We start from the raw sequence: 72,089 nt of genomic DNA on the forward strand, positions 1-72,089 counted from the left end.
AGGAACCAGTGGGGATGATATTTGAGGGCTAGGTGATAGAGGGGATTTATTTAATTTGGAGCAGCCTACTGGATTGGGCTGCAAAATACTGTCTTCTGTTCCCACCTCCATTTCCTCGCTGTTTTCCATATCCCTGTGTGTTCTTCATTCACAGCAAGTTGACTAAACCCATGTAAATGGTGTGTTGATCTACTCATTGGGCACTGGCCATAAACTTCCTACGTCAGTGCAAACCTACCTCTGTCCTTTCCCCTTTACACACACAGCTGGGATATGGTGAATAAGTGTAGGTCATAATCAAAAAAGTAAGTAAGTAAGTTTATTGGCCAAGTATTCACATACAAGGAATTTGCCTTGGTGCTCCGCCCACAAGTAACAACATAACATATAGTGACAGTAAAAGTAATCATCTCTGGATTGCTGTTAGAGCCACAAGCAAATTGGCGGCAGACAAAAATGCTGGAGAAACTCAGCAGGTGAGGCAGCATCTAAGGAGCGAAGGAAATAGGCCTACAGGATGTAGGGTACAAATGACATCAGTAGATAGGAAAGGCTGTAAGAGAGGCAATGTTGAAGTGATCATAGGGGATTTCAATATACATGTAAACTGGGAAGATCAAAATGGTACTGGATCCCAAGAGAAGGAATTTGTAGAATGCCTATGAGATGGCTTTCTAGAGCAGCTCGTTGGTTGAGCCCACTAGGGAAAAGGCAATTCTGGATTTGCTGGTATGAAATGAACCAGTTTTGATTAGGGAGAAACTGAAGGGACCCCTAGGGGGCAGTGATCATAATATGATAGAATTCAACCTCCAGTTTGAGAGGAAGAAGCCAAAATCTGATGTATCAGTATTACTGTTGAGTAAAGGTAACTACAGAGGTATGAGGAGGAGCTGTCTTGGAAGGGATTGGAAGGGAACCCGAGCAGGAATGACTGTGGGACATTCTGGGATCAATTGGGAAGACACGGGATCTTTTCATCCCAAAGAGGAAGGAACTTACTTAGGGGAGAATGAGGAAACCGGGGCTGACAAAAGAAGTCAAAGACAGCATAAAATCAATAGAGAAGACATATAATATGACGAAGATTAGTGGGAGGAATGGGAAGCCTTAAAAAAACACTAGAAAGCAACTGAAAGAACAGTAATGAGAGAAAAGATGAAATATGAAGGTAAGCAGGCCAATAAAAGGATACCAAAAGTGTTTTCAGATATACAAAGTGTAAAAGATAGGCAAGAGTGGACATTGGATTGTTGGAAAATGATGCTGGAGAAGTAGTATTGGGGAACAAAGAATTGGCGGATGCACTGATTCTGCGTCACTCTTTAAAGTGAAAGACTCCAGCAACATGCCAGAAATTTAAGAACGTCAGGGCAGAAGTGAATACAGTTGCTATTAGTGTGGAGAAGGTGCCTGGGAAGTTCAAAGATCCTATGTCTTGTACACTGAACAGTTTCCCTGCTCTTATACAGCTGAGTGAAGGACTGGAGAGTGCAGGTCAGACACTGACACACTTGACCTCTCAACTGAACCTACTTCTCACACTGAAATTATCCCACATTTCCCATAGGCTTGCTTAAGATCAGGAATTTGGCCTGATCAAAATCTGTAGGCTGAGCTTGTATTGGGCTAGTTGCAATGCAATGCAGCATGTTGCTGCTCTGTTGCATATACTGTATAATCTAATAAATGTCATGATATTTAAATTGAGGATTGCTTGGCATCATTACACCTCCTATGCTGGCAGGAATATATTCTCTAGAGGTCGATTTGAATTGTTCTCCCTTGAACTATGGATATGTCACATTTAACAAGCCCGTCAAAACGATTACACCCAAAGACTAGCTAAAGGTACCTCCTCTAAAAATGTTCCAGTTCACAGAAGGTGATGGATAAATGTTGCATTTGTGTGAGTCACTGATGAATGCAGTGATTGCAAGGTAAGGAAGAGAGTGTGTAGGATGCAAAGGTGGGATAACATAAAACAAGTGTACAGGTGATCAGCATTAACTCGGTGGGATGAAAGGGCTGTTTCCACACTGTTTCTCTGTATCTCTAAGCTTATCTCCATTTGCTAGGTTTTCACTCCTACACTCAATCTACCTATATCCGACCAGAATCAATGTCATTATCATAACATCTATTTTCGTATCACTGGAAAACTTGGAAACCTTATATTTAATTTCTCCAAATCACAAATATAAATAATAAACAACTGAGGCCAAGAACCAAATGCAGGGGCACTCTACTAGTTACATCCTCCAGTCTGGAATGGACTCATTTATTCAAAATATTCATTTCTATGTAACAACAGTTTCCAATCCATGCTAACACGCTTGATCCAATACTATGGCTCTTACGGTAGACACAAAATGTTGGAGTAACTCAGCAGGTGAGTCAGCATCTCTGGAGAGAAGGAAGTGGGCGACGTTTCCGGTCGAGACCCTTCTTCAGACTGATGTCAGGGAAGGGGCGGGACAAAGATAGAATGTAGTCATAGACAGTAAGACTAGTGGGAGAACTGGGAAGGGGAAGGAGATGGAGAGAGAAAACAAGGGCTATCTGAAGAGAGAAGTCAATGTTCATACAGCTGGGGTGTAAACTACCCAAGCAAAATATGAGGTGCTGATCCTCCAATATGCGCTGGGCCTCACTGACAAGGGAGGAGACCCAGGACAGAAAGGTCAGATTGTAAATGGAAGGGGAAGTTGAAGTGCTGAGCCACTGGGAGATCAGGTAGGTTAAGACGGACTGAGCGGAGGTGTTCAGTGAAACGATCGCTGAACCTGCGCTTGGTCTTGCCGATGTAGAGAAGTTGACACCTGGAACAGCGGATACAGTAGATGAGGTTGGAGGAGGTGCAAGTGAACCTCTGCCTTACCTGGAAAGACTGCTTGGGTCCTTGGATGTAGTCGAGGGGGGAGGTAAAGGGACAAGTGTTGCATCTCCTGCAATTGCAGGGGAAAGTACCTGAGGAGGGGGTGGTTTGGGTGGGAAGGGACGAGTTGACTAGGGAGTTTCAGAGAGAACGGTCTCTGTGGAAAGCAGAAAAGGATGGAGATGGGAAGATGTGGCCAGCAGTGTGATCCCGTTGGAGGTGGCAAAAATGTTGGAGGATTATATTCTGTATGCGACGGCTGATGGGGTGGACGGTGAGGAGAAGGGGGACTCTGTCCTTGTTACGAATGGGAGGACGGGGAGTAAGAGCTGAGCTGTGGGATATCGAGGAGACCATAGTGAGAGCCTCATCTATAATGGATGAGGGGAACCCCCATTTCCTAAAGAATGAGGACATCTCCGATGGTATGGAACACCTCATCCTGGGCGCAGATGCGGCGTAGACAGAGGAATTTGGAATAGGGGATCGAGTCTTTACTGGAAGCAGGGTGGGTAGAAGTGTATTCAAGATAGCTATGGGAGTCAGTATCTTTTGGCGCAGCAGGGACTTAGATCTTCGACCGCCGGCTTGCAGCCTATACCATCTTGAAGCCGTGGACTCCGGTAGGGAAGCACCGATTCGGGTCTTACCTTGCCTGCATATCTGGCCGCCCACAGCGGCGACTGCGGAGGTTTGTGGTCCCGACCACGGGGGAAAATGGAGGAGGACTGACTAAACTTTGTGCCTTCCACCACAGTGATGAATGCTGTGGTGGATGTTTGTGTTCAATTTTTACTGTGTAATGTGTGTTCTTTTTTACTGTACCGCTGCTGGCAAATTCAATTCACTGCACTTCATTGTGTATGTGACGAATAAATCCGACTATTGACTATATTGTAGTAGATGTCGGTCAATAGTCTGTTTCCTGTGATGGAGAAGGTGAGATTTAGAAACGGTAGGGAGATGTTGGAGATGGTCCAAGTGAATTCGAGTGCGGGATGGAAATTAGTGCTGAAGTTGATGAAGAGTGAGTGCAGGAGGTAGTACCAATGCAGTCATCAATGTAATGGAGGTAGTTCGGGGATAGGGCCAGTGTGCGCCTGGAACAAGGATCGTTCGACGTACCCTACTAAGAGGCAGGCATAGCTAGGGCCCATGCAAGTGCCCATAGCTACGCCTTGGATTTGGAGGAAGTGGGAGGCATACACTGGCCCTATCCCCGAACTTGACCTCCGCTACATTGACGACTACATTGGTGCTATCTCCTGCACCCATGCAGAACTCGCAGAATGGAAATCTAAGTACATCTCATCTAAGTACATAAAATGCTGGAGTAACTCAGCGGAACAGGGACCATCTCTGGATAAAAGGAATGGGTGACACTTCGGGTCAAGACCCTTCTTCAGACTGAGAGTCAGGGGAGTGGAAGACAGAGATAAGAAGGGTGAGGTGTGAAAACAAGACAACAAAGGGGATGAAGTTCAAGGGAAATGTGGAATAGGTCATTGTTAGCTAGGAGAAGGTGACAACGAAGCATACAGAGGTATATTTTAATCAAGGCGACAGTCAGATTAGTCGGAGAACTAGGAAGGGGAGGGATGGAGAGAGAGGGAAACAAAGGTTACTTGAAGCTAGAGGTCAATATTCATACCACAGAGGTGTAAGTTGCTCAAATGAAATATGAGGTGCTGTTCACCTCACCGCACCTGTTTTCATGCTGTCTGACTATAGCCACCAGAGGTTCAAAACTATGGATCCATGATGGAGTGCTGACCATTGGCAGCAGCAGAAAGGTTCTCCAACAAATATAATCTCATGTATATTGTATATTGTAAAACCTTGTGTATGGGTGACAGGTAGAATCTTGAGGAAGTTGGAGGGAATAGAATGTAGAACTGAACAATACAGCAGAGGACCAGACCATTCGGCCCATTATGTCTGTGCTGAACATGTTGCCGAGCCTAAGGGCCTGTCCCACTTTCCCGAGTCCTCTGCCGATTGGAAGGACCTTAAAAAAAATCAAGATTTTTGTGATCTACAAACTCCTCCTCCCGACTATCTTTTTACTCGTGGACTTTTTTGTCATGCTGGAAAAAACATCCCGACTTACCTGACGCCCCGAGTACCTGCGGCTGGCATAACGAGCTGCTACAATATATCTACGGACTCCTACGGACTCGCTACGGACATTCTCCGAGTTTGAATCAAGGGGAAAACTCGGGAGAATTTGTGAGTAACTCGGGAAAGTGGGACAGGCTCTTTAACACTTAACTGCCTGCATTACCTTGGTGATTGCCAGTCAGCCCCCCTCCCCCCCTCCCCCCCCCCCCCTCAGACACTCCTTCCCCCAGTGACTGATCTCCCCCCCGAAATTTGCACTACTGCTGCTGTATATACATGTATATATTTTACTGTTCCATTATCCTGCGTTCGCACTTCGGGGTGAGATGCTAACTGCATTTCGTTGTCTCTGTACTTGTACACTGCACAATGACAATAAAGTTTGAATCTGAATCTGAATCTGAATTAAATCTATATCCCTCCATTCCCTACATTTCCATATGCCTGTCCACTAATGTATTGGGAAAATAAAATGGGATTAGTGCAGAATAATGATGTTTGTTGGTCAGTACAGACTCAGTGCGCCAAAGTGCTAGTTTTCATGTTGCATGTCTCAATGAGAGCCTCGCGGCTACTACTGGCCCTGTCCTAATGTGACATCCCTACATGTTGATTAAGGTGGTGATCATCATCTGCTCTGCAGTCCTGGCTCAGGCATCACAGTGAAGAGTTAATCATTTGCAAACTGGTCAAGCTGTCTGGGATCTTCTGGTATTTGAGCCTCAAGGCCCATTCCCAGCAGCGGCTCCTTGCAGCAGGCAAAAAGCAGTGCCTGACAGTACGCTGTTATTGCGACTGTTGTGCTGGTTGCTGTCAATAGTTTGTTCCCCAAATGACCCATGGGACTAATTGATTAGAGCGCACAAATTCTGTGCAGGTGAGAAAATAAAAGAAAGACCTGCACCTTTCCCAAACTCCATGTTGAAAGCAGCAAAGTATTTCAGAACCGCAGTCACTTTAAATGAGGCAGCCAGGTTTCACACAGCAAGATCACACGACAGCATGGTGGCAATGATCAGATAACCCTCAGCAGTGTGAGTTGACATTTAAATGTTGGTGAGGGCATCGCCGATAACACTCCTGTCACTGACAGCACTCAAATAATGAAAATCAAAGAACTCCACCAGCTGGAAATCTAAAATTAAACTGAAACTGTTGCAGATATTCAACAGGTCAGGCAGCATCTATGGAAAGAAAAACTAGAAACCTGCCTGAGTTCTTATGGTGAAGCTCTCCCTCTGTGTAACCAGCTGAGATGCTGAAGCTAGTGTCCTGGAGTAAAGCCCTGACCCTGTGTCCTGTTGACTCAGGGTTGATTGCTTCCCACACAGCTGACAGCCTCTCAGTGTGGTCCTTGTGTATAGTTATGATCAATGGTGATGAAGTGGGAGCTGCACTAATTATGCAGGCTGTCACCCCTAGCTGGGATAGGATAAAAAAAGGTGCATGTGTGAGGCATAGTCGCCCATTTCCCACACTCTTACATGCTGGCCACTACATTCAAGGACACTTGACGTTGTCACTCATGATTTCCCACAGTTAATGAAAAAGGAGGTGAGAAAAGATCTTCTCCCCCATCATTTCCCAAGTGTGCACACATCAGAAGTGCTGGTAATAGAAACAGTTTGAGGCCATGAATGTTCTCCTTCTTCTGTTTTTCTTTCTACTTTTTTCCCTTTGACTTTGATACTCTGGATGAACAATAGTTTAAGGACATGGCAGACGGTCAGATGGCCCAGAGGCCTCGACTAAAAATCTGGAGTGGTTAAAAATCCTGTAAAATTGAAATATATCATAATTAATCATCAATTACAAAAATAAAATAACCAAAAAGCTTATCTGGTTCACAGAACTCATTAAGGAGAGTTGAATCTGTTGTCACATGTGATTATAAACACACATCAAAATGGCTGTATGAGGCACACCACTCAATCTACTAATTCAAATGGGCCACAAGATGGATGGGTTCAGACAATGAAATTGGAGCAAGTTGCCCACTACTTGGTGTATAATTGTTTTTTCAACATTGGAACTCTCTCCTGAACACTTGTAGTCGTGGGAACACCTACACCAGAAGAAATGCAGTGGTAGAAGAAGCTAACTCATCACTCCCTTCTTCAGGGTAATTATGGATGCAGAATAAAGACTGGCCATGCCAAATACCAAATAATTAACATTAATGTGAGGAAGTTTTTCATCCATTGATGATGGAGCCCAGCTCTGAGGGAAGAGTGTGGCAAAAACATTTGCAGCCATCTTCAGCCAGATGGGCTGGGTGAATGCACAAACTGGCCTCATCCTGCAATTCTCACCATCACACCAGCCAGCCTTCATTGAAGAAACAACATTTGAGGCCTCAACATCACTGCAGATGTCATGCAGATAAACACATGTACACACAAATGATTTGACCTCTTGTTACAAAGCTTCTTTACAACTGCAGCACCCAGATTTCCCAATATGAGGAACTAAGGGTCAAATACATTTCCAAATCACTGCTGCTTTCGAACACGGTCAGTTCAAATTCAGATTTAGATTCAGAGTTAGATTAATTTATTGTCATGAAGCATCAGTCAGAATATTTTCTATTGTGCCTCTGTAGCAATTCAAGAGAATCTACAGGAACATGCCAAGTCTTCTCAAATTCTTGTGATGGATAATTGGTGTACACAAAATGTACATTTGAGCTTTCTTGCTGACCACATCATTGAATAGAGTTGAAGGGAACCCACTTTTATCTGGTCATAGAGTCATAGAGTGATACAGTGTGGAAACAGGCCCTTTGGCCCAACTTGTCACACCAGCCAACAATGTCCCAGCTACACTAATCCCACTTGCCTGTGTTTGGTCCTTATCCCTCCAAACCTGTCCTATCCATGTACCTGTCTAATTATTTCTTAAATGATGGGATAGTCCCAGCCTCAACTACCTCCTCTGGCTGCATGTTCCATACATCCACCACCCATTGTGTGAAAAAGTTACCCCTCGAATTCCTGTTAAATCTTTTCCCCTTCACCTTGAACCTATGTCCTCCGGTCCTCGATTCCCCACTCTGGGCAAGAGACTCTGTGCATCTACCCAATCTGTTCCTCTCATGATTTTGTATACCTCTATAAGATCACCTCTCATCCTCCATGGAATAGAGACCCAGCCTAAACATCTCCCTATAGCTCACACCCTCTAGTCCTGGCAACATCCTGGTACATCTTTTCTGAACCCTTTCAAGCTTGACAAAATCTTTCCTGTAACATGGTGCCCAGAACTGAACACAATATTCTAAATGCGGTCTCACCAACATCTTATACAACTGCAACATGACCTCCCAACTTCTATACTCATTACTCTGACTGATGAAGTCCAAAGTGCCAAAAGCCTTTTTGACCACCTTATCTACCTGTGACTCGACCTTCAAGGAACCATGCACCTGTACTCCTAGATCCCTCTGTTCTACAACACTACCCAGAGGCCTACCTATGGGTGAACTGGGGATGGGGACTGGACATTGTGCCTTCATCCATAATGGTAACCATTGTGGGGAGATGTTTCTATGTTAAAGATCCTTATTGTTCCGTTTCCAAGATGGCTGCCGGAAGGGAGAGTGAACGCTGGTGCGATTAGCTGCCACTGCTCTCTCTTTGAATTGTGTCTTTGAATTGTGTCTTTGAATTGTGTATTGTTGATGTCTTTACTATTTATTTTTTATTTTTTTGTCGTTATTTTTTGTTTTGTTTCATTCCGCTTACATGTTTTGTATTCTGTTTACTAAATTTTGTAAGGTGTCCTTGTGAGTCTTGAAAGGCGCCCATAAATAAAATTTATTATTATTATCACCATTTACTGTATAGGTTCTGCCCTTGTTCGACGTCCCAAAATGCAACACCTCACAATTTCTCTGTATTAAATTCTATCAACCATTCCTCCACCCACCTGGCTGATCGATCCAGAACCTGCTGCAATCTTTCACAACTATGGTAATGGTTTCCGGTAATTTATTTTATCATTTATGTCTCTTTTACCGTGTTGGCATACAATAAAAGCAATCTACTAATCTAGTGCTCGCTTTCTCTCAATAACTGGCACCCATCTCTGCCTGCCGGGCTGTGGGTAACTATACATCTGCAAGAACACACATTACCCTGGAGCTGTTCTGGCAATGCTTCCATCTTGATTGCCTATCACATGCAGATGGTTGAAATTCTTATTGTGCAACAAGTGATAATCATTACATGCTGATAAGATCAGTCCACTGATAAGGCTTTTCTCATTCACTCATGCTGAAAGTGGTGTAATATTTTACAGCCTTTAACCCTTATGGTGATCAGAGTGAGATTGAACACGAAGATAATCAGCAGGACACTGACAATAGAAATGAAGGGATCTACATGTCTATGTATGAGTCAGACTCTTCCTCAGTAACTGTTGAACTGTTGTAGTGGAGGAGGATGTTGATAAATACATTTTCTTGATTTAAGCCTTTTCATCAATAGAATGGTCAATAGACTTCCTTCGAAAGCAAGGTATAAAGGAGTTTTGTTTTTAAGTTTTGTGATACAGCACAGAAACAGGCCCTTCAGCCCACCGAGTCCATGCCGACCAGCGATCCCCGCACACTTACACTGTCTTACACACACTAGGGACAATTTACAATTATACCAAACAAATGAACCCACAAACCTGAACGTCTTTGGAGTGGGTTCTTGGGTCAAACAAGACCTGCTACTTTAAAGACCTGAGTTCAGTCCTAACATCCATTGCTGTATGGATAGACACAAAAAGCTGGAGTAACTCAGCGGGACAGGCAGCATCTCTGCAGAGAAGGAATGGGTGACTTTTCAGGTTGAGGCCCTTCTTAAAACTCTGTCACCCATTCCTTCTCCCCAGAGATGCTGCCTATCCCACTGAGTTACTCCAGCTTTTTGTGTCTATCTTTGGTTTAAACCAGCATCTGCAGTTCCTTCCTATCCATTGCCAGATGCTTGCATGTTTTCCATGTAACTACATCAGTTTTCTCTGGGTGCTCGGATTTCATCCCACATTCCAAAAATGCATGTGTTGGTCAGATAATTGGCCACTGTAACTTATTTCTAGCAGGGAGGTGAATGGTAGAATCTCAGGGAAAACTGATGGGAATGTGGGGAGGATTAAAAATAGGAATTAGTGTAAATGGATAGTTGATGGTCAGCACAGACTCAGAAGGGCTGAAGGGCCTGTTTCTGTGCTGTCTGTCTTGATGACTTCATGAACTTAGCTCTAGAATGTGACACTCAAATGGAAACCTTGAAACTTGCTTCATTGTAAGTTATTGAGATTGTAAAATCTTAACATTCATGTTCAGAGTGTCTGTCGCAGGTGGATCAACATATTGATGCCAGGATATTGATGAAGAGGTGAGATTCAAGCATGGTGTGCAGTTTGAAGGGGAACATGTAGGAGTAGATTATTCTCCCCATCTAACCTGTTCCACCATTACTGACCTCCATCTTGTAACTTAATGAGTAATTGTGTAACTTAATGAGTAATTCCATTATGTAACAATGAGCTTGGCCTCTAAACGCTCATATTTGCAATTTTTGGCTGTGTTGGATAACTGAAATCGGGGCCTTCTCCAAAGATGCTTGGAATGATGATGCAACCTTACTTGAGCGCATCTTCACTGCCTTTTAACAATGAGTAAATTAAGATGGATACGCTGCATGGGTTGATGATGTTGTGACTCACGGAGTGTTATCAATGAAGCATTGGGCCCAGGACAAAATCCCGAGAAACTCCCGCAAAACATGTCCTGGCTGAGATGATTGGTTTTCTTTCCTTGCGCTTGGTTGACTCCATTCACCCCTTCCCCCACCAGAACTCTCCCTAATATCAGGTTGTTTTATATTCCTTGATGCCTAAGTCTGTCCACGGTTTTCCTGATGCTGCGGGCTGTCAGCTTCATCTCACCTGTGGGATTCCACTTGTAACCACACTTGGATTAAACTGTAATTGGGTCTGAACCTTAATGTTGTTGTAGAACCCAAAGTGGCATTTGATGGCAGTGTTGATGACTCCGACCGAAACTCTGCTGACAAACAGAGAGCAGGTTGATGGGCTGTTAAGTAATACGTTAATTTACCCTGAATTCTTTTGTGGATGGACATACCTGGGAAATTTTCCAACATGTCATGCAGAATGCAATATTATGATTGCACTGAAACACTTGGAAAGGTTTTTTTTTAATACAGAAGTTGCGGGTGCCTTGAACTAGACGTGAGGGGTTTAAGAAGGAACTGCAGATGCTGGAAAATCGAAGGTTGACAAAAGTGCTGGAGAAACTCAGCGGGTGCAGCAGCATCTGTGGAGCTAAGAAAATAGGCAACGTTTCGGGCCGAAACCCTTCTTCAGACTCAATGTGAGGGGTGGTGGTGGAAGCAGATACAGTAGTGGCATTTCAGAGGCTTTTGGAGAAACACGTGGCTATGCAGGCAATGGCTGGATATGGATCATGTACAGACAGAGGAGATTAATTTAACTTGGAATCATGTTCAGCATGGGCATTGTGGTTGAAGCAGAACTTATAGATGGGGCAGATATATCCAGTCACCTACTATTGACTGCTCCATCAAATTAATGAAAGGCTGGTGCCTGAGATGGCTGAAAACATACCCAATATCATGTACTGTCCATGGTCTGCCAATACCCACCTTTTAAAAGTTATTCTCATTTTCAAATCCATACCTGGCCTCACCCCACCCTATCCTGAAACACCTTTTCAATCTGATAGTCCTCAGATTTCTCTGTGCCCTTCCACAACTGGCCCATTTTCAGTTTTAATCCCCAATAATGCTCATGCTTTCAGTTTGGAATTATTCCTTACTAACATTTCAACACACTTTAAACTAATTATTTTTTAGATGTAACACAGTAGAATAATAAATCTTCCCTTTAATCAGCGAGGTGAAGGGGGCATTAGAAACAAAACCTGGTTAATGAAAGGGGGAGCAGGAGCAGGGAGTCACTGGGGAGTGTGGGAACTGTGGGTCAGGCAGCATCTGTGGAGGGAATGGACATTCGATATTTCGGCCTGAGTAAATGACAAGGGCTCGAGGCCGAAATGGAGACAAAAGTGTGTCAGATATGTCAGACGTTGTGGACGGTGAATTCTGCAATTTCAAATAATACTCCCCCCACCCCTCCTCTCTTTCTCAAGCCCTTCACCACCGCAGTGTACACACACATTTCTCCCATCACCTCCCGGCCACTCCCTACATATTCTCATCTCCCATCCTGTTGTCCATTTTCCTTTTATCACTCTTCTTTCCTCTCCCCCCGTCCCCCCTTGTCCCTCCCTCCAGTTAACGTTTCACTCCTCTTCTTCTTTCCTTATCTGACATCGTTTTGTCTTCTTTTCCCCTCTATCTTTTGTCACTTACTCCATCCATCTGTTAATTTAAATCCTCCTCGCAAGTATCCTCCACCTATTACTTGCCAGGATTTGTCCTAACACCACCACTCCATTCCAGTTTTCACCCCCCTATTTCATTGGCCTGAACAACAGTTCCGACCCAAAACATCTTATGTCCATTCTCTCGAGAGATGCTGCCTGACTGGCTGAGTACCCCCTGCACTTTGTGTTTTTCTTCAGCAGACTGATTATTGCTCCAGATTCTAGGTTCAGCAGCCTCTAGTGTCTCTAAATGTTTCTTAGGAGGGCTCGGCAAGGAATTTTGGAATATCTTCCTTTATTGAATCTGGGCTTTCTTCCTTTTCTTTCATGCCTCTCCCAGGAGATTACAGATGGATGGATGAGAGGGAATTGTAAGGGTGGAGGGAAGCCTGTAAATTCAGCGATGCCATCCTACAATGGGCAAGGTTGAGGGAATTGCTGCTCTTTCCACACTCAACAAGTGCAACATTGCCTCAACTTGAAAATCAAAACAGTTAATGATGGAAATTAAAATAAAAAGAACAACCATGTTAGACATTCTCAACACATCAGGAAGTATCTGCGGAGACAGAAACACAATTAACACAACGTGTCACTGACCTTCGCCTGAACTCAATGTCACCTCTATCATAATCCTGCTCCAGAACCAGCTCACTGAATGCTTGTGAGCTTCTTTTTCCGATAGGCCTCATTACTCATGGAGCCAACATCATTGCCACAGCCATCTGTAATAGGGCTGATTTTAATGTTATGAGTTGTTGTTGGTAGCATTCAGATATCTGTGTGAATTTTCCATTTCTGCAGAAACAACATGCCTCGGCTGCGGGTGTTGAGAGGCCTTCATGCTACCACTGACATTCTGATTTGGTGTCTAGATTCAGGGAATTCAAGGACTATCCCATCGAATAGTTATATCTCTACTGGCCCATTCACTGAACTATCTGATTAGTTCAGTGAATGGGCCAGTAGAGATATAACTATTCCCCATTTTCTCCACACAGCCCTATAATTAGAGTCACAGTCATCCTCTGAGTAAAAATATTGCCCCTCAGGTTCCATTTCAATTTTACTCTTTCTCGCCTTAAACCTATGTCCTCGGGTTCTTGATTCCCCATAAATTGGGTAAAAGACTGTGCATTCACCCTGTCAATTGCCCCATGATTCTATACACCTCCATAAAGCTCACCCCTTAGCCTCCTGCACTTTGAGCAATAAAGTCCTTGCTTCCCTAATCTCTCCCTATAACCCAGCCCCTTGAGTCCTAGCAACATCCTTATAAATCATCTCTGCACTCTTTCCAGATTGATGGCATTCTTCCTATTGATGGGCAACCAAAACTGAACACATTACTTCAAGTGCGGCCCTACCAATGTGCAACTGTAACATAACATCCCAAGATATATTCAATATCTTGACTGATGAAGGCCAATGTATCAAAAATCTTCTTGACCACCGTATCTCCTGTGACACCACTTTCAGGGAACTATGTCCCTGTACCTCTAGATCCTACTGTTCTACAACACTTTCCATGACCCTACCATCAAGTGTGAAGGTCCCTGGTTTGACTTCCCAAAATGCAACACCTCACACTTATTTACATTCAACTCCATTAACCATTCTTCAGCCCACTTGCCCAGCTGATCAAGATCCTGCTGCTATTTTTTATAACCCTCTTCACCGTCTACAATACCTCTTTAGTGTCACCTGTAAACTTACTAAGCATGGCTTGCACATTCTCATCTAAATCGCTAATATAAACCACAAACAGCAATGGACCCAGCACCAATCCTTGAGGCCCACCATTAGTCATAGGCCACCAATCCAAAAAACAATATTCTTTCACCATCCTCTGCTTCTTTCCATGAAACCAATTCTGTATCCAGGCAGGATGCCATGCAATCTAACCTTCCAGAGCAGCCTACCATGCAGAATCTTATCAAAGGCCTTACTGAAGTCCATATAGACAATGTCCATGGCCTTGCCCTCATCAACCTTCTTAATTACTTCTTCAAAAACGCAATCAAATTTGTGAGACACAATCTCCTATCTACAAACTGTTGATTATCTCTAATCACCCTCTATCCAAATGTGTATACATCTTATCCCTCGGCATCCTCTCCAGCAGCTTACCTACCAGAGATGTTAGGCTCACTGGTCTATTTACTCAGGCTTTTACTTGCAGCTCTTCTTAAATAGAGGCACAACATTAGCCACCCTCTAGGCATCCGGCGACTCACATGTGTCTAATGATGATTCAAATATTGCTGAAAAAGGTTCCTGCAAACTGATCAGACCCAGGAGAGTTATCTACCTTCATATGTTATAGATTGCCCAGCAACTCCTTGACCATAATACAGACAGTCCTCAAGACATCTCCATTAACTGTCCCAAGTTCCCCAGTCTTCATGTCTCTCCCCAGTAAAAACAAAGAAGAAATACTAATTGAAGACCTTGCTCATCTCCTGCATCTCCTCACATAGATGACAGATTTTTTTTTCTGAGGGCCTTTTTCTCTCTCTAGTTACTCTATTTCTCTTAATGTACTTATAAAATACCTTTGGAGACTTTAATCTTAGCAGCCAGTGCTATTGCTTGCCTCCTTTTTGCCCTTGTGATTTCCTTCATAAATATATTCCTCAGTCCCCGCCGACCAGCGATAATCCCATACACTAGCATTATCCTACGCACCAGGGATGAATTCAAATTAACAGAAGCCATTTAACCTACAAACCTGTACGTGCTTGGAGCGTGGGAGAAATCCGGAGCACCCAGAGAAAACCCACGTGATCAGAGGGAGAACATACAAACTCCATATAGACAGCACCCATACTCAGGATCGAACCTGGGTCTCTGGCGCTCTAAGGCAGCAACTCTACTGTTGTGCCACTGTTCCGCCCCTTTTTTAGTTGAAATGAATCAAGAGCGATATCCTCCCTGAGTGATTTCTACATTACCTTTATTTTTTCTGGCTGCACCCCAGCCTTACCAGCTTCTGCGGAAATCCTCATCAATATTCATCATCTCCCTGGTCTTTCCTTTACTACATTAAAAGTGTAAACATGGAAGATGCCAGTGTACAAATGTGCTGAATGAATAAAGAGCTTTGACCTTTCCGAATTGACAGGGAAATCCACGTGCAACAACACTATGGTATTTGAAGACAGATCCTGTTTGCACGGATCATTGCTTCACCCCAAATACATCGTCTGTAGTAAGCTTTGCTCATTGCAACCTTCATTGAACACAATGAACAAAGACTGGCACCAATGAGTGGCTCAGTGAAAGAGGCAGCTGAGGTACAATGATTCAAATGGTCCTTCAACTGCTATGCTCCTTGATTCCTTGATTCTAAGACACCAGATCAGAATCTCGGTGGCAACATGTAACATATCAACACAATTTGAGGCAATGGCCAAATAGATGGATTAGAATGCAGACTTTGCATTGGCATAATTAGGGAGTTAACGATGATAACTGGTCTTCTTACTGCTTAGATGGTAAACTCTGGAGGGGGTCTTTGCAGCCTCATCATGCCTGCGAGAACAGGTTGTTTCTGCTCCAGGCACCAGGTAGCAGGAGGCTGAAGGATTCTGATTAAATTAAACACCTAAATCCAAAACCATCAGACTTAATTTACAGAACATGTTATCAGGATGTGAGCAACACTGGCAAAATCAATGCTATCACTTATATCGAATTGTCATTTCAGCAATAAGGGCTGTCTGAATGAAGGCAGTTAAATAAAAAAGCTTTTTTTAATAACGGTAATCACTGCTAAAACAAGATACTACTTAAGCAGATTATATTGTCATCAGCAAATTTTTCTTATTTAAATCCAACAATGTGAACTCAGGTTTCTTGGTGATCTAGTTAATGTAACCTTTGCATCCCACAGCATCCAATGTGTGTGCACATCTCTGCATATGTGGGTGTTTCTTGTAGTTAAATAGGCAGTTAATGCCTTTTGTCCACCTGACTTCCCAAGACTCCCAGCAGCAATTTAATGCCTTCCGGACAAATGGGAAGAGGTGGAAAACACGGTGGTGCCACTAGTAGAGCTGCTGCCTCTGGGTTACACCAAACCTGGTTCAATCCTGATTTTCGGTGTAAACCAGCAACTGCAGTTCCTTCCTCCACTTGAGTGCTGTCTGTATGGTGTTTGCATGTTTTCCTTGTGACCACTGGGCTACCTCTGGGTGCTCTGCTTTCCTCCCATATCCCAAAGATACGCAGGTTGCTAGGCTAATAGACCGCTGTAAATTACTCCGAGAGTGTAGGTAAATGTTAGAACCTGAGGGTAATTGAATGGGAATGTGGGGAAAATGCATTGGGATTAGTGCAAGATTAGGGTAAATGGGCGGTTAATAGTCGGCATGAACTCAGTAGGTTGACAGGGTGCGAATGAGTCTAGGTTCCAGGAATAAACTGCACTGCAGTACTCTTTCACTGCACCTTACTACCACCCTGGTATATGCTGTAATGTGGGGATACTATTTTAATACAAACTTGCTGTTTCAGCTAGTTTTCTGTTGTTTTATTTTGCACAGACACCTCTGCTTGCACAGGTGACATCAATCACATTTTGTGTTCAAATAAAGTCAATGAAATGTTTACCCAACAGCTATACATCGCTGACAAGAGCCATTAATTTATTTCATGATAAGATCTCAGTCCAGTAGGTACAGTTTGTGCTGCCTCATTATGAGGGAGTTTTCAACCAATTCACCCAGGTCTCAGTTCAATGCACAGCTATTTAATATTACAAAACTGGCTGATCCAGAAGGTGGATGGCTTAATGTCAGACGCAGTCAGGAACTGGGAAATGGCCATCATTGGAAGAACATAGAACATCGAACAGTACAGCACAGGAACGGGCCCTTCGGCCCACAACATTTGTGCTGAACATGATGCCTAGCTGAACTGATCTCATCTGCCCGCACATGATCCATATATTCCCTGCACTTCCATGCGCCTATCTGAAAGCCTTTTAAATGCCACTGTCATATGTGCCTCCAACACCACCCCTGTCAAAGAGTTCCCAGGCTCCCTCCCCCACCCCCACCCTCTTGCCCCGGATATCACCATTACACTTTCCCCCTCTCATCTTATAGCTATGCCCTCTAGTTTTGGACATTTCAGTTCCGGGAAAAAGGTCATGACTGTCCACTCTATCTGTTACTCATAATTTTACATATCTATCAAGTCTATTCTCAACCTCCAATATTCCAGAGAAAAGAATCCAAGTTTATCCAACCTCCCCTTGTAGTTGAAACCCTCTATCCAGACAGTATTCTGGTAAACCTCCTCTGCATCCTCTCCAAAGCTACCACATCTTTCCATAATGGGGCGACCAGAACTGCACACAATACTCCAAATACAGCCGAACTAAAGTCCTACCGAGCTGCATCATGACTTCCTGACTCTTATATTCAATGCCCCTAGCAATGAAGGTAAGCATACCATATGTCTTCTATACCATTCTATCTACTTGTGCTGCCATCTTTAGTGAGCTATGAACTTGGACTCTATGATCCCTCTCACATCAATGCTGTTAAAGGTCTTCTTACATTCAACTTCCCAGCAGCAAAACTTTGCACTTGCTCTGTTTAAACTCTATCTGCCATTTTACCACCCATGTCTGCAGTTGACCTATGTCCAGCTGTATGTTCTGACAGCCTTTCTTACGGTATGTAACTCCTCCTATTTTAGTGTCATCAGCAAACTTACTCACCAACCAATCCACATTTCCGTCTAGGTCATTTCTATATATCACAAACAGCAGAGGTCCCAGCACAGATCCCCCTGCTGACGTCCAACCAGAATATCTACCTTCCACCAAAACCCTCTGTCTTCTATGAATATGACACTTCTGAAATGATACGACCAAGTCTTCATAAATCCCATACATCTTAATTTTATGGATCAGCTTACCATGAGGGACCTTATAAAAAGCCTTACAAAAATCCATGTAGACAACATCCACCATCTGACCTTCATCAATCTGTCTCTTTTGTCACCTCTTCAGAAAACTCTATCAGGTTAGTGACCAGGAAATTTTCGGACGACGCTGTGGGAATTTTACTCTGTACCGAGCTAAAATTTCCTGGGCAGACATATTATGGTTTCCGTGCAAAGTTATGGTGCAAACAAGTGCTCCCAAGATAGTTAGGTACAGAGTTTAGCATGCAATTAGTGTTCAAATGATTTTTGAAACATTGTTACAGCAGCCTCCTTAGTTAGCCTTTAATAAAGGACACTTGGTTATAAGCTCTAGCTTTGTCACTTGCCTTATTGGACAATGAATAGAAGGCTTGTAGATACCTGGGCTTTACTCCACCATTCACATTTATTTGTATCTCAGCTCCATTTCACCCATCTTCAAACAGACACACCACAGTGCTGATAATGACCATGGAACAGCCCTGTGCAGTCTGAAGCTCCACACCACTAGGTTCAAGAACAGCTGATTCAGGGTGTCACAGTGGTAGTGTTGTTGCCATACAGCACCAGAGACCCAGGTTCGATTCTGACTGCCGGTACTGTTTGTACAGAGTTTTTACGTTCCCCCTGTGACCGCATGGGTTTTCTCTGGGTTCTCCGGTTTCCTCCCATACGACAAAGACGTACAGGTTTGTAGGTTAATTGGATTCGGTAAAAATCTAAATTGTCCCTAGCGTGTAGTATAGGGCTAGTGTACAGGGTGATCACTAGTCACCGGACTCGTTGGGTTGAAAGGCCTGCTTCTCGAAAGTCTAATAGCTACTTTCCAATAACCATTAGGTTCTTGAACCATCCCGCATAACCTAATCTTATCTCAGCAAAGAAACACTCTTACACTACCATTGCGTGGTGTTTTGCACTAATGTCTTGTTTTCTGAGCAGTCTTTTTTTTCACTGTATTGTAGAACTCACGTTGATTGATGTGCAAAACAGGTGTTTGTGAGTTTGTCTGAATCAAGGTGCCTGTGAGCGGCTGCAAGCAAGATTTTCATTGTGATTAGGTTTGTCTTGATCGACAAACCAGATCAATTTTTAAAAATATGGTCTCCTTTTATTGAATTTCTTGAACAATACAATGGTTGAACACAAACTCAAAACCAATTGTAAGGCTGGGTGAGCGGGTGGTAGACGGATATATCTCCTTTTCTTTTTCTTTCTTTTCACCTTTCTCTTTCCTTTCTTCTTTCTTATTTCAAGTTTATATTCTGTTTGTGAAATGTTAAAAATGAAGCTGTGCTAGAGTTGTAGAACTGTTAAGTCATTCTTTTTTGTACAATTGGTTCCAATAAAATTATAATAAAAAAATAAAAAAATTTCATTGTACCAGTATCTCACCACACGTGAATATAAAACATAAACTTGACCTTACTTAGCGCTTCACTCTCTGTAATTTCCCATCTCACACTCTGCCTCCTGCTATCCATGTTCCCTAGTTTTCCTTATCCCCATGGGCTCTGACTACAGTGGAGAGATCAACTTAACAGGACACAGCCCTTAAAAGAGATTGCAGTCAAAAGTCAGCTTTAGTGTTTCTTAAATGCAGTAAACCACAACCATAATTTCACGAGGCCTGGATGCCTCAATCTCTTTATTGTTTTTTGTGACTCTCCAATCTGGCAAGATGCATCACCCATTCAGACACAAAAATACAATTTGAAGGCAAATAATGATTTCTCATTTCCATTGTGAGAGCTTTATTGACAATAAAAAGAATTAACCATATTTGTTGCTTTCATTTTACAAACATCATCAGCTTTTGTAGTTAACAGATGCAACGTGCAACCTGCCCTGTTTCTTGGGCACTGACATGGACAATTTTGTGGAATCTGAAGAAGGGTCCTGACCCAAAACGTCACCTATCCATGTTCTCCAAAGATGCATGATCTGTTGAGTTACTGCAGCACTTGGTGCCATCTGCAGTTCCTTGTGTCTACATTGTGGGATGGTATTTGACTCTATACAAATGGATATGTAATACAAAAATTGAACTGCTGGAGGGTCTTAAGGGATCGGGCAGCTTCTGTGACGGAAAATGGACAGTTGTTGTTTCAGATAGGGACCCTTCATCTGGACTCTGTTTTACTGCCCCACTGTGAAGAATATTCAAGACAAGGCCACTTTGAAGAAGTTTTCCTTTGCATCTGCATTTTTTGGGACCTGACATTTAATACAATTGAGATGGCCACTCTTATTGACTGCTACAGTATGGGTAGTCATGGAATACAAAGCCATAAAAAGGAATTGCTTAGAAGCTTACAAATTAAACCTAATGAAAAGTATCTTCAGCCACTGAGGTAAGCTTGACCCAAATATTCCATGTAAGCATCACCACCAATGTTTTGCGGCACGGTGGTGCAGCTGTACAGTTGCCGCCTTACAGCGCTTGCAGCGCTGGAGACCTGAGTTAGATCCCGACTATGGGTGCTGTCCGCACGGAGTTTGTACGTTCTCCGAGTGACCGCGTCAGTTTTCTCCGAGATCTTCGGTTTCCTCCCACACTCCAAAGACGTACAGGTATGTAGGTTAATTGGCTTGGTGTATGTGTATATTGTCCCTAGTGTGTAGGATAGTGTTAATGTGCGGAGATCACTGGTCAGTGCGGACTCGGTGGGCCTGAAGGGCATGTTTCCACGTTATATCTCTAAAGTGAAACATTAAAGTAAAATGAGGCCACCAACCAGTTGGCTGGAGACTAGGATGATACAGAATGGAAGAAAAACAAGTAGAAAACTATTTATTAAATGTCCTGGGGACATAATAATTCAGGCTTCATCATAGCTCATATTGTACAGGTCACCAGGGTTCTGGCGTATCCTTCTCTTCCTCACCATGTGGCATGTCTGGTGAGTCCTCTGCTTGCTTTCGCTTTTGACTGATGGCTCTTCTTTCTCGATCCTTTTCTCCTGTCCTTTTGTCTCCACACTTTTGTCTTTAGGAGGGATCTCCAAGACAGTGTTATCAATCCTGAAATCCACCCTGCAACAGGCGACAACAATGTTAGCCTGCCTCATCCCACCATTAAAACCAATTAGTCTCACTGTGCTTTTAGATTGCTCAACCGCTGTACAAATAGTCCCAGTGAAACTCACTAAAAAACTATCAAAGCATACATCCCAAATCAGTATATGAACACTGAAATGGCAGTCTCAGTGGCTATATAATAGGGGAGGAGGAAGTGGAATTTGCAGCACTTGCAGTGAAGCACTTTACCATCTGATAGCACTAGGACAATTGAACTGTGGCTGGGCTGCAGTTGGAGTCAAAGATCCTTAGCGGAGCAAGATACACCACTCCTGCTAAATGCAATGGGCTGACGTGTAGTACGCAACTGAGCAGAACGTGGGCCTTTTTTTCATCCATTTCAGTAACCCGACCCGACTCGCAGTGTAATCAACGTTGCGGGGGTACAGTTTGTGTTAATAAATTATAATTCTGAAAATGAGGAGAAGATTTTTACCAAAGAACTTTTATTTTTACGAGGATGTTTCCGTAACCAGCTTCCGTCTCTGCACTAGTATCTATGGGATCTTTGGAGCGGAGACGGAAGCCGGTTACGGAAATGGGGCCGAAAATTACCCATGAATCTTCCCATGACCGTACTACGTCTTTTTCGTCGAGTGGACTATCTTGCTTGCTATAGGATCTTTGGTTGGAGTGTTGATTATGTCTTTTACATCATTATTAGACAAGCAGATGCTAATATTTGCCACGGATAAGGAGCTTTTTTGAATTGCAGGGGTTGTAGAAAGCCGCAAATAAAGTATTAACATCACTGCAGTTGCCGCACCTAGCATTACAGGAATTAGGAGAAATTCAATATCAAAGGGGAAGTTGACGGACTTCAGGGGCAACCTCTTCACTCAGAGCGTGGTCCGTATCAGGAATGAACTGCCAGAGGAATGTGTAGAAGATTAGAATGAAGAAGAATTATTTCTAGAATGTTGTATGGCTTTAAAATAAACCAGGAAATGCTAGAAACACTCAGCAGATCATGTTGCATCTAGTGTAGCCATAGAGATACAACATGGAAACAGGCCCTTCGGTCGACTGTGAGTCCGAGCTGATCCAACCAACCTCAGTTCACCGAGTCTGATCTGACTCAATGCATGACATCAACTATGCATTTACACAAATCCTACGTTAATCCTATTTTGTATTCCCCCCACATTCTCATCAACTCTGCCCAGATTCTACCACTCAACAAGGGTCAATTTACAATGACCACTAAACCCACCAACCAGCAGGTCTTTGGGGTGTGGGAGGAAACTGGAGTACACGGTGGAAACCCATGCATTTACAGTAGAAATGTGCAAACTCCACAAAGGACGCCAGAGGTCCGGAGAGAACCCACTCTCTGGAGCAGTGGCTCTGCTGGTTGCAATCCTGTTCTACATCTAGGGGATGGAAAGTGCTGTTATCAGGTAACCTGATGAATTGTCTTCAAAGTGAAACATTAACTGTTTCGCTTTCTACAGATGGTGCGTGCTACCGGGATTTTCTGTTTTAATTTCTGATTTTCGGCATCTGACATTAATTTTTGAGGCTCGGGGGAGTGAAGATCAATAAAATATGCCCCATTCCCACAAGGGTGATGGATTATATCTTACTGCTCTGAATTTTAAATGGCCAAGTGCACCGTTTACAGGTAATGTTAAAAACACACCGCAACTTGGCCCGTTGGCACAAAAAGCCTCCTTTGCCTTTAAGTATCAACTTTAGAGAAGTGCACTCTGACCGTTTCCATTTCAGGAGGTTGGGTGGCGGATGAGGCAAGGGGGGCATTATGCATGTGGTGTGCAGGGGTCACCATGTTCCTTGTGTCCATCTCCTAAAATTGATGATTTGCTGCAAGTGGAGTTGGGAAATTAGTTAAGTCTCAGATGAGTAAATGGCTATAAATGGAATGTATGAAACAATTGCTTAAACTAAATGAATATTAAAGTAGAGTGTATATCTATCCTTGGAAAGAGAAAGATTTAACACTTCATTAGACCAAGTGGGACCCGTTGGGTCCCGTCCTCTCAACACACTTCATGCAGGTCACCAAAAGTGATGAAAAATCTCAGACCTAAACTCCTTTCACCAGAATCTTACCTGGGCATGCAGGCTTAAATTATAGGGAGCGGTTAGTTAGGCTGAGACTGTTGAGTGTAAGAGGCTGAGAAGTGACCCTGTTAAGGTGTGCAAGATCATGAGGAGCATGGATATAGTGAATGCTCACAGTTTTTCCTTCCCAGGTTAGAGGATTCTAAAACTAGAGGGCATAAAGTGAGAAAGGAGAGATTTATGAGGAATGGCAGAGGCAATCTTTGCACTCCGTATCTGGTATCTGGTCTGTATCTGGACTGAACGGCAGAGGAAGCTATAGAAGCAGATACAAATCTGACTTTTAAAAGATATTTGAAAAAATATGAATAAGAAGGGTTTAGAGGGGCATGCAGATAAACAGGATTAGTCCACTATGCCAATTGGCGTGGATAAAGTGCGCCTGTTCCTGAGCTGTACAGCTCTGAGAAGCCTTCTCCACAGATGCTGCCTGACCTGTGAGTGTTTCCAGCCTTCTGTTTTCATTTCAGTTTTCCAGTATCTCCAGTTTTCATTGAATATCCATTCCTAACATGTTGAATTTTGTGACTACCTCCTTTAGTATAAAAAGTGACCATTAAACTCACCGAATATACCAGTTGTCTCCAAGTCCATACTTTTTTCCGCAAATTCCCAAAGGAGGAAACAAGCAGCTTGGAAGTCGGCGCTCAAGAAGGAGAACTGTTGCGACAACCTTGGAGTTAAGCAAGCAGTGTTCAATGTGAAGGACAGGTATTAATACACACTTCCAGGAAAAAGTACAGGCTGAAACTCTTTGGTCCGACATTCTGAGGTCTGGGAACACCTGTGGTCAGCATTTTTTGAATCTGCAGTACAGACCCGTATTCATTAACTAATTCTAATTCAGATGTAAAATTGACTGTATTTAGCTAATTAACGTGAGAGAACAGTTTTTTGCAATCTCAACCGACAGTATTTCTGGTTATGGACAATTCTGGTAACCATCCAGCTTTCATTCCCTATAGCTGTCCCACAATACAATGATTCAATGATTGGAAAGAACAGTTCTCCTCTCTGAGGAAGCTGATCAAGGGCAAGTTCTCGGATCTGGATCTTCTGTCAGGCACTGGTCAGGTCCCAAGGGTTGTGGACGAGAGAGTTTCAACTTGCACTGCAATGTTTGACATCTGAGCTTCACTCAGTTCAGAGAGACGTGAAGATCATCTTCAAGCAGATAATGATGTCATTACTTCTCACATCCACCAGACAGCAGTATCCAGAAGAGAAGAGCATTCATTCTAACACTACTATTGCTGATAGAACCTTGAGCAGCGACTCGCCTCTCCAGGGCCGGTGCTAGGAATTGCGGGGCCCAATTAGAAAACTGATGGCGGGGCCCCTACTCTAGAAAAGTAAAAATTTATGTATGTTTATATTTCGTGTAGTTTCGGGAATTTTAAGGCAAGCTGGTTGGTGATTGGATGCAACCCCCTTAGAGACAGCGTTTGATTGGCCGCCAAATAAATTTGTCAAATCTGTAACAAAAATCGCTGGTCGGTGCGAACTCAGTGGACTATCTGGTTGTATCTCCAAACTAATCTGGTTGTATCTCCAAACTAATCTGGTTGTATCTCCAAACTAATCTGGTTGTATCAACCAGGCTATCTGGTGGTATCTCCAAACTAAACAGTATAACATGCAGGTACATTAATTTAAAATTAAATTCAGTGATTATTTCACATGATTTCTCACTGTGTAAAGCTCAATATCTGACCAATTTCTGTTTAACACGTTTGGTCTGCCGTGAGCATTTTTCGTTGCATCTCCCCTTTTCCTAATCGGCCACAATTCAGATAATAGTCTACTTTCCTGTTTTTGCCACCAAAGTGGATAACCTCACATTTATCCACATTATACTGCATCTCCCATGCATTTGCCCACTCACCCAGCCTATCCAAGTCACCTTGCAGCCTCCTAGTTTAGAGGGGTTTAAACGGTTTAGAGATGTTTAGAGGGCTTCAGATGGGTTCAGGTGTGTTTACAATTGTTTAGAGGGGAATAGAGGGAAATAGGGGGGCTAGAGGAGTTTTAGAGGTGTTCAGAGGGTCCCAGAGGGGTTTAAGAGACGTTATAAGCCCCCCGTGAGAAATTGTATTTCTCTGAAATTGAAGATAGACATAAAGCTGGAGTAACTCTGCAGGACAGGCAGCGCAGCGACTTTAGAGAGAAGACCCTTCTTCAGACTAAACTGAACTCTCGTCGGTGAGATTAGTTGTGATTGTCTGAAGAAAGGTCTCGACCAGAAACGCAACCCTCTCCCCAGAGCCCTTGCGCGTCCCGTTGAGCCACCTTCAACTTCAGAGCCAAACAAAAAACACAGAGTGCTGGAGGAACTCAGCGGGCCAGGCGACTGCCTCACCCGCTGGGTTTCTCCAGCATTTTTGTCTACCGCAAAACGTCAATGATTCCGGGAATGCCGAGGCGACAGTGTGAGAGAGCTAGAGAGAGGCGAGATGGGGAGCGGGAGAGGGGGAGGGAGAGAGCAAAACACAAAGAGACACAACGTGGGTCGGTAGGTGAATGACTAACCTGCACACCAGGAAGAAGCCCCTTCGGGGCCCTCACTCATGATGGTGAGTTTAAAGAAATTCTCAACGTGTCATCGATCTACATTACATCTACATGTAATTGTGTTTTAAACAAGTATTAATGACGCCGCGTGAATTTTATTCAAAGGAACACGACGTTATTAATACTTGTTCAAAACACAATAACATTTACTGAGGAAGGCGGATGGATGCATTGATGACATGATTGTATAACAACGAGTTAAGTACTTGCTGATAAGAAGTGCTAACAGTACTGTTTAACACATCGTTTGTGTCTGATGGCCGTGCAGCGGTTGTTATACACAAAGATCTTATGGTGGAGCTCTGCTAGAAGATCTTTGGTTATACATGTTCGTTTAAAAAAAAAATCCGGATGGCGAATTAAAAAAAACTTTAGTTAACAAAGAGAATTCGTATTTCCATACGAAGTACGGAACATTAGTGCGGGGCCCCCCTAGGCGCGGGGCCCAATTGGGAGAAATCGGTCAAATCGGCTTAAAACCGGCCCTGCGCCTCTCCATAAACCTGGAGGACCCTAACATGTTGGGAAGATGGTCTTCACCTGGATGAAATGAACCCAGCCCAGGGGAAGTAATCTGAACCCATGAGTAATGCTAATTGTGACAAAAAAACATTTTAATCATCAGCTCCTCAGCAAGAACCAGGGTCTGGGGTGAATTGCCCGGGCTGTTTCTTGGTGGGTTTATGTATTATTGCCAGAGCTGGTATGTGAGCATCCGACAGCTGTGGTTGTGCTGAGAAGAAGTGAGGTTACAGATGGCCTCTGGAGAACTGACCGAAGTCTGGAATTATGCCGTGCAAAAACATTGTACAAATATATGTAATAGTGTAAGAATAGTGAAAGGCTTGGATAGAGTGGATGTGGAGAGGATGTTTCCACTAGTGGAAAAATCTAGGACTAGCGGTCATAGCCTCAGAATTAAAGGACATTCTTTTTGGAAGAAAATTAGGTGAAATTTCTTTAAGTCAGGTGAATCTGTGGACTTTTGTGCCACAGCAGACTGTGGAGGCCGTCAGTGGATATTTTTAAGGCAGAGATAGATAGATTCTTTATTAGTACAGGTGTCTGAGGTTATGGGGAGAAGGCAGGAGAATGGGGTTAGGAGGGAAAGATAGATCAGTCTTGATGGGCCAAATGGTCCAATTCTACTATCACTTATGACCTTATGATCTTATACACATCTCAATTTCCATTGAGGACTATTTTATCAAATCGGTTAACTCAGGACATATAAATTGTGAGTCACCTCCATTGAAAGCACACAGAGACAATAGTGCAAAGTTGGATTTTTGGATTTTTCATTTGATTGATTAGAATTCAAATGAACAAAGTCATTGAATAGTGACCACCCTTGCTGCAGAGGAGCAACCTCACTCCCCAGCCTCTCTGAAATCCGATATTGTTGGCTGATGAGGGAGGAAGTGTCAAGAGTAAAGATGGTGGGCACTACAGGAAGGATCGAGAAACTCCTTTCCATATTACATAACATTACAGCAAGACTTCACATTTCGCTTGGGCAGCTGTATGAACGTTGATTTAACTCATTTGAAGTAACTCCTGCAGTCCCTCTCGCCCCCCCCCCCCCCCCCTCCCCCACCCTAGTCATATTACCTGTTCCACTGGTCGTATCCATGCATCCCTCGTATTATCACACCTTCCACAGCCAACAATAGGCCATTATCGACTCCACCCTTCCTGAGGTTATCTGCTGCCGGCCCTGATTTGTCTGGCCTTTTCTTGCCTCCAGTGTACCCCGCCACGCCTCTACTTTCAGTCTGGGAGAAGGGTTCCGACTCAAAAAGTCACATATTCTTTTTTCCCCAGTGATGCTGGTGACCTGCTAAGTTACTCCAGTATTTTGTGTCTATCTTTGGTACAAACCAGCATTGCAGTTCCTTCCTACATAGCAAGACCTTGTTTAATTTAAATTTTCTGACAGCTCTCTAAATGAAATTTAGTTTAGTTTAGATTAGAGATAGAGTATCAGGTCCTTTGGCCCACCGAGTCTGCACTGACCAGCGATCCCCCGCGCATTAACTCCATCCTACACACACTAGGGACAATTTACACTTATACCAAATCTTATCTGCACTCTTTCCAGCTTAGGGACATCCATCCTACGGCAGGGTGACCAAAACTGAATGCAAAACTGATCTGCACGCCAATACGGGCTCACCTCTTTACTAAATGTCACTTTTTTTTCAGTTTAGTTTATTGTCTAGTGTACCAAGATAGTGAAAAGCTTTTCTTGCATGCTATCCAGTCAGTAGCAAGCCAATCCATGATTAGAATCGAGCCAGTACAGTGTATAGATATATGAAGGTAAGACAAAAGTGCTGGAGAAACTCAGCATCTATGGAGCGAAGGAAATAGGCAACGTTTCGGGCCGAAACACATCTTCAGACATATATATTCAAATATATGATAAGGGAATAACATTTAGTGCAAGGTTAAGCCAACATAGTCCTATCAAGGATAGTCCGAGGGTCACCAATGAGGCAGATAGTAGTTCGGTACTGCTCTCTGGTTGTGGTAGGATGATTCAGTTGCCTGATAACAGCTTGGAAGAAACGGTCTGATGGGAGAAGGGAGAAGAGCGACTGGCCAGGGTGCGACTTGTCCTTGATTATGCTGCTGGCCTTGCCGAGGCAGCGTGAGGTATAAATGGAGTCGTAGAAATGAGGTTGGTTTGTGTGATGGTCTATGTCCACAATTCGCTGCAATTTCTTGCGGACTTGGATGGAGCTGTTTCCAAACCAAGCTGTGATGCATTCTGATAAAATGCTTTTTATGGAACATCTGTAGAAGTTGGTGAGAGTTGTAGGGGACACGCCGAACTTCCTAAGCCTTCTCAGGAAGTCGAGGTGTTGGCGTGCTTTCTTGGTCATTGCTTCAATGTGGATGCTCTAGGAGAAGAACTTTTCCAACTGTTAATATCGCTTTAATTTGGCTTTATCTCGCACTATTCCAGTGATCTTGAACCATCACCATTTTGTATTTGAAAGCCTGCCTTTGGTTACCTGCTTGCATCAGCTGATGAGCCTACACTGTACTCAGGTGTCTTTCAACTTAAACAAAGAAACTACTTTAAGAATGTGTCAGCATGGTACCTGTGCTCTCCAAATGTCCTCACGCTCCTTTGCGATCCGTCGAATCAGTTCTCCCATTATGTGGATAACAAGGAAAACCATGATGGCAAAAGCAAGCAGGGTGTAGATGGCGTACAGGAGCCGTGCCATGTCGGGCTGATTCACTTCCCAATTGAGTGGCATGTTGACCAGACCAAAAAAGAGGAGGTACATGGTGAACAGAACTGTGCTGAAATCCACGAAGCGTTCCCACTTTTCAGGATCCAAGACTTGGAATGACAAGTGGGTACCTGGAGAAAGGCCAAGGGAGCGATCAAAGACAGCACAGCGTTAAACATGTACTGAACAAGAGAGGTAGCGTGGATCAAGTCACGGAGAATTGGAAAGGAGGGATGAAACTACATCAGTGGACAAAGAAGGAAGTCAAAGGTTAAAGGGCCTGTCCCACTTGGCGATTTTTTCGGCGACTGCCGGCATCATTGACTGACGTATCAGGTCACCGAAAAATTTGTGTCGTGATGCGGCAGTGACATTTTTTTGCAACATTTTTTTGTTGCCGCTGGATTTTGAAATGTTCAAAATCTTTTGACAGCACTGATATGACGCCGGCAGTGGCCAGAAAAATCGCCGTGGGACGGGCCCTTTAAGGGAAGAAGTAGAAATGCACCTTTTCTCAAAACATTTAAATTCTTATGGCTGGTTGCAACCTCCACTTACTTCCAATCTGAGTCTTAGCCAAAGCAAAATATATGCACAGTGAACGCCATGAAGATATAATGCCAAAAATTTCCCAAAATGTGCCTTTGAGACAACTTCACAACCTCCAGCAGAAGGGAAAATAGAAAGTAAACTGAATATAGAAAATGTAAAGTAGAAAGGGATAGAAGAGATGGGGTCAATGAAAGGAAATTAAAGATCAGGGACAGAGAAAACAAGTGTATATTAAAGAGGAATGGACACCATAATAATAATAATGGATGGGATTTATATAGCGCCTTTCTAATACTCAAGGCGCTTTACATCGCATTATTCATTCACTCCTCAGTCACACTCGGTGGTGGTAAGCTACTTCTGTAGCCACAGTTGCCCTGGGGCAGACTGACGGAAGCGTGGCTGCCATTCTGCGCCTACGGCCCCTCCGACCACCACCAATCACTCACACACATTCACACACATTCACACACAGGCAAAGGTGGGTGAAGTGTCTTGCCCAAGGACACAACGACAGTATGCACTCCAAGCGGGATTCGAACCGGCCGCCTTCCGGTCGCCAGCCGAACATTTAGCCCATTGTGCCATCTGTCGTCCCATGTCATTAACTTCCACAAGGATCACCCAATCTCTTGACAGTCTGGGGGAGAATGAACATAACATCTGTTGTAGTAATGATTTGAGTCTGGTGAGATTAAACACAATATGTAATAGATCGATGCAATGCATTCTGCCTCCAAAGCTGATCCTACCTAATAGGGGATAGAGTGTTAAGTAATTCACAACCTTTTTTACTCGTGGACATTTTTCATCAAGCTAGAAAAACGCCCCGACCTACTTGATGCCACTAGTACCTACGACTAGCATCACAACCTACCTACGACCTCCTACGACCATGCTGCGAGTATGAGTCAAGGGCAAACTCGGCAGAGGTCGTGAATTAGGTCGTGAAAGTGGGATAGGCCCTTTACTGTGACCCCATACACTGCCTTACTGCTGCGGAGAGGGATGCATCTTTTGGCAAATCCATTCCCATTATTTAAATCTGAGGGTAGGTCTTACACTTCAACATGTGCTGGAACAAAAGGGAGAAACAGATAGAGAGAGAGAGAGAAAAAAAAAGATGAGAGAGAGAAAAAAATAGTGGACATATGAAACAGAAAGAAAGGAAAGAATGAATAGCTTTGTCATGCCAGAAATATTTTTGGAGTTCTTCACCTTTCATACATAATTCTGAAATACAAAGCTGCTGTTACATAGGAAATACCCCTGAATACTCACTGAATGTGAAAGCCAAGAGCACAATCAGCATCAGCACCAGGAATGGCAGTATAATCTCAAATATTATCTGAAGAGGGAAGGAGAGTGTTAGTCAGAATTTAATTCAAGCCCATTAGTTTCCTCCAGCAGTGTTGAACAATTGAGACTGGTCTCGCACTTCCACTGATTCCACTAACGGCCAATCTTTGGCATTGAAAGTGGACCCATCTTTAGCTGAGACGCTGGAAAGTTTTCCTATAATGCTTAATTAATTTTAAAGGCTATTAAACAGTACGGGCTAGAAAGCCAGATGATCCATTACTACAGCACAATCCTATTCACTTTCTTTCAGTCTCTCTCAGTAAAGATGGAGGTCTGACAGACAAACAGATAGATGGTCATGGTACAGCATGTTAAACAAATGGAAAAATGAGATTGCATATTTCAGATCTTGCCTTATGTAGCTGAGGACAAGCTGCCAAGTGTCCCGACAGGCTCTGGGAGAATGCTCTGCAAGGAAGAGAGATTGAGAGAGAGTATAAAAATGAAAGAAAGAGTGAGTGATAGTGAAAGAGAGAGAGAGAGAGATAGAGAGAGGGGGAGAAAGAGAGAGAATGACAGTGAGAGAGTGAAAGAGGGAATGAAAAAGTGTGCGAAGGTGAGCATTTGACAGTGAGAGAGAGTGAGGGTCAGAGAGAGAGAGAGAGAGAGAGAGAGAGAGAGAGAGAGAGCATGGCAGAGAGATAGAGAGAGTGACAGAGAGAGAGAGAGAGAGAGAGAGAGAGAGAGAGAGAGAGAGAGCATGGCAGAGAGATAGAGAGAGTGACACAGAGAGAGAGAGAGAGAGAGAGAGAGAGAGAGAGAGAGAGAGAGACAGGGACAGGGACAGAGAGAAAGTGTTAATGTGCTGCGAACCAGAGAAGAGTATGGTAACGGGTGATCATGTGATCGACACTTGATGAGAATTTTGAGACAGTTTTATAACTATTTGATTTGACAAGATAAGGATGTCTGGGAATGTCTTGTGAAGTTACTGCACGATGAGGAAAAAAATATGAACTTTCTAGCCTGATAAGGAAATAAGATGTTTTGTTTATACAGTTCTTGGATGAATGACAATTTGAGGTGATTGACTTCAGAATCATGAGCACCTAGGTCAATTTAGCAAAGAAAACCTCCAGAAGACTGGAGGAAGCAATATCCATTGATATTGGGAGCAACCATCGTAAGGGGGGGCCCCGTTTCAAAACTCAGAGCAGACTGCAGCCCTGTGGGCATAAACCCAACAGTTTGATCTCACATGGGTAGTGTTCGAGTCCAAACCGTGAGTCTTGTGATTTAGTGTAAGAAATTATATTGCAACAGTAAATCAAGTATTAGTCAGTGGTAAACATACATAGTTAAGTAACTCAAGTGCTAATAAAAAACACGTTGTACTCATCGCTGGTCATTTTGTTTGACACAGCAGTTGAGGTAGTTGGGTCAAAACTTAATTACTATTTTAAATTTATTTTTCACAGTCTGGGCAACACTGGCCCATCCCTAATAACATATAACCATATAACAATTACAGCACGGAAACAGGCCATCTCGGCCCTACAAGTCCGTGCCGAACAATTATTTTCCCTTAGTCCCACCTTCCTGCACTCATACCATAACCCTCCATTCCCTTCTCATCCATATGCCTATCCAATTTATTTTTAAATGATACCATCGAACCTGCCTCCACCACTTCCACTGGAAGCTCATTCCACACCGCTACTTTTCCACACTTGGCAGCTTGTCCTCGGCTACATAAGGCAAGATCTGAAATATGCAATCTCATGTTTCCATTTGTTTAACATGCTGTACCATGACCATCTAATAGCCAGGGGAAGATGGAATTTGAGGAAGAAAAAATGGATTTGTGTGACATGCTGTAAAATGGTTGATTGATAGTTGACGGGGACTTGTTGTGCTGAAGGACCTATTTCTGTGTCAGATCTCACTATTATTACCATACTACTTGAACTACCTTCAAGTTTCCACCAGCAAAACTGTCTTTGAATCATAAAATTATATATAACAGGCCTGTTTGACGTATTCATTAAATGAGAGTCAATTTGGATAAAATTGAATCATTGTTGAACCCCATTTTATATTGCTTGAACATTATTCTGTTATTATAATTGACTCTGATGTACGGATCCACCAGGGTTATGAACGCCTGGTTTATGGACACTCGGTGCATATGATCAAGAGGATGGGAGAATGGCAGGATGGACTTGATGGACGGGATGCTGCAGGTTAGCAAGGAACTTCTGCCAGGTGGTGATGGGGTATTTCTACATTCCTTCTTTCCCCCTCCCTAAGATGCAACAATTGGAGGCTGGTCTGAGTAGAGCTGAGAGCGCTGTGAAGATTCACTCGCTTGCTCCAGGTGAATCTGGCTGGCCTGTCCTCACGCCTGTCCGCTCTCCCGTCACAACTCATTCTGCCATCCTCTCCCTTGCAGTTTTTTTTTCATCTCCGACTTGCAAACACTTTGGGTTATGATCAGCTCTCAGGAGCAGAACCCTGGCGTAATGCAAGGACTGCCTGTACATCAATTATCTGATTAATACAGCTATAACATTTATGCAATTGGAAACATTTACCTTTTGGATCATAATGGTGAATGGTCCCATCAACCGGAAGCCTCTGGCAAAGTACATCAGGTTACACCAGGCAAGGATGAGGGCCAAGGACATGGGAACCGTCTCACCAGGCAGGGAGGCCAGTCGCAACACCAGCACAGTCAAGACCATAACGCCGTAGCAGATACTGTGGTACAGAGGAACGAGGGCAGACTCAGCAGCAAGGCAAAATAGAGGAGACAGAAAGTAAAACAGTGACAGCTGGATAGCGCACAACAAAGAGGAAATGAAGCTGGGTGAATGAATAAGATGGAGGACGAAATTGAATGGCGGTGGCCATCAAAATCTTTTGCAGAACATAAAACACGTCACAAAATGGCAAGTTTCTGGATGATTTCAGTCTTACGTTTACTGATGGAATTTTCATTTGTACCAGCATCATTCCCCCACAGTGTAATGGGCCTGTCCCACTTAGGCGATTTTTCAGGCGACTGCCAGAGACTGTTAAGTACTAGTTCCCAGAATGCGGGAACTCCTCACGACCATGAAGGAGATTCCCCGGCAAACACCCGCGAACATGTGGTGACTATGTGGCGACTGCATAGTCTTCTGCAGTCGCCTAAGTGGGACGAGCCCATAAAACTCCCCCAAGTACAAAACACAGTTCATCTCCTGCCTGATTTCCAAACAGAACTGTTGAAACACAACAGATCTAATTCACCTGCAGAATAACTACGTGTCCTCAGAAAACACAAGAACATAAGAGAATGCAAACAAACAATCTGTTGGAGGAATACAGTGGATTGAGTAGCATCTGCGGGGAGAAAGGAATGGTCATGTCTTAGAAGTCAAAACCCTGCTTCAAGAGAAGAACTTTTTTCACACAGAGAGTGGTGAATCTCTGGAACTCTCTGCCACAGAGGGTAGTCGAGGCCAGTTCATTGGCTATATTTAAGAGGGAGTTAGAAGTGGCCCTTGTGGCTAAGGGGATCAGAGGGTATGGAGAGAAGGCAGGTACGGGATACTGAGTTGGATGATCAGCCATGATCATATTGACAGGCGGTGCAGGCTCGAAGGGCCGAATGGCCTACTCCTGCACCTAATTTCTATGTTTCTATGTTTCTAAGTCACAACCAAAAACATTGATTATTCTTCTTGTAAGGGGAAAATATACAGTTAATGGCAAGACCCTTAACAACATTGATGTGCAGAGGGACCTTGGCGTGCAAGTTCATGGCAGCACAAGTAGATAGGATGTTAAAGAAGGGGTATGGTTGGCCTGGCTTCATTGCACCGGTTATTGAGTATAAGAGTCAGGAAGTCACGATACAGCTCCATGAGACTTTGGTTACGATGCATTTGGAGCACTCTGTGCGGTTCTGCTCATCCCATTACAGAAACGGGAGAAGGCTTTGGAGAGAGTGCAGAGGAGGTTTACTGGGATGCTGCCTGGATTAGAGAGTTTCAGTTACAAGGAAAGGTTGGATAGATGAATTGTTTTCTCTGGGGCATCAGAGGATGACGGGAGACTGGACAGAAGTAAATACAATTATGAAAGGCACAGATAGGTAAACAGTCAGAAACCTTTTCCCAGGGTAGAAATGCCTAATACAAGAAGGCATAGTGAGAGGGGGAATGTTTAATGGAGATGTGCAGGGTAAATTAAAAAAAAACCCACAGAGAGTAGTGGGGGCCTGGAACACATTGTTTGGGGTGATAGTGGAGGTACAATGATAGTGACATTTAAAATACTTTGGATAGGCACATGGATATGAAGGGAATGGACGATGTACATGCTTATGAGATCAGTTTAACTTGATATCACGTTTGACACAAATTCCTGTGCTGTACCGTTCTATGTTCTCAGTGATGTCATTATCTACCGTCTCCATATTTATACTGGCTGTACTTATCTTTAGACTCTCAATTATGTGGCTTTAGGCATCGTACAGAAAACTCATTCGGCTGAAATCTGCGGCCTCAGTGTTATGCAAAATGCAGGATACTTCACAGTTAAATTAATATAATAGCGTAGAAGTTGTCAGTAAATGTTGCTGTTTGTTGATAACATGCCTTAAACAAATACACAATGACCCACTTCACAACACTGCTGATGGGCCCTTATTACAGTATACATAAACATTGACATCCTACCTGAAGAGTATCACCAGCATCGTTATAGTAAAGGGACAGACACGATTTCTTATGCTGAAAACATCTACAGAAATACCTCACTAGTCTCACCATGTTTATATTACATGGCCTTGCTCTCCATGAATGAATGTTAACAAAATGCTGGAGTAACTCAGTGGGACTTGCAGCGTTTCTGGAGAGAAGGAATGGGTGATGTTTCGGGACGCTACCCGAAACGTCACCCATTCCTTTTCTCCAGAGATGTTGCCTGTCCCACTGAGTTACTCCAACATTTTGTGTCTATCTTCGGTTTAAACCGGCATCTGCAGTTCCTTCCTACACAATGAATGTTAACATTCATCTCTCACCATGAACCCACAAAGGCCTGTCCAATGCAGTCACATACAGGCGGAGAGGAGAGCTCTTCAGCGCGTCGTCAACAGAGCGCAGCGGATCATCGGGACAGAGCTACCAGCCTTGGAGGGCATCTACCACACGCGGTGCCTCAGGAAGGCCCTCAGCATCCATAAGGACTCATCACACCCCTGCCACGGTCTGTTTCAACTACTTCCCTCCGGCAGACGTTACAAGGCCTTCTACGCCCGAACCTCCAGACTCAGGAACAGTTTTATCCCAAGAGCTATAGCGGCTCTGAACCGGCCCTAATGAGTGCCCCCCCACCCACCCCCTTTGGACAGTCTCCCTCAGATGGTCACGTCAATCAATTCAGCTTGCTTATTTATGTATTGTATTTATTTACCTTTCTTGTACATCAGTGGAGCTGCACACTAAATCTCGTTGCACTGACGTGCAATGACAATAAAAGATATTATTATTATTATTATTATTATTACAGGAGACAGACAGACATACTCCACAGCAGTACAGAGAGTATCTGCTCAGTGGTATTTCAATGATGCAAGGGAATCTGCAAGTAGGTGGCATCCTTCAAACTCACTTGATGACGTGAAAAGGCCCACCTAGCGCCGTCCTTCCAAAGTATTTCTTCGGTCCATATCTCAATATATCATGAACCTATCGAAAGGAATGACGTGAGAAATATTAAAATGGTACCAGTGAATCATACTTAGAGAGAAGGCAAGAAAATAAGAGCCTGCACTGAGCTTCATAGTCTGTCAGTAAAACCATGGTGGCTCCATTACTGAGGATGCCAATCCCAGTGGTAGCAGGGCGAGGGGAATTTGCCACTGCTGTATAATTCTTGCGTGGCATCGGGGAGGACGTCGGACTTGGCAGTGACCCCTCCGACACTCGCAGAAGGGAGAACTCACATGATGTCTTTCATTTACAGTGTAAAGAAAGTCCAGGACCATGCAAGGGTGCTGCCTCCATCAGAGCACCTATGTGATGGCGTTGGAGATCTCGGGCTTGTCCCAGCAGCTCAGTCCCAATCTTTGAAGGAGGAGGTGTGGAGATCTCAGGCTTCTCCCTCAGTTTGCCTTTACCTCCAGAGGAGGCGCTGACAGTATAGGTTTATTTCCTGCGGCTCAGCTTTGTGCTTGAAGAGGCGACGCTGGCGATCTCTAGATTATCCTGGCGGCCAGTCTTTGCCTTTGTGTGTGTGTGTGGGGGCAATCTATGTGCAAAGGCACTTGATATACTCAGATAATGTTTAATCTAAGAAAACGTCTCCCCCACTATCTCTCAGATAAGATTTATTTACAGCATTTCTGCACCCAGTGACCATCACTGGACAGCAATACATTGAGTGGAAATTCCTCCACCTAACATTTTCTCACAGAACGGATCTGGAAACCTTCCAGCTTTCCTCTGGGCACTATGTCAATGGATGTTGTTGTTGTAGCTATGATGTGCAGCCTCAGGAGTTGGAACAAAATTCGGAAGTTCCTCGCTAGATCAGCGTGCCAGGGGAGAGGTTTAAATGCCTGGAGTGGGATTAACCCTGACATTTGAGTCAAAGGCATGTGTGCTATTAATGGAATCATTGCTAACAAGCTCAACACCAGCAATCATAGGAGCCAAACATCAAAATATACATTCATCAAAGACAAACATTTAAATGCCAGTACAGTAAATGCAAGATTCATATGAATCTTTTTTCTTTTTTCTTATTTTTAGTTAGTTTAGTGTTTTGTTTTTAAGGAGTTCTAGCTTTTCTATGTGTGGGGGAGGGGGGGGGGGGGGGGGGGGAAGGGGGAACTAATTTTCAGGGTCCCTACCTGGTCGGAGATGCAGCTTTCTCCGGCTGCACTTTCGACCCGTCCTCCGCGGCCTACCAACGGGCCTGGAGCGGCATTTCCTGAGGGGACCGCACCGGAGCCTCGGCATCGGCATCGGCGGCATCGGCGGCGGCTGCGGAGCTGCGGGTCCGAGGAGCGAGGGGACCGCCCGGAGCCTCGGCATCGGCGGCGGCGGAGCTGCGGGTCTGAGGACGGCGGTGCAGCGCTGGAGCGCCATTGCGGGGCGGGCGGTGCCTTGCCTGAGTCGCCGCGCTGGAACTCCGGTGAGCTGGGACCAGCGTTAAAAACATCGCGGAGCTGCGGGCGACGGCGCCGAACTTTACATCGGGAGCCTGGGATCTCGCGACGAGATCGCCAGTTGAGCTCCATTCAGCGCGGCCTTGTCGGCTCCGGAAGCCACGGTCTCGAGTAGGGAGGCGGCCGTTCCAGGGTTCCCATGCCGCTGAGAGGACTCTCCCGACGCCGGAACATCATCATCCGGCGAGGACGGCCTGGAACATCGGGCCTCCGTAGAGGCAACTGTGGAGGCCTCAATAGGCCCGACTATGGGTGGACATTGGGGATGGGACTGGACTTTGTGCCTTCCGAGGCTCCGAGGCTCCGGGCGGTCCCCTCGGGGATGTTTTTTATGTTAAAGCTATTTATTATTGTTATGTTTGTATTCCTTTTTTAATGTGCTGCATTGGCAAAAAGAATTTCGCTACATCTAGGTGTATGTGACAATAAATCAACCTTTGAACCTTTGAACCTTTGAACCATAATGAGTCTGCGGGATCTTGCGATCGCAGAGCTTGCGATCCCTTTGCCAGGGATGGAAACTCCAACCGCGGGGCCTGTGGACTTTAACATCGTGAAGCCCCCGGCATCTGATAAGAAGAGGCCGATTTGGGAGGTCCATGCCGCAGAGAGAGTTTCAACCACCCCGACGCCGCAGTTTCGATTGTCGGCTGCGAGGGCTTTGATCGCCCTGACTGCGGATGGAGAACAAAGAGGAAGAAGATTGAACTTTATTGCCTTCCATCACAGTGAGGGTGGAATCCACTGTGATGGATGTGACGTTTTGGGTTGAGACTCTGGATCAAGCGTTGGATTCTTGAGATGGGACTTGATGTCCGACTCAGGAGAGGAGAGGTAGGAACCAGGACCAAAAGGATACAAGGTGGTCAGGGTTGGTATTTCTTTGTTGGTGCTTGGGCTTGGATGGTCCAAATAAGTAGAGGGACTTCCTTAGACAGGAGTTCCTCTTAGCACGGTATAAATAAAGCAAGGTTGACCCATGAATAACGAACAACCCTCAAACAGTGGTCACTTGCAGAACTATGTGATTCATTGATGTCATTGAAGTGCCAAGTGTGAAACAGGATCAGGTCTTGGAGGTCAAATCTCCGTCACATTAATTGTACATAAATAAAAAGACAGCTGTCATTGTGTTCCTGCTGATGCTGGATCCGATGGAAACAGTGTTATAGGTTTCTACATCAATAATTGAAAATCTCCAACAATAAAAATTTGAAGGAACCATTGCTAATTAAGTTTATATTGTATATTGATTGGTTATTACTAACAATTATCACTTCATAAAAAGGCAAGCAACAGATGGACAAGAAGCACTTCCTGTGGCAAATTTTGTTTAGATCACCCTGTAAATCGTTCCGTGACTTTGTATCATTGCAGTGTTGAAGTTTAGTTTAGTTTAGGTCATTGTCACGTGTACCGAGGTGCAGTGAAAAGCTTTTGTTGCATGCTAACCAGCTAGTCAGCGGAAAGACAATTAAGTATTACAATCGAGCCAATCACGGTGTACAGATACATGATAAAGGGAATAACGTGAATAATGTTTGGTGCAAGATAAAGTGCAGTAAAGTCCGATTGAAGATAATCCGAATGTCTCCAATGATATAGATAGTAGACACTGATATTGGACACTGAAACACCACTCCTGGGGAACTAAAAGCCAGTGCTGTAATGCTGATGGCAGCTCTGGCCATTTTTGCACCTGCCCTTCAGCTAGATTGGAGAACCATTTACATGCAAACAATGGAGAAGGTTACCTCTCCTGTAGCTACTTTAAGAGGTCCATCTGGTCCATAATTTCAGGGAGAATTGCTCCCTGAAATGTAGTAGTGTAGCTACAATGCTACACTACACGTTGTAGTGTAGCATTGTCTCAGTGAGCTGGAGAGGGTGAACGTGGGACATTTCTTACCTCCAAAAACAGGATGGCAATTGCTCCAAATACGCTGATAATCTCGCCCAACAATCGCAAGTGGTCTTCACTGGTCACGTAGCTTTCCTGCCAAAATGGTCAAAAACATTAAAGATTGTTTCACGAATGAAGGTTTACTTTGTTGTATATTCCTTTTGTTGAGATGATAATTACAAATTCATGAGCTGAGTCAGAGGTACAAAGGGAAATAGAAAAGGCTCAGCAAGGCCAGCAGCATAATCAAGGACGAGCCAGACTCTGGCCATTCTCTCTTCCCCCTCTCCCATTAGGCAAAAGGTATAGAAATGTGTAAACAAACATCACCAGATTCAGGGACAGTTTCTTCCCAGCTGTCATCAGGCAACTGAATCATCCTATCACAACTAGGGGGCAGTGCTGAACGGCTACCTACCTCTTTAATGACCCTCAGACTATCCTCGATCGGACTTTGCTGGCTTTACCTTTACCTTGCACTGAACGCTATTCAAATATCATGTATCTACACACTGTAAATGGATTGGTTGTAATCATGTATTGTCTTTCTGCTGACTGGTTAGCACACAACAAAAAGCTTATCACTGTATCTCGGTACACATTGACAATAAACAACAAAACGGAACTTCTGAAATTATGAATATTAGGCATTTACAGGCGCATCCTCTGATCATTTCCACACAGCTGCACAAGACACAGCCTCTCAATGATGTGCACTCAAAGGTTAACCAGCACTTCATTCAAACACCAGGAACACCACTGGCCCCACTACACATTCTGTCCTGTAGTTACCAGGTAAAATTAACATTGTTGCAGACCAAACATTCAAGGATGGAGATGAGGGTGTGCAATTCATCACAGAACTGCCAATTGAATCCTGGTCACAAACTTAGGGCCTTGTGCCGACAAAACTCTCAAGTGCCATTTATTAATTTAACAACCATGAGAGCATCCCAAATTAAGATGACTTGGATAAAGATGATTTATAGCAAATCAATTTAGGGCACATAACAGCAGGTGATAGACACGTCAGTAGGTGCTTGACCTTTGCCTCACAAGGAGGGCGTTCCTGTTGACTTCCATCTTTAAATGTCACTGTGTAAAAACTGACAATCTCGACCTCTGACTTGAAAGCAACCAACACTGTTTCATGTTTAAGAAGGAACTGCAGATGCTGGAAAATCGAAGGTAGACAAAAATGCTGGAGAAACTCAGTGGGTGAGGCAGCATCTGTGGAGTGAAGAAAATAGGCAATGTCTCGGGCTGAAACGTTGCCGATTTCCTTTGCTCCATAGATGCTGCCTCACCCGTTGAGTTTCTCCAGCATTTTTGTCTACCAACACCGTTTCATATTGTGAGGAGAACCACAAAATCTTCTTAAGGTGGGGATTTGTAATCTTTCTGTGCCAGGGTCCATAAGCAATAGCGGTCTTCTCAATACCCATTCCATGTTTGACTATGACAACATTTACCAATCTGTTTCAGCCATATAAACCGTCCTCTGGTCGAAAAAATTTAATGACTAAAAAGTCATTAATTGCACTAAAATGTGACCAGTTATTAGGCATTTTATCTGCTGTCAAATTAGTTGGAAATATTCAATCTATGACTTAGGTCTCAGGATCTCCAATGAGTGAAAACCTATGGACTTTATGATTGGACAGTAATAGTTCTTGGATATAACCGAGTGGAAAATGCGAAAGTTAGACCTAGAAACTCTGGTATTAGGATTAAGTGTTCTGCACAGTCCCACTCCGCACACACACATACCATTGCCCACACTCTCTTCCTCACCCCCTCCCCTCCAACTCGCTTCCCCTAACAATCCCATTCTTCCCTCGCCCAGAGCCCCATTCCCCAATCATTTCTCCCCATCCTCTCCCCTCTTCTATCTCCCACTCCTCCATCTCTCTCTCCAACTACCCCAATGACACCCCGTTCTGCCTCTCCCTGCTCTTCTCCATTAGATCCATCTGTTACCCCCAATCCCTCTCCCATCACCCACTCTCATCCAACTCTCCAGCCACTGTGGGATTGATATTTCCTAGGGATAGGACAGACCACGCCTGCCATTTCCCCAAACCCTCAGGATCCAGGCATCTACACCCAAGAGTAGTCTTAATGAGAGTGGACAGCAATGCCTGCAGGGTGAATATGCCCCCAGCCTCCAGCAAGACCAACAACCTGCCAGTAAGGGGTTCCAATCCACTGTGGGCCATGACTCATAGTTTGAGAACTTAATTTTATAGCAACTACTCCCAGCTTAAGGTCTTTTGGGCTCCATTTGATTCCGTTCTAAATCCATCGTCAGTAACTGTTAAATTTTTCTCACCAACCAAATGTATAACAAATCTGAGCAAGGGTCCCCAGCAAACGGATTCCCACAAGACGCCTAGGTTCAGGTTAACCTGCAGATTACAGTGTCATTCCTGGAGATCAGCATCTCAGCAACTTCCTGTCCTCCGCTGCCAATGGTTGCCCTCGAGGATGTCCTAACCCTAGCAGCACATGGTACATTTTACCTTGCAGTGGTGTCATCCATTAGGATTTGTAAGCTGTGGACCATGATCCAAGATCCTTATGTCTTCCCCTGCTGTCTCTCTCCTCTGCTGCAGCTATATTAAAGCCTTGGGTGGGCGGCGCGACCGACGTCGCAGCGGCCTCTGCAGTCCGTCTGTCTTTTTTTTAATTTTATTGTCCTGTTGAGGGTATAGTTTGTGGTGGGTTTTTGACTGTGTATGTGTGGGGTGTGGGGGGTGTGGTGGGTGGGGGAAACTTTTAGATCTCTTCCCTGTACGGAGACCCGATCTTTTCCCTGTCGGGTCTTCGTTGCCGTTGGGGCCTAGCGCCGTGGAGCGGCCTCCAACCGGAACGACAGCTCAAGTCACGGAGCCTGTGGAGCTGCGGACCTACCATCGTGGAGCTGGCCGGCTTCGGAGCGTGGAGAGCTGCGGTGGCACGCTGCTGCGACCCGACTCCGACTCCGGTGGGAGACCGCTTTGCAGGGCACCGGCAATGGCGACTTCTCCCGCTCGAATTGCGGGGTTGAGAGTGACCTGGAGCGGGGCCTTACATCGCCCGGCGCGGCTTAAACAGCCGCGGGACTTGGTAGCGCCCGCCGGGGGCTCCAACATCAAGACCCGGAGCAGAGCCTTACATCGCCCGGCGCAGCTTTAAGTGGCCGTGGGACTTGCTAGCGCCCGTCGAGGGCTTTGACTTTGACTTCGGGAGAAGAATGGAGAGCAGGGGAGAGGCAAGACTTTGCCTTCCATCACAGTGAGGAGGAGATTCACTGTGATGGATGTTTGTGTAAATTGTGTTGGTGTGTGTCTTGGTTCTTTTCTTGTATGACTGCAGAAACCAAATTTCGTTTGAACTTCATGTGAGGTTCAAATGACAAATAAACGGTATTGTATTGTATTGTATTGGAGAATATCCCCGAAAGGACTGAAGACCTTGCCACATCAACCATCCTTTTACGCTCAACCAACACAAATCCCATTTTATTCTCCTCACATTCCCATCAACTCCTCTCAGATTCGTCCACTCACCTACACGCTAGGCAATTTACGATAGCCAGTTTATCTAGCAACCCCCACAATTTTGGAAACCAGAGCATCTGGGAAAATCAACAAAGTCACAGGGAGAACGCGCAAACACCAAAGAGACAGCACCTGTGGGCAGGACTGAACTTGGGTCTCTGGAACTGTGAGATAACAACTCTTATCAGCTGCCCCACTGTGCAAGTGTTTACTGAAAAATAAATACACAATTGGTATGCAATGACTTTATAATGCGTGATTCACACTGAAAACAGAATACCAAGAAACGCACATCTCATGAGCCTCAACGTGTATTAACCTCACTATTTTAGAACACAATCAAGTTATTTAACTCTTCTCTGTATCAACCTACATTTGTGCCTCTACACCAGGGTGGACACTACATCAAACATCAGCCTATTCTACCATCTTAACTCTGTGCTTGCACTCTTTATCAGGATAACCCCACATCAACAAAATGCTGACATTATATCATGGCCTTTGACTCCAAACTGTTATGGAATGTGACAGTGCAGCTAGAACGCTGGTGAGAACTGGGATGGGGATACACCATGTACTAACCTGTAATGTTCTCTCAATGTATATTGTGGAGTCCTTCTCACTGGTTGCATTGTCAGGTCTTGGTTTAAGTGGCCGATAAGTGCAGCAGAATGTGAAGATGGTGATGTAAATAAGGTAGAGGAAAGCCAAGATCCGGAAATAATATATTGCATAGTTATTCCACTTCAAGAGGATGAGTTCTTTCATTGGGGAAAGGCGGAAAATCTTCAGTGCCTACGCAGTGAGATAGGAGGAATTAACTAAAGATTAGAACTATTGCAGATGCTGGAAACATGAAATAAAATCAGAAAATGCAGGAAACGCTCAGGAGGTCAGGCAGCATCTGTGGAAGGCAAACAGAATCAATGTCAACGATTCATCAGAACTGGGAAAGTATCACAGGTCTGTAATTGACAACAAACAACACTGGCAAATGAGCATATTCAGTATTCAACAGCTTGGTCTCACCCTATCATGGAGTCATCAAGTACTACAGTGTGAAAACAGGTCCTTTGGCCCAACTTGCCCACACTGGCCATCATGTCCCATCTACACTAGTCCCACCTGCCTCCGTTTGGCCCATATCCCTCAAAACCCGTCCTATCCATGTACCTGTCTAAATCTTTCTTAAAACATTGCGATAATCCCTGCCTCAACTTACCCGTCTGGCAGCTCGTTCTATACACCCACCACCCTTTATGTGAAAAGGTTAAAAGTTATCCCTGTTACCACTTGGCCCCTTCCATTGCTTCCACCATCTTTTCAGTAACTAACATTTAAACCTTTTTTACCTGTGTTTCCCAGTTTTGACAAAGGAGCTCATACCCAAAACAATAAATGCTTCTCTCTGTACAGATGCAGCCTGACCCGCTGAGTACTTCCAGCATTTTCTCTTTCTATAGTAGGATATTGACTTTCTGTGCTTGTTTTGTAAAGTCACTCTTCTCCCAAACAGTTCTTCCTCTTACCTCCTTGTTTTCACTAGAGATCACCAGCTGCAACACTGAGTTGTCATCGCCCCACGAGTCGATCTCGGAGAGGTTGTAGTACATGGTGCACAGAGGACCATAGGTCCTCGGGGCATCCAGCTCCTTCCTCATCAACAGGTGCTGGAACATCTAGCAAGGATAAAACAAGACAGCGGTGGAATGGGAAAGGAATGGCTGATGGAATCAGGAACACAGAGATGATGAAGCTTCACTAATGTCAGCTTCACACTGTCGCATAGACATCTGATATTGACAAGGGACAAAAGACCAACTGTCCATCAAGGCTGTGCCCCACACTTGAGGGCATTGGAGCATTACATTTGAATACTTCCTCTCTCATTTGTCAACTGTAAAACCTCTAGACTTCATTAAAGCACAAACTAAATGTAAACACCCAGAAAATCTACCAATGCAATAGAATGTGATGGTTTTATCAATACAACCTGTCATCTTAGAATCACAGAAACCAGGAGTCTCAGTTTAAGAAAATAAGGAGTAGGCGATTTAGGACTGAGATGAGGACATTTTTTTTTCTAATGATTAGCCATGATCAAATTGCTGGTTCGAACGGCCGAATGGCCTACTCCTGCACCTATTTTCTATGTTTCTATGTTTCTAAACGGAAATACCTGTTCCACACCTTTCCTAACTTTCAGAGACCTCCATCCGCTCCCACTTCAAATTTCTTTTTAAGGAAAACAGCTTCAGCATGCACACTTTGAAAATCTGGTATCACCCTGATCAATTGTGTTTGAAACTTATTGATGAGTCCATAGCATTTCTATAGTTTGGGATGCAGAAGTATAATGTTAAAATAAAAACAATCAAAAACTGCAGATGCTGGAAATCTAAAATAAAAACAGAATATGCTGCAATTTCTCAGGTCAGGCCGTAACTGTGGAAAGAGAAACAGATTTAACAGAAAAACAGTCGCTGTTTCAATTCCCACAGCTGTACCTGATCTGCTGAGTCTTTGCTGTACTTTCTGTTGTTATGTTGAAGTCACTGCAGTGTCTCTTCCAGGAATGCATAACCTGAAAAACTCTGCCCTCTAACAGGATTTTTCTCTGTGTCTGCAGATTTGATCACTCTCAATGGTGTCTCTTTCCTTTGTGTCTTTGATAAGATGTTGATCAAAACCCACTTCCTCAGACACATCTCATTCCTCAACAAATGTTTTTGACAACAGCCTAACCCACTGGCCATCTAGGTTTATCCAGTCAGGTACTTCCCATCTCCACCCCCCCCCCCCCCCCCCCACCCCCCCCACCCCTCCCTCCCACTGCAGCTTAATAAGCTCCTTTTATCCAGTTCTGACCAAGGGTCAAGGATGAGCAAGGATTAATTCAATTTCTATACTTTCCTACAACCATCAGAAACTTGAAGCAACTCGCACAACCCAAGAACCTTAACAGCAACAGAATATAACAGATCAGCTTTTGCACTACCATGCATTGTGTTTCTAATTGTGTTTTGCACTGATATCTTGTTTTAGTACAATCTATTTATTTTCACAGTCTTGCACAATATAAGTATAATGTATGTATAATTTATGTTTTGTGTGTTGCCTGAGTACAGTATGTACTCCAAAGACGTAAAGGTTTGTAGGCTAATTAGCTTGGTATAAATGTAAATCGTCCCTAATGTGTGTAGGATAGTGTTAGTGTGTGGGAATCGCTGGCCCTTGCAGGCTCGGTGGGATGAAGGGCCTGTTTCGGCACTGTATCCCTCAACTAACCTAACCTATGTACTACTGATCAAGCAAGCAAGCTTTCCATTGTACCTGACTGTACTTGTGCATATGACAATAAACTTGACTTGACTTAAAGAAAAGAGTTGACTGCAGAGTCTATTAATTATCCAACATGAATATCAACTACAAGAAAATAGAAACCAAGAGCTCCTGACCTGAATGTTTCCTTCAGATGCAGAGAGCTTGATGGGAGACAGGCCATTCTTGTTGATGATCATGTCAACTGGAATCTCATTCTCAGGGTCATCATAGGACAGAATTAAATCATACATTTGTGGGACAAGGACACTGTTTGGCTGCAGCACCAGAACATGTAGGACAGTATTACCTGGTAAAAGAATATCAGAATGGAGGTATTTCAAATGAATGGGAATGGATCACGCTTTCATTCTTACCAGTTAAACGCAATCTCTCTCCTCCGATCTTCACTCCCACAAACCAATGGTTGCTTGGCATTTTACAGAACCGTTCCCACCTCAATCTGTCACGTAGATTGGGCACAGAAACAGAACTGTCCACAAAGACCATCAAAGACTTAGGTCTATTTTCTACTGACAGAGGAAACAGGGGGTACCAGTTGTAACTCAGCAGATAGAACATGGAATTGTGGAACACAGGAACTGGCCCTTCAGCCCAAAATGTTTGTGTTGAACATGATGCTAAATTAAACAGGTCTTATCCATATCCCTCTATTCGCTGCACCTCCATGAGCCTATCTAAAAAGCCTCTTAAACGCCACTATCGTATGTACCTCCAACACCACCCCAGGCACTATGCTCCAGGCCTCCACTATTCTCTGAGTAAAAAACTTGCCTTGCACATCTCCAATTAACTTTCTCATTCCCACCTTATTGCTATGCCCTCTAGTGTTCGACATTTCAACCCTGGGTAAAAGGTTCTATGTCTATCCTATCCATGCCTCTCATAATTTTAAATACCTATCAAATCCCACCTCAACCTCTGACATTCCAGAGAAAACAATCCAAGTATCTTCATAATCTGCCTGTTGCACAAACCCTCTAATCCAGCAGCATTCTGCTAAACCTCCTCTGCACCAGCTCTTCACATCTTTCCTCTAATGGGGTGACCAGAATTGCACGCAATACTCCAGATACGGCCTAACCAAAGTCCTATAGCTGCATCATGACTTCCTGAGTCTTATATTTAATGCCCCAACCAGTGAGGGCAAGCATACCATATGCCTTCATTACCACCCTACCTACTCGTGTTGCCGCCTTCAGTGAGCTGTGAACTTGGACTCCAAGATTGTTCTGCACATCAATGCTATTAAGGGTCTTGCCATTAACTACATTCTCTCACCTTACATTCAACTTCCCAAAGTGCAACCTCCCACCTCACACTGATGCAGGTTAAACTCCATTAGCCATTTATCTGCCCATTTCAGCAGCTGATCTATATCCTACTGTATCTTCTGACAGCATTCCTCACTGTCAGGAAACTGGGTCATCAATCCATCTCATGTCTAGGTCATTAATATATATCGCAAACAGCAGTGGTCCCATCACAGATCCCTGTGGATCTCCACTGGTCACAGACTTCCAGTCGGAATATCCACCATCTACCACAACCCTCTGTCTTCTATGAATAAGCCAGTTCTGAATCCATACGAGCATGTCATTGTGAGCACCATAAATCTTAATCTTTTGGATCAGCCTACGATGAGGGACCTTCTCAAAAGCCTTGCAGAAATCCATGTATACAAAGTCCACTGCCCTATCCATCAATTTCCTACACCTCCTCAAAGAACTCAATCAAGTTAGTGAGACACGATCAGCCATGTACAAAGCCGTGCTGGCTATCCCGAATTAGCCCATTCTCTGCCAATGGGAGTAAATCCTATCTCAAAGAATTGTCTCCAGTAGTTTCCCTGCCACTGACTTGAGCTTCACTGGCCTATAGAACCCCAGGTTATTTTTGTCCTCGATCGAAAATGTCCAATTCCTCCACAAATGTTGGCTGATCTGCTGAGTTCCTCCATCAGTTTGTTTTTTACTGAAAGATTTCAACATCTGCAGCCTCTTATGTCTCGATTATCCTGGAATTATCATTTTGTTCTTTTGGGATCATGTTGTGAGAGGCTGGGCTGCTGGGTTTCTGCACTTTAGTAACAGTAACTGCAGTTCGTTGGCCATGAACTGCTGAACAATAAGGTTTTCCCAACTGGATTAAAACTCCTGTCAGAAAAATCCATTACTTACCTTTCAAATTCTGGCACCGCACATGCCGATTATATTTCTCTCCCTACCTCTACCCACACTCCCCATCTCATTGCCACCGTCTGCTCCTGTCCCCCAAGCCTTTGCTCCAATCATTCCAGCCCTTGATTTACCCTGGGCTACAACTGAAGCCTCAATTTCCCCCTCCCCTTCTGCAATGGCCCCAATCCCAGTTCCTATGAAAACTTTGGATTTCAGAGGCGACTGAAGTTTGCAGGCAATGGACTTGACCCAAGCACCTGTCTCCCTCCAAAGGCGATCATGTACGTGCTCTGATATCTTCCACAAAAGAACAAAAGGTGGAGCCGGCGTGCTTGGTAACTTTGTCAGCGCCGTAGGTTGCTATTTGTATACATTGGGTATGCAGCAAAGAATTACACTGTGCGCTTATTCCATTCCAATAAAGTATTCCATTCCAATCCATATCACTGGCATTCAGTCACATCCAGCTTTGCCCTTACCCAAGCAATCTTGTGCTGCAATGTCCGCTCCATTTTCAATAAAAATTCGGACTATCTCTTTGTTTCCAACACAAGCGGCAAAGGACAATAGGTGTTCTCCTGAAAAGCAAATGGAGCCAGAAGTGAAACTTGGAGGAGTGTAACCGGAATCAAAAGCTGGGTATGTTGACACCCAAGATTGCAGATGCTGGAAACTCTATGGGTCAAGCAGCAACCATGAGGGAAAATCATTGTTGGTGTTTTGGGTTGAGACCCGCAGTCAGGACTAGATGTGCTCAGTGGGTCAGGCAGCCTCACGAGAGACAAATAGCCAACGTTTTGGGTCAGAAAGGGAAAACAGAAAACAAGCTTGTAGCAGTAGAGAATGAAGTCCATGATAGGGTGCAGCCCAAAGATCTCAGGATAACAATTACTCTCGATTCCATCAGTTGGAGACAGAAGAGACAAAGGAAAAAACCCCAAATTGAAGCAGAAATATTCAACAATGTCTGTGAAGAGGAAAATAGTTGGTTACTGGAAGATGAATTTGTTGAGCTCCGATTCGGACTCTATGATTCAGTGTGTAGGACGGAACTGCAGATGTTGGTTTACACTGAAGATAGATACAAAATACCGGAGTAACTCAGTTGGTCAGGCAGCATCTGTGGTTAAAAGGAAGAGGTGACGTTTTGGATCGAGACCCTTCTTCAGAATCAGTTTGACTCGCCCACCCGAGACCGGGAACTTGCCCGCCATGGATGGAAAACGCGGCGTGGACCAGAACTCGCCCGGAAGGCCCGGCTCATACCCTCACCTAGAGGTGGGGTAAGTAGACTGGTTGCAGGATTGAGCGCACTACCTCGATGGTGGAGTGGGCCGCAGGAGGCCATGCAACAACCAGGGGTTCGGCTGGACCAGGCACCGCTCCAAGAGGCAAGGCAAGGCAAGGCAAGGCAACTTTATTTATATAGCACATTTCATACACGAGGCAGACTCAAAGTGCTTCACATAAAAACATGTCATACAATAAATGAAATAATAAAATGAAATAAAATAGAACTAAAAGAAAAGAAAAGCAAAATTAAAAATGCATTATAAAAAGTGCAAAAGTTAAAAGTGCAATGTAGTTAAGATTTAGCTGAAAGCTAAAGTAAACATAAAAGTTTTCAGTCTTGTTTTAAAAGTGGTCAAAGTTGAGGCAAGTCTTAAATCTTCAGGAAGTTTATTCCAGCTATTTGTTGCATAGTAACTAAATCCTGCTTTCCCATGTTTTGTATTTACTCTGGGAATCACTAACAGATTGGTTTCAGAAGATCTTAGCGGTCTAGAAGGCTTATATAGTGGAAGCATGCCAGTGATATACTTTGGCCCTAAATCATGTAGTGATTTATAGGTGAGCAGCAGGATTTTAAAATCAAGAGGTTGAGCATGTGGACTAGACGCGGCCTACAGCGATGGAGGACACCAACAGCTACACTTAACCAGGCCGACCCTGCATTGCCGCCAGGATGACAGACCTTCATGGTCAGATCAAGATCCCTGCCCTTACAGCAACTGAGACTTGAAAAAGCTGCTAAACTGACGACTCTCTATACTGCCTCAGTGTATACTGCGACTATACACTTGTACTGTATCTGAGATATTTATCTAATATTGGTGTGAATCTCTCCATAACATGTGGCCAGTCAGTGAATGACATTCCCATCTCTGCACGTGCTGCTTGCATCCAGACCCACTGCAGCCTGTACACACAGGAGGCTGGCTGGCCACCTGGAACCTGCAGTTGGCTGCTGCTGTAACAGATGTAGTTTGCCCTCAACCTTGGATTATGCTTGCAGGCCTTTTTTGAAATTTCCCTACACCCAAGAAATCTGTGGAATTCTCTGCCACTGAAGGCAATGGAGGCTAATTCACTGGATGTTTTCAAGAGAGAGTTAGATTGCGCTCTTGGGGCGAACAGAATCAAGGAATATGGGGAGAAAGCAGGAACGGGGCACTGATTTAGGATGATGAACCATGATATCATATTGAATTGCTGGCTCGAAGGGCCGAATGGCCTACTCCTGCACCTATTTTCTTTGTCTATGTATCCAAATCCTTTTGTAACTTCATGAAAACATTAACTGGGTTACCCTCCCCTCTCAGCTACCCACCCTATCCCAGAAATCAGTTTCATTTCTGGAGTGTAGGACCTCAGCTTTTGTCCATCAATATTTCTCTCAGTCTGGTACCTTTTTTGTGAATCTATTTGCTTTGCACTCCTCTAATTCTCTCTTGAATGATCACTGTCGAATGTAATCAATCTACCACTTCCTCAGCTAACGAAAATGTAGCCCCTGTGATTCTCTCCCGAAATATCTCATTCTGGTGTTAACAGGGTCCTCTCAATTTCACAAAGCATTTGGTCCAATATCTTCATAAATGATTAAATTATTGTTTGACAATGATTCTGCTTTGAAAAGTTTTACAAAGTTGGAGTTGTGGCATAAAGGTCATCCCAAAAATCATCGACCCTGAGCTACCAGGTTTTCATCCGGTGTTTTTGATGATCTCAGTTTGATTCAAATCCGACTAGAGGGATGTTTACCCTCTATAAATACTGTGCTGCCAGTATCACAAATTGTAACAAGCTTGTTACGCATCACCAAGTAAGCTCATGAAGTGAAGTTGGAGCTTTGGATTGAAACTTTCAAGCCATTTTCTATCCCATTCCACCCTCCTGAACAGCCATCATTGCCTCGCCATTCCTTAACCTCCACTTCTGCAATTCTCAAGCGTTGATCTCTTGTGATCACTATGAGAGTCAGGTTTCTAAACCTGACATCAGATACAGCCTCCCTGGGCAAGGCCATCTTCTATCCTTCCCTCCTCTTTTAATATATCCGTCAGACTTCACATCCTCAATCTAGATTTTGGGCACCAATCCTAATGTCACCTGTAGAATCAGTCAATGAAGAACCTGTGGGCAACCTCAACATTTAAGGAGCTATATAAATGAAGGAAGTTACTTGGAGACTCATCTATTGGTAGTCTCAAAAAGGCTGGCAGTACCATCAAAGACCCACACCATCCTGGCCACACACTCATCTCCCTGCTACCTTCAGGTAGAAGGTACATGAGCCTGAAGACTGCAACAACCAGGTTCAGGAATAGTTACTTCCCCTCAGCCATCAGGCTATTAAACCTGGCTCGGACAAAACTCTGATTATTACCAACCACTTTCTGTTATTTGCACTATCAGTTTATTTATTCATGTGTGTATATATTTATATCATGGTATATGGACACATTTATCTGTTTTGTAGTAAATGCCTACTATTTTCTGTGTGCTTAAGCAAAGCAAGAATTTCATTGTCCTATACAGGGACACATGACAATAAACTCACTTGGACTTGGACTAGGATTGAACTCACACAGTCACTGATTCGATTGGGGTTGTGGCCATGGTTCTGATACCGAACCAGGGCCAGAACAGATTGTACACTCACCATAGTACGCGATGCTCCCTCTACTGTGCCTGAAGAAGGTTCCAGTCGCCCGAGATGTGGCCACATCCGCTCCTCGGCTGATCAATTCTTTCACTAGACTCGCATTCTCATTTGCCACGGCAATGTGAAGGGCTGTCAATCCTATTTGCAGAACGAATATTCAGTTATTTCAAAACTGGTCTTTGATTAATTACCTATTAAAGGGTCTGTCCCACTTGACGAGGTAATTGACGAATTCTCCCAAGTTATTCATGAATTCTCCCGAGTTTTCCCCTTGAGTCAAACTCGCAGAATGTTCGTAACGGGTCCGTGGGAGGATGTTGGGGTCCGTAAATATATCGTAGTGGCTCATTATGTCAGCCGTAGGTACTCGGGGCATCAGGTAAGTCGGGACGTTTTTTCCAGCCTGATAAAAAATGTCCACCAGTAAAAAAAGTCGGGTGGATGCCCCGCGTACCTACGGCTGGTTTACGATATATCTACGGACTCCTACGGACCCGTTATGAACATTCTGTGAGTTTGAATCAAGGGGAAAACTCGGGAGAATTTGTGAATTACCTCGTAAAGTGGGACAGACCCTTTACTCAGACTGCCAAAATCTCACTCACTTTTCAAAGATTACATGCCCAAGCCAACTCACTGCCTATCATTCATACTTACTCAGTAACCAGTCCTCCTGTTTCTGACCCACTGCTTATACCGCTTTCCTACTCCCCAGTCCTCACTTTATCTCCCCTCACCTCACTCTGTCTCCCGCCACCTCACCTCACCTCCCCATGCCACACTTTGCCTCCACAAAACTCACTCCAACTCACAACACCTCACAACTCACTCCGTCCTCACACCTCTCCACCCCTCCCTCCATCATCCCACTCTCCACCCCCTTCTGCCACCTCCCTCCATCCCGCACCACCTCTCCCTGTGTCCTCACTCCATCTTCTCACTCCACCTCCCCACACCTCAGTCCGCTTCCCCACAACTCACTACATTTTCACTCGCGTTCTTCACTCACTACTGAGCCATGGTACTGCCCTTGATCTGGGAGTAGTGCTTGGTTCTGGATCACTTCCCCCACCCAAATCCCTGATCTTGGTGCTGATTCTCTCGACAGAACGATGGGCACCAGGCCCAGCAGCCGGTACCTTCATACACCTTGCCCGTGATGGAAATGTTGATGAGCTCAGGAGCCACCCGAAGGAGTGCCATCACTGCATTGTTGTTATCGTGCATGGCTGCGATGTGCAAAGCTGTCTCCCCCATTGTACCTGCAGTGAGGGAACAAGGAAAGCCCCATGAGATTCATCAATGTTGGGCAAAGGATAGATATTAGAGAAGAGGTGTTATGGATTTATGGAAAAAACAAGAGTTTCATTGCAAGGCTGATGTATGATGTGGGTTCTGGGGAAGCCAACACAATGCCACTTCCAAAGGAATATCACTGTGGCTCCATGGATGACCATGCTTTTCCCCACCTGCACCAGTGGGTGAGAGCAGCCACCTCATGGTCACCTCTAACATTCCAGATGATACTCCATCGAAGGTGGTTACCAACGTTTAAAGATATTTTCTCATTTTAATCCATTGCTTTTGCTTTCCCTCTTATAGAAAGATAGATAATTTTTTATATCACAAAGACAGAACAGTGATGGGTTGGAAATGCTAACTAGGTCAGTCAGCATCTCTGGGCGGTGAAACAGTTTACATTCCTCTTTCTCATCCACTCCCTACACACACTGGCCTGTTTTACAGAGGCCAATTAACCTACAAACTCACATGTCTTCATGGGAGGAAATCGTAGGATTCGGAGGAATCCCACGAAGTCACAGGGAGAACATGCAAACTCCACACAGTCAGCACCTGAGGTCAGGATCAAACTTGGGATTCTGGCGCTGTGAGGCAGCAGCTCTACCAGCTGCGTATTTGTGCTGCCCAAAGTATAACATAACGTAACATAACATCCCAACTTCCAATACTCTAATATGAAATTTGCGAATTCATTGTTGAGCATAGATGACTATGACACATCCAGTTGGAAAATGAGCCGTTGTTCTTCAAACTCACAATGAGTAGTTGGAACTGTAAGGGAGACTGGTCATAATTTGAGTGGAATGGGGAGACAAGGGAACAGGCAATAGGGCGTTCAGTGTCATATTGTTTTGTGAACAGATCTCTTAAAGAGTCACCTGGTTTGCATTGGATTTCCCCGAATGGAGCTGCTGGAGACTGGCAGCACCATGGCGTTACATATGTAGGAAGGAACTGCAAATGCTGCTTTATATCGAAGATAGACACAAAAAGCTGGAGTAACTCAATGGGTCATTCAGCATCTCTGAAGAAAATAGGTGACATTTTGGGTCGAGGCCCTTCTTGGTCACCTATTCCTTTTCTCCAGAGCTACTAACCGACCCACTGAGTTACTCCAGCTTTTTGTGTCTATCTATGGGATTACTTGTCGAATTACGCCTTGAATATCATGCCCAGTTTAACTCCAGTGCCATTACAGGTCCAGAAAATAAATGGTAACTGAAAACATAGAAACATAGAAATTAGGTGCAGGAGTAGGCCATTCGGCCCTTCGAGCCTGCACCGCCATTCAATATGATCATGGCTGATCATCCAACTCAGTATCCCGTACCTGCCTTCTCTCCATACCCTCTGATCCCCTTAGCCACAAGGGCCACATCTAACTCCCTCTTAAATATAGCCAATGAACTGGCCTCGACTACCCTCTGTGGCAGGGAGTTCCAGAGATTCACCACTCACACTTTCACTACAAGTTCTTCTCATCTCGGTTTTAAAGGATTTCCCCCTTATCCTTAAGCTGTGACCCCTTGTCCTGGACTTCCCCAACATCGGGAGCAATCTTCCTGCATCTAGCCTGTCCAACCCCTTAAGAATTTTGTAAGTTTCTATAAGATCCCCTCTCAATCTCCTAAATTCTAGAGAGTATAAACCAAGTCTATCCAGTCTTTCTTCATAAGACAGTCCTGACATCCCAGGAATTAGTCTGGTGAACCTTCTCAGCACTCCCTCTATGGCAATAATGTCCTTCCTCAGATTTGGTTACGAGTGCAATGAGTTGTTGGTAAATTTCCTCAGATGTGTTAATTGAAACAAATGTCTTTGTTCACAAACAGGGAATGGATTTGAGAGGAGCATCCCAGAAACAAACTCCTTGACACTTTATATTGAACAGTGCCTGCAGGAACATAACTGGAACATAGCAGGAACATAGTGTAGATGGTTTATGCATGCAACCAATAATATAGCTACCTCAGTACCACTAACCACGCCTTAGTTATCAAGTATAACAACACTCTCTCTTCCCATATATAGCACTCTCTCCAGCACGGTGACAGACTGTGTACAGTTAGTGCTGGATCATGTTTAATCTGTGTGTTTATTAAAGCGTTAAAGTAAAGTTACAAGTGTGTCAGATTCATTTCTTTACATGGTGTCGGCAAGTTAAACCTCGCGCCTCCTGTTTATCGGGTTTGATTTCTTGAGTTTGTTTCTTTATCGGAGTTTTCTTCTCCCTGTGCCACCATGGCATCCTCTTGCCGCAAACCCGCGCCCCTGGTCTTTGATGCAGACATAGCGGAGCGCTGGGCGACTTTTGAGATGGATTTCACCCACTACATGAATATTGCTCATCGCAACGATCCTGATGCCGTTAAAGCTTCCCTTCTTCTAAACCTTGCCGGTCCTGATGCCATGAGGAGAGCACGCGCCTTCACCTACAATCCCGAGGTCCGGGATGAACATGATCAGGTCCAAGTACCTGCAGAGTCTGCCAACGACCCGGTATGTCTGTTGCGAAAATTCGCTGAGTTTTGTGATCTGCCCTCTAACCGCATATTAGAGAGAGCTAAGTTTTTCACGAGGAAGCAGCAGCAGGTTGAATGTTTTATTGCTGATCTGCGTTACCTCGCCCAGAGGTGCCGATTTGAAACTATGACTGACCAGCTTACTAGAGACATTCTAGTGACAGGGATGCTCGATCAGAAATTACGATCGGAGCTATTAAGGAAACCAGATCTTACTCTGACCGAAGCCATGCACGCATGCCGGTTGGCTGAAGTCGTTCACCCGCTGTTCGCACAGCGGGGGTCTGACAACAAATCGATCAATTTAACCGGTCTCGACAGACCCCGTCCTAAAATAGACAACACCAGACCTATGCCGCGGGCCAGCTACATCCCCGGCGGCTATGCTGTTAAAAAGTGCCCAAATTGCAATTATGTGCATTCGATGCAGTCGCAGTGCCCGGCTTACGATAAAACCTGCAATTTCTACAAGAAATTGAACCACTTCTCGGCTGCCGCTCCCGTGGGAAACTTCCCCCAGCTTCTAGACAAGTCCTAAACAACTTGGTGCAAGTTGATAACGAGTTTGGTTCCCAATCCTCTCTCGACACTGCCCCCGACTCTGAGCCAATTAGTTCTCAAGGAGATGCTAGTGTATTCACACTCCTACATGCACCTGCTCGACTCCCGGATCCTTCGGTCCTAGTTACTGTCAACAATTCAACCTTCTCTGCTAAGCTCGACACGGGGGCGAAGGTCAATGTTATGTCAACAAGCCTGTTCAGAAATATTAGGCATAATGAGCAACTAAGTGCAGACCGTTCGACTTTACATGCTTACGGGGGCGAGGTGCTGAAACCAGTGGGAAAGGCCACTTTCAATTGTGTGCTGCAGAGGTCATCGCGGGCTCTCACATTCTATGTTCTCGTCTCTGACTGTGTGACTCTGCTGGGCAACCAGGCATGCCAGGACCTGGGACTGGTCTCGTTCGACCGTACTGTCCATGAGGTGCGGGTGCTGCTGAGTACCTGAGTATCTGAGTACCCGGACCTGTTTGATAATGAGCTGGGCAAGCTGCCTTTCGTCTACAAGATCGCCACCGACCCAAAGGTGGCGCCTGTGGTCCGTGCACCACACAGAGTATCCCTCGCTATGAAGGACAAAGTTGAATCGATGCTAAAGACCATGGTCGCGATGGGAGTGCTGGAGGCAGTTAGTGAGCCCACCGAGTGGGTCTCCACCATGGTTGCCACGCTGAAAAAGGACAAGAACGAGATACGCGTGTGCATCAACCCTAAGGACCTGAACCTCGCAATTAGGCGACCACACTACCCCATGAGGACCGTGGAAGATGTTGCAGCTCAAGTCGGCCAGGCCACGGTTTTCTCCGTCCTCGATGCCAAGAGTTCCTTCTGGCAGATACCACTCGACAAACGCTCCTCCGACCTGACAACGTTTGCTACTCCTTTCGGCAGATTCAAATTCCTGCGGATGCCATTCGGGATCAACTCTGCCAGCGAGGTGTTTCAAAGGTCCATGGAACAGCTGTTCGCTGGCATGCCATGCGCCATCACCGTGGATGATATCCTAGTCTACGGGGAGAATGCCGCTGAACATGACAAAAACCTCCGCTGGGTCCTGGTTCGGGTCTGGCTCGACAGATCAATTTAAAACTGAACCTAAAAAAGTGCAGATTTTGCGTCTCTGAAGTGCCTTACGTCAGACACATCTTCACTTCTGATGGACTAAAGCCTGACCCACAAAAGACTACTGCAATTTCCGAGATGCCAGCCCCAACCGACGTCCTCGGTCTGCAACGTTTCCTGGGCATGGTCAATTACCTCGGAAAGTTTATACCTAATCTCAGTGAGCTGAGCTCGCCCCTGAGGCAACTAACCAAAAAAGACACTGCCTGGTCCTGGTTCCCACAACACCAACAGGCTATCGAATTTCTGAAATCTAAGCTGACCAGCACCCCGACACTTAAATTCTTCGACCTGCGCCGTCCCATTGTTGTTACCTGTGATGCCTCCCGTTTTGGACTCGGTGCTGCTTGCCTGCAGCTCTTTGATGACGGATCGCTGTTACCTGTCTCGTATGCCTCGCGAACGGTATGCTCAGATCGAGAAGGAGCTCCTCGCGGTTGTGTTTGCTTGTTCCAAGTTTAAAGATTTCCTCTTCGGCAGCAGATTCACGGTCGAGACCGACCACCAGCCATTAGTGACTATTCTTACCAAACCCATACATGTTGCCCCAGCCAGACTGCAGCGCATGATGCTGCAGCTACAACGTTTTGATTTCCAACTAGTTTACAAAAAGGGCACTGAAATGCATGTGGCCGATAATCTATCTCGTGCCCCACGGGCCTCCTGTTGGTACTAAACGTCAACATTGTCCCAACCAGGCAGCTTCAGTGCCTGATCGAACACACCCTGCGTTGCAGCAGCTCGCAGCTGTCATCAAGCGCGGCTGGTCCGACAGACGGACAACTTTGCCATCGGGTGCCCAACCGTTCTTCCTGGTCCGCGATGAGCTGGTGATCCAAGATGGTGTTATCGTCAAGGGCCACAAGGTCATGGTTCCAGCCTCTCTCTATACTACAACGCAGCCCACCGCGGTCATCCTGGGGTCGATGCCACTATTTCTCACGCTCAGGGACAATTCTACTGGCCTGGTATGGCCAAATATATCAGGGACCGAGTTTCCTCCTGCTCCACCTGCAACAACCTCGCCCCGCACCAGCAGCGACAGCCCCTTTTGCAGCAGCCGGCGCCTGCCATGCCCTGGACATCGCTGGCTGCCGACCTATTCGAATGGCGGGGCAAGCAGTTTCTCGTCCTGGTTGACTCGTACTCCAACTGGTTCGAGGTGGACCTACTTCCTTCAATCACCTCCGAGATGGTCATCAGCAGACTGCGCAGGCACTTCGCCACTTTAGGTGCCCCTGTCCGCTTGCAGACCGACAATGACCGACAATTTACCAGCACCGAATTCAAAACTTTCACTGCCAGGTGGAACTTTCATTACTACACCAGCAGCCCTGTGTTTCCACAAAGCAACGGACTTGCCGAGCGGGCTGTGAGGAGTGCTAAGGGTCTGCTTGAGCAGTCCCGCCTGTCTAACTCCGACTTCTACCTGGGCTTACTTAACCTCCGTAACATCTCCCGTGACCCGACCATGGGTTCCCCTGCCCAGCGTCTGATGTCGAGGACAACCAGACCACCTATGCCGATCGCTCAACAGATCCTGCTACCTAAAGTGTTTGAGCCTGCCGTTGTCCAACAGCGGATTGAACAGAAACATGAGGTTCAACGGCGTTCCCACGACAGGTCCTGCCGACCGCTGACGTCTCTACGGCCCGGACAAGTCATTCGGATGCAGACCAGCACCGGCTATTCCCGTCTCACGACCGTGGTTGGTGTGGCTGATTCACCTCGTTCTTACCTGGTGGACTATGAAGGGACTGTCTATCGTCGGAGCCGTCAACACCTGTTGGCTGTGAACGAGTCGAAGCCTCCACCTGCGGGTCCTTATGCTTCACCTCTGCGGTTCCAGCCTCCCACTGCCGGCTTTCCTGCTGATCCCTGCATGCCTCAGACCCCTCACTTGTTGCGTTCTCCTCCACCGTTGCCGCCAGGTTCTGGCCGGTTTGCCTCCCCTCCTGCAAGTTCGCCCTCCCCTCCTGTCTCTCCTGCTCCATCTCCTCCTGCTTTAACCTTCTCGCCTGCTTCAGCTGCGCCTTCTCTTCTTTCCGATGGGGGGGGAAAGGCGCTGTACGCACGCGTTCGGATCGCATTGTTAAGCCGCCTGTTCACTATGGCGACTTTGTTTAGATTTGCATACTTTATGTAATCACACTGCCATGGCTCCATTTCATTTTTGATTTCTAAGGGGAAGGATGTAGATGGTTTATGCATGCAACCAATAATATAGCTACCTCAGTACCACTAACCACGCCTTAGTTATCAAGTATAATAACACTCTCTCTCCCCATATATAGCACTCTCTCCAGCACGGTGACAGACTGCGTACAGTTAGTGCTGGATCATGTTTAATCTGTGTGTTTATTAAAGCGTTAAAGTAAAGTTACAAGTGTGTCAGATTCACTTCTTTACACATAGGAAGCATGGCAAGCTGCAGTGTTAAGTAAAACATGATCCAAATTTGAGACAGGAAATATGTTGTCAGGATATTAAAAAAAAAAAGCCATTCTCACCCATTTCAAAAAGGTCAACAGATGTACACTGAGCAAGTTTATAAATATCCTTATCCTTATTTTCCTTGGCAGCAGAAAGCAGAGGTGATTCGCTGATCCTGCAGGAAAGAAAAAAACACAATCTTACTCAGGTTTAAAGTCCTTCAACTTCTCATGATGTGCCTGAGTTCTTCTAACCCACCAACTGGTTGAGGACAAGTATCTGCCCACTGTTGGATCACAAACGCTGGACTCATGACACTTATGGAGTACCTTCATCACGAGACTGCAGCAGTTCAAGAAGTTCCATCCCATCTCCCAAGGCCAACTAGTGATGGCTGATGAATGTCAGCATTATCAGCAACTCCATAGCCTGGCAATGAATTGGACAAAAGTCCATGGTGTACCTTTGAAAGGTAATTAACTATGTAGCGTACAGAAAATAAACAAGTCAATTTGCATGGACCAAAAGGTGAAATAGGTAAAGGATTTTATCTTGTGATCTTCATTACATTAGACATTGGAGGTTCTACTAGAGAAGGAAGACAAGAACCTGTGTTAAGGATCTCATACAAAGGCACTTACTTGGTCCTGCTGTGAAGTGTTAGCCTGGCTTATGTATATGTATCTGGATTTGGACAAAACTCAATGACTGATAGTGACAGTGCAAGGAAATGAACTCTTGCTATAAGCCTGACAGGTACCAATGTATACTCCAGGGAATGCAGATGCTGAATTACAAAGAAAGATACAGGTGTTTAAGTAACTCAGCAGGTGAACTTTTCACCGGGAGCCTGGGATCTCTCGGCAAGATCACCAGTGGTGGAGCTCCATCAAGCTCCACCACTTCGGAAGCCGAGGTCTCCAGTTAGGAAGCGGCCGCTCCAGGTATCCCAAGCCGCTGAGAAGGTTCTCCCGACGCCGGAGCATCATCAGCCGGCGAGAACGGCCTGGAACATCGGGCCGTCGCAGCGGGGACTGCGGAGGCCTCAATAGGCCCGACTATGGGTGGACATGGGGATGGGGACTGGACATTGTGCCTTCCCTCATAACGGGAGCCATTGTGGGGGGATGTTTTTTATGTTTATTGTTCAATTCTTTAATGTTGTGTCTCATCTTTATCTGTGTGCTGCATGGCAAGACAAATTTCACTACACCAATTGGTGTACGTGACAAATAAATGTCCTTTGTCCTTTGTCAGGTAGCATCTCTAGAGCACATGAATCAGTGATGATTCGAGTCGGGACTATTCTTCTGACTGATTGGAGTAGGAGGGAAAAAAATGGTGGAGTGGTGGGGGCAAGGCAAAGCCAGACAAGTGATAGGTGGATACAGATTACAGAGTTTGTCGGGAAGTGGAGTTGTTCAGACCACTGTGGACTTACTGAGTGGCAAAACAGGCTTGAGGGGGTTTACAGCTTACACCTGCAACGGTTCCTAAGAAGCTCTACAATTTATCAACGGCAGACTTTACTGAGTATGTTTGATGAGCCATTCTAGAGGAAGTTTTATTTTGTTTCTGAGCTGTGATTTTTGTGTTTTGTGGGGCTTGATGGGATCTTGTGGAGTTTTACACAGTGTTTAACATGCTTGGCCCATATTATGAGTGTTTGATATGACTATTAGTTGGAGTATCACGGCATCCCACCACTGTTACAGGCTTAGCTTAATTTAGAGATACAGCGCAGAAACAGGCCCTTCGGCCCACTGAGTTCATGCCGACCAATGATCACCCCGTACACTAGCACTATCCTAAACACTAGGGACAATTTACAATCTATACCGAAGCTAATTAGCCTACAAACGTGTAGGTCTTTGGAGTGTGTGAGGAAACTGGAGCACCCGGAGAAAATCCATGCGGGTCACTGGGAGAACGTACAAATTCCATATAGACAGCACTGGTAGTCAGGATCAACCCCGGGTCTCTGGTGCTGTAAGGCAGCAACTCTACTGCTGCGCCACTATGGGAGAATTTGAAAGGTTTGTGTAAAAACCATTTACTCCCTATCTAGCCCATAATTTATCTGCTAGAGTGGTACCATGTGGAAGCCATGTCAGCCAACACATACGTAATTAGATGGCCCGGCCCTCAGCCCACAGCCTTCTACAACATGGGATTTCGAGTGTTCTATAATAACTGTCAGAACAGTGAATAAAAGTTTTATTTCTTTCTAAATTGTGCTGCAACCGCCCTTGTGATTGGTAAGAGAGCCTTGCATTTAACCTGTGCTGGATCTGCTGTGAGTCAGGGGATGTCATAACAGCATTATAGGCCCCCGGGCAAAGCAGTGCACTGGGGGGCCTACATTTCCAGTTTCTTTATGCCGAATCAAATATGCCGTCATGCACTTGCGATGTTCTTCTCCAATAACATTCTACAATACATAGATTATGATGGGGCCCCTATGCTCGTGGGGCCCCAGGCAACTGCCCAGCATGCCCATGCGTTAAGACAGTCCTGTTATGAGTAGGAACTTAACGGTTTAATAAACAGGAGAAAACTAGAAATAATCGAATCATAGAATCACTAAAGACATGCAACACTTTGAGCACATCTCTCAAAAAGCAAAAGCTGTTCAGTCTTGCATTTCCCTAGCCAGATATTTCCTGGAATGCAAAAGTCTTTCCAAGTATCTCTGCTGTTGCTGATGGCGAGCGCACACTGCTCAGCAGTGCCACCTGGTGGCAAACACGGAGCAACTGACAACTGGAGTCAGAACAGCAACAGTGGATATCGGTGAAAAAAGACGCAGAAATAAAAAAAACCCAGTTCTTTCAGAATTGAGTCAATGCCATATTCCACCGTCTTCTAAAATAAGGGCCCCAGTTGTAAATAATGCACCGACAATGAACGTTGCAAACACAACAACAAAGAATCAATGCTCATATAAAAACAGAAAATGCTACAGTAAATACTCAACAGTCAACATTCTGCGGGTAAAGAAGCCGGGTCAACAACGCATTCGGTTTCATTTTAGGTTTCCAATATAATGCAGTTTTTATTTGTGATTTTCAAAGGACACACACCTCTCTCACCACTCACATATCTTCCTTCCCTCGACCTGATCCCGCTCCAGCATTTTGTGTCTATCTTCGGTGTAAACCAGCACCTGCATCTCCTTCCGACACATATCGACCTGGATGTTATTATGTTCGTTTCTCCTCTCCCCCTCCTCAATCTACCGGCTTGCCTGTGGATCGCCAGTTTGTTGGCTCGGGTTCGGTGGCCCAAGTTCCAGGTGCTAAAACTTACCCCCGTCAATACCAGACTTGAGGGAAGAAATATTTGGTGGGAGGATATCTCTCAAATGCGTTGGAGATTCAAGGAAACCATATATACTGGATTCTTGAGCAAAAGGCAAAGTGCTGGAGGAACTCAGCGGATCAGGCAGCCTCTGTGGTGCGAATGGATCTAGACGATGCTTCGGGTCTGTCTATTTCTTTCCCTGGGTATTGCCTGGCCTGCTGGGTTCCTTCAGCGCTCTGTTTTATGCTCCATACTCCACCGATAACGCCTGTTTGTGCTCGCCCCGAGGGACCGAGGTGCAACGTTCCTACCATCAACTACTTATAGTCATCTGGCGCCGATGAGGTCGTTAATGGAGCAATATCATCGCAATATAAGAAGTTCTGGCAGATAACCTTATGTTTGGCCACAAGATACATGGTGCAAGCCGTGGAGACCAGATTGACTTCTTTGTACAACCCATTTTAAGGCTTTTATTTGTAAAGGTTTCTATCCCTTGGTTTGCGGCTGGATTAAACCGGCAGAAGGAGGAATGTCTGAACCCTAAGCCGCCCGAGGGTCTGATTCAGGAGATAAGAACAATCCGTGTTGTAATGACACGACAGTAATGGTCGACAGGGAAGATAGGAGCACATTCTTGCGGGGGATAGATGTGAACGGCGGAGCTGACGAGGGGTACCTTTCGGATGGGCTCCAAAGTAGACTGGCTAACGGGTTACGGATTATTAAAATCACAAATAGTCAATCTATGCGTATTAAAACTTCATACAGAAATAATAAAGTAAGAAGGTAAATGTGGCGAGGTAGGTGACGTTTCGCCCCGTGTCCCGGCTCCGTGGACAGTGGGGAAGTTTCGGAGCCACCTGACTTTCACACTCCACGACCGGGGCTCTGAGAGCTACGAGCCGGAGTTGTTCCACGTCCCCCCCTCTCCCCTAGACCACCCGATTTCCCCTCCCTGACGGCGCTGTTGCCGGCTACAGGCTGGAACGACCCCTCCCGGCGCTCACCTCCTCTGCTGAACGACGTGCATCTCGTAGACTCGCGGCCCCGGACGCAGCCCCAGCCCCGGCTCCGGCCACAGGGACCGGAGCCAACTCCCCACTGCAGGTCTCCAGCCTTCCCAGAGCAGCACCGGCATCTTCCTCCTGTCCTCTCCTCCTAGTCCAGTCCCAACTCAAGGGACACGGTGGCAGGAGCGGGCTCTTAGTCGCACACCGAGCCACAGCGTGTAATGTTTGGAGAATGACTCTGACACTTTATAACGGATCACGATTCTTATGATATTGGTTTAAACTGTTGGCACCTTGGTCCTGACGGAGTGTTTGGAACAGGGGGCGGACTGTGACGCCTTTGAGGAGGAGCCATAACTAGTGAAGTTTTGTTTTAACACTTTGAGCCCTGGTCCCCCTGTTAAAATCTGTGCCCCTCCCTCCCCCCCCCCCCCCCCCCCCCCCCACACCCCCCTCAAACCCCCCTCAATCGATGGGTCCCTCGACTGTTCTGTGTGATCCATGAGACTTCAATCCCCATTCTCTTGGCCAGAGACCAACACTCTCTACTCCGGTTCTCTGCAACTCATTCCTCCACTTTTTCGCTGATAAAATTAACATCATTTATCAATCTTTATCCCCTGTATCTGACCCCCTAGCATCTACTCCAGCACCTGCCAAGGCCCCTCTTCTCCCCATCTCTACTGACCTCCCGACCCCTCCTCCACACTGCCTCCTCTCCCAGTTTGACTGAGTCTGAGTTGGATGATCAGCCATGATCATATTGAATGGCGGTGCAGGCTCGAAGGGCCGAATGGCCTACTCCTGCACCTATTTTCTATGTTTCTATGTTTGACCCGGTCACCCCTCCTGAAATCTCCAAACTCATCAGCTCTTCCAAACCCACTACCTGCTCCCTTGACCCCCTCTCCACTCCCCTGCTGAAGTCCTGCCTCCCCGTCCTCTGCCCCTACCTCACTAACCTCTTCAACGCCTCACTGTCCCAAGGAACTGTCCCCTCTGCCTTCAAAACTGCTGCTGTCACCCCAATTTTAAAGAAACCTGGTCTGGATCCCTCCTCTCTCAACAACTACCGCCCAATCTCAAACCTCCCCTTTCTTTCTAAAACCCTGGAGCGTATCGTCACCTCACAACTTCAATCGCATCTCCATGCCAATAATCTATTCGAACCCCTCCAATCTGGTTTTCGCCCCCTCCACAGCACAGAAACCGCTCTCCTCAAAGTCCTCAATGACCTCCTCACCTCTGCTGACACCGGTTCCCTCAACATCCTCATCCTCCTTGACCTGAGTGCAGCCTTCGATACCGTGAGCCATAACATTCTGCTCACCAGACTCAAAGACCTCGGTATCGAAGGTACTGCACTCAGCTGGCTCCATTCCTACCTTTTCAACAGATCCCACTTCATCTCTCTCCATAACCACACCTCTGCTACAGCCACAGTCACTCAAGGCGTTCCCCAAGGCTCTGTACTCGGCCCCCTCCTCTTCATCATCTACAACCTCCCCCTTGGTCAGATACTCCGCCACTTCAACCTGGACTTCCACTGTTACGCCGATGACACCCAGATCTACCTCAGCACCAAATCCCCCCACAACCCCCCCCCCCCCCTCTCCCATATCAACTCCTGTTTGTCAGCTATAAAAATCTGGATGCAACATAACTTCCTCAAACTCAACAGCGATAAAACAGAATTCCTCCTCATAGGCTCCAAATCCACACTCAGCAAAATCAATAATCCCACTCTCACCATCGACGGCACCATTGTCTCCCCATCTCCCCAGGCCCGCAACCTTGGCGTGATCTTTGATTCCACCCTCTCCCTTGAGCCTCACATCCGCCATGTCATTAAAACCTCCTTCTTTCACCTCCGCAACATCGCCAAAATCAGACCCTCTCTCACACCCCCCGCTGCTGAAAGACTCATCCATGCCTTCATCTCCTCCCGACTGGACTACTGCAACTCACTTCTCCTTGGCATCAGCTCCAGCTACATCAACCGACTACAACTGGTCCAGAACGCAGCCGCCCGACTCATCACCCACACCAAATCCTGGTACCACATCACTCCAGTCCTCAAACAACTTCACTGGCTTCCCATCTCCCACCAGATCACCTACAAAATCCTGGTCCTCACCTACAAAGCCCTCCACCGTCTGGCCCCCCCATATCTCACTGACCTCCTCTCCCCCTACCAACCCTCACTGTCCCTCAGATCCACATCAGCCGGTCTCCTCTCCATCCACAAATCCAACCTCCGCAGTTTTGGGGACAGAGCCTTTTCCAGGGCAGCTCCCAGGTTCTGGAACTCCCTCCCCCAACTGATCCGCAATTCTGAGTCCCTCACCATCTTCCAGTCCCGCCTCAAGACCCATCTCTTCACCTCTGCCTATCCTTAGCCCCACGTCCCCCTCCCTTTTCATCTGTGCTTGAATTGTTGCTCATTTTTTGGTTTGTTTTGTTTTGTTTATGTTTTGGTTTTTTGCCTTACCTTGTAAAGCGTCTTTGAGTCCCTGAAAAGTGCTATATAAATTCAATTTATTATTATTACTATTATTATTATTACCTCTTTTTCTTTTTCTCTTCTTACTTTTCTTGTTAAAAAAAGAAAAAAGAAAGTTGTACAGCGAATAATTCAAGTGCAGTTTCATACCATTTCAAGCAGTGTGCAAGACCACCAAATTCAAGTGCAGTTTCATACCATTTCAAGCAGGGTGCAAGGCAACCAAATTCAAATGCAGTTTCATACCATTTCAAGCTGGGTGGAAGACCACCAAATTCAAATACAGTTTCATACCATTTCATGCAGGGTGCAAGGCCACCAAATTCAAATGCAGTTTTATACCATTTCAAGCAGTATGAAATCACACATAAAAAACACACACAGTTCAGTAGACATTCAGTATGTTCAGTTGATTCACAGCTCAGACAGAGAGTCGTGACCTCTCCCTCCCAATCTTGCAGGGACTGAGCCACGCCCATACGTCGAGCTTTTATACTCCATCCCCCTCCCACTGGAAGGGGCGTGGCCTTCATGGCGTGATTGACAGGTGAGAGAATCTCAACATTTTTTAAACATTAATAAGTCTTTTATTTTTCACCGATGGGAAAAATCCTCTTGGCCTGCGCAGCGGAGGGGGACCGAGTAAGATGGCCATAAAATCACAGCCGTAAGTGGTAGCGTTTTTTCTAAAATCAATATGCAGTGCATACAGGAAGTGGTCAAGATTTGAGTTTTAATTATATAGATGTGTGGGGCAAGATTTTGACCGGGAATGGTATGTGCCTGGAACATGCAGTTTTTACCCAATGAAATGTGTTTTTTTTTCAGATTTCCAACATTTGAGTCTTTGTATAACTGATCTGGTGAACAGTCCCTGGAGAACACCTAATGTGATCTTATGATCCTATGAACATGGATAGGTGACATTTTGTGTTCGGACTATTTTTCAGACTGATAGAATGATGGCATGAGTTTCAGTTTCTTTATGACCTACTCCTGCTCCTTTATGTTTTACTCTGATTTCCTCCTTCTCTGACAGTCACCTGGGATCCAGGATGATGTACTTTCTCTCTGGTTCTGTAGGTTTTGAGGTCACAGTGAAAATTGCACACTTCCACAGATGAGCGGGGGGGGGGGGGGGGGTGGTGGGATGATTATTTTGGGAAGCGGTGTGCTTATCTTTCTATGTATACCCACAATAAAGAGACCAATGGCATGCTAATTGTTCAGTTCTCCATCAGAAACATAGAAACATAAAAAATAGGTGCAGGAGTAGGCCATTCGGCCCTTCAAGCCAGCACCGCCATTCAATAAGATCATGGCTGATCATCCAAAATCAATACCCCATCCCTGCTTTTCCCCCTTATCCCTTGATTCACTTAGCCCTAAGAGCTAAATCTAACTCTCTCTTGAAAACTGAGTGGACAATTTAAAATACCCTGAGAACCTCCTTGAATTGTTTCCTATGAACTTCTGGAAATCTTTTTCCATGACAGAACTGGGAGTCAAACGTCAACCTTGTTTATTTATCCTGATAATGTATTTGGAAGAATTTGTTTAGACAGTATTGGTTGTGAAGACAAGGACTAGTCAAGGGTCCAACAGAGATGCCACTATCTTGACCAACCTCAAGAACAGAGGCAGGAACAATAGTGGTGTCATCATAAGCCACTTCCCCTCATTGCATTCCCTACATAATGGTGAAGAAGCCAAGTGAGCATGATGACAATTCAAGAGAAGTACTGAGAGCAGCATCAAACATTGTAAATGCCTTTCTTGATCTTACTAATGTCTTTCACCCAGGTAGTCAAGAGGGACAACGGAGGATACTTCTTGGATTTAGCTCCACTCTAAAATGCAATCAGTCAACGTCATCTGCATGATGGCCTGGACACTGAGATGTCAAATAATGGGTCTACAGCTGACCCAGCATCTGGAGAGACAGGTTCATGGTGGGGTTGCATCATTACACAAACTCGACTCTGAGTGGTTTTTGGTTCATTATCTGACCGCCAACAAGGTTCCTATTGGAGGGGGTTCAATCTACAGAACAAGTTGGAAATAGATCAAACTTACACCGCTTACACTCCAGAACCAAGTTCACGCCATCCTCACTTGCGCCTTACATCTACGCACATTACCAGGTCCTGAAAATCCCCCCACCAATTTCAAATGATTCTGATGAAATAGGGACAGGTTTATACACTAAAATATTGCCATGTCCCCATGATAGGATGGGGATGTAGTGGGGAAAGCAATGATGCAAGATTCCTCTTCTAATTAAGGCAGGGCATTGATCTTTAGTATTGGTGATCGTAGTTCGAATGGCAGCAAAATTCCTTTGCAACATGGGCAAGTCGCTCAATCGTTCTGCAAAGAATTCTTGATAGAGAAATAATTCCCTTGAAGATCCCTCTAGATGGCAGCAACTCACCACCTGGGAAGGAGCCATAGCTTTGGAAAGACTGTGACCACTGGATAATGCTGATCTCCACAATAAGCTGTTGGCAGTTGTTCTTCACTGCGGCCATTCCCCAGTTAAGTCATCCTGCTGCCAATATACTGAAGAACAAGGAGATACAAGAAACTGCAGATGCTGGAATCTAGAGCAAAAAATAAAGTGCTGGAGGACATCTGCAATTGAAGAATGTAATATTGGGCTGTAAGCTGCCCAAGCAGAATACAAGGTGATGTTCCTCCAGTTTGTGAGCGGCCTCACTGGCAATGGAGGAAGCCAAGGAAAGAAAGGTCGGAATGGGAAGGGGAGTTAAAATGTTTAGGAACTGGAGATCCAGCAGGGCTTGGTGGATGGAACACAAGTGTTCATCAATGATTGCCTAGTCTACGCTTGATCTGGAGGCCACATTTGAAGCTTACATCCTGATGGTATGAACAATGAATTCTTCAATTTCACGCATTAACCACCCTCCCACCCCCTCCTCTTCCCCGTGCTCCCCCCTGGGTGCGCACCCATCTTTCCCATCATCCCCCACAGTCACCCTACGCCCACCCTATTCCTGTCTCCTCATTCATACTCTTATCTCCCATCCCAGAGTCTCCAATTTCCCGTTTCCCTCCTTTCTCGTCCACCATGAATCCTTCCAGCTATATCCCTCCTGTGGCTTTATATTTCACTCCACTTCTTGATGATGATGAGGATGATACTTTGTGTTGCATACAATCCAGTAAAATCATACGATAGGTACGAAAGTGCAATGATTGTAGTGTAATAGTAGACTTCACCGAGACAGTACTCAAAGAGTTGCTATGTTGCTGGTGCCAAAGTTTCAAAGTTCTGAAGAGTGCAGTCTTATCTTGGCCTCAAAGGCCCGTGGCCATGGCGACCCACTCCTCCGTTAACCATAATCTTGAAAACTGTCCAGCGTCTGCCACCGTCTCTCTTCTCTTGCCTCTCTCAATAATCTGGGATAGATCCCATTAGGCCCTCGAGGTTTACCCATCTTAATGTTCTTCAAAAGGCGCAAATCTCTTCCTTCTTGATGATCAACATGCCCCACTATTTCTCTCCTTATCTGACACTCCTTTTCACCTCTCTGTCACTTATTGCACCCATCTGCCAATCAACCACGCACCCCTCACCTGTATCCATCGATCACTTGCTAGGCTTTGTCTCCCCCACCTCTCTTTTCCTGTTTTCTTTCCCCTACTCCTTAAAATTTGTGGAAGGGTCCCGACTTGAAACATCATCTGTCTATTCCATTTCCAGATGCTGCCTAACTCTCCAGCACTTTGTTTTTTGCTCAGTACACAGAAGAACATGTCAGAAAATGTAAATAAAATATGAATTAACTTCAAGGACTCAATGAGCTAGGGAGCATCTGTAGAGAGAGATACCTTTCAGGCTGATAATCTTTCATCAGAACTGGAGAGTGCTTCAGGGATGTAGTGCTTCAGCAGGTACTGACATTAAATTGAGTGGACAGTCGTATAGAATAATGAAGAATAAGTCAAATTGAGAAACCAAA

At 45.1% G+C, this 72,089-nt stretch overlaps 1 protein-coding gene across 1 annotated transcript; it reads right to left on the reverse strand.

Annotated features, from left to right (window-relative positions):
* Positions 1 to 21,033: 21,033 nt before the first annotated feature.
* Positions 21,034 to 54,601, reverse strand: LOC116988069 (transient receptor potential cation channel subfamily V member 6-like). Its single transcript, XM_033044514.1, has 13 exons — positions 54,482 to 54,601; positions 53,340 to 53,480; positions 49,873 to 49,971; positions 47,330 to 47,502; positions 45,401 to 45,550; positions 44,454 to 44,666; positions 40,336 to 40,422; positions 36,866 to 36,942; positions 33,796 to 33,961; positions 31,181 to 31,247; positions 29,210 to 29,478; positions 24,095 to 24,201; positions 21,034 to 21,398 (listed from the first exon to the last, which is right to left on the reverse strand). The coding sequence occupies exons 1-13, from the start codon at positions 54,597 to 54,599 to the stop codon at positions 21,185 to 21,187; spliced, it is 1,881 nt and encodes a 626-aa protein (XP_032900405.1). The 5' UTR covers positions 54,600 to 54,601; the 3' UTR covers positions 21,034 to 21,184.
* Between the last annotated feature and the right edge of the window lie 17,488 nt (positions 54,602 to 72,089).

Source organism: Amblyraja radiata, chromosome 26 (assembly GCF_010909765.2).
Source record: "Amblyraja radiata isolate CabotCenter1 chromosome 26, sAmbRad1.1.pri, whole genome shotgun sequence".
In the NCBI taxonomy this organism is placed as follows: Eukaryota; Metazoa; Chordata; class Chondrichthyes; order Rajiformes; family Rajidae; genus Amblyraja; species Amblyraja radiata.

Excerpts from the sequence above, each read along its gene's own strand:
- LOC116988069 (XM_033044514.1), bottom strand. The coding sequence starts at position 54,599 with ATGGGGGAGACAGCTTTGCACATCGCAGCCATGCACGATAACAACAAT. Across the intron at positions 45,551-47,329 it reads CATCTGAAGGAAACATTCAG|ATGTTCCAGCACCTGTTGAT; the intron begins GTCAGGAGCTCT and ends TATCCTTGCTAG. Across the intron at positions 33,962-36,865 it reads GGGCCTTTTCACGTCATCAA|TATCTGCTACGGCGTTATGG; the intron begins GTGAGTTTGAAG and ends TCTGTACCACAG.